At 43.1% G+C, this 72089-nt stretch overlaps 1 protein-coding gene across 2 annotated transcripts; it reads left to right on the top strand.

Annotated features, from left to right (window-relative positions):
* The first annotated feature begins 18485 nt into the window (after positions 1 to 18485).
* UNG (uracil DNA glycosylase) lies at positions 18486 to 58970 on the top strand. Of its 2 annotated transcripts, none has more exons than XM_069214764.1 (7): positions 18486 to 18705; positions 22915 to 23130; positions 28921 to 29016; positions 30411 to 30508; positions 31520 to 31608; positions 36422 to 36600; positions 57232 to 58970. In XM_069214764.1, the coding sequence occupies exons 1-7, from the start codon at positions 18598 to 18600 to the stop codon at positions 57370 to 57372; spliced, it is 927 nt and encodes a 308-aa protein (XP_069070865.1). In that variant the 5' UTR covers positions 18486 to 18597; the 3' UTR covers positions 57373 to 58970. The 2 variants fall into 2 exon arrangements, with proteins under 2 accessions (XP_069070865.1, XP_069070864.1); XM_069214763.1 differs by having other exon boundaries at positions 18499 to 18705; positions 22718 to 23130.
* Positions 58971 to 72089: the final 13119 nt, after the last annotated feature.

The raw sequence follows: 72089 nt of genomic DNA, 5'->3' as shown, positions 1-72089 counted from the left end.
ATTTTCCCAGGACCTCTACATTACACGGCCCTCCAACGTTTGAAGATCATGCATCTGAACAAGAGCCTGTCATATTCGCAACTAATTCCCTTCTCAGAAAATGCGAGAATGGAGATCTCTTGGTGGCTAGCCCACATGGAAGCATGGAACGGCAGAGCCATATTTCCCTCCTCTTCGGAGTTGGTGATAGAGTCCGATGCCAGCCTGTGGGGTTAGGGTGCCCCTTGCGGTCAGATTTCCACAGGGGGTCGCTGGTCCCAGAAAGAGTTGTCTTTTCATATCAATTGCCTGGAGCTCTTAGCGGGCTCCTTTGCAATTCGCAGCTTTATGGCGGACACGGCAAAATGCTGCATTCTCCTCCTTATGGACAATATTTCGGCAGTTTGCTATGTGAACAAGCTGGGAGGAACTCGATCCAAATTACTGATGGAAATTGCCAAGGAGTTTTGGCTTTTTTGTCTCCAGAACCACATCTCGGTAACGGCGGAATATCTGCTGGGTCAACGGAATGTGGTAGCGGATTGGCATTCACGTCATTTGAAGGATGCCAGCGATTGGAGACTCCATCCATGGATCTTCAGAGCCATCATGCGGAACTGGGGTCCTTGCAATGCTGACCTTTTCACTTCTTGGTTGAACACTCAACTCCCGACCTATTTCAGCTGGCGCCCGGACCCGGGAGCGAAGGCTACGGATGCTTTCCTCCGGGACTGGAGTTCATTCCTTCCCTGTGTCTTTCCTCCCTTCGTGATGATTCCCAGGGTTTTAGCGCAGTTGCGGAGACAGGAAGCAGACATGGTGTTGATCTCCCCGTTTTGGAGAGCTCAACCCTGGTTTCCAATCATTCTGGAACTAGCCTGTGCCGCTCCCAGTCTCTTGACCTGGTGTTGGAATCTCCTCCTGGACCCAGCAGGGTCACCTCATCCATTGATTCAAACAGAGCAACTGTGTCTACTGGCTTGGCGCCTTTCAGGCAAAGTTGGAATCTCCCAGGCCTTTCGAATGAAGTTCAGGAATTCATTAATCAGTCCTGGGCTCCTAGTACCCACAAGCGATAATCCTCCGCTTGGAGGCACTGGTGTAGTTGGTGCAACTCACTGGGTGCAGATCCCTTTAACACTGATTGCACCATGATACTGAATTTTCTTTCTTCCCTAGCAGCATCTGGGATGGCTTATAATTCTATCAGAATTTCCGGTCAGCTATCTTGGCGGGACATGTCTTTATTGAAGGGAAACCTGTGGGACAATTGCCCATTGAAGTTGGTTTGAGGCATTAGGATGCTGAATCCTCCCCTTCCCAAGTATTTGGAACTTTGGGATGTTGATGGTGTCCTCAGATTTTTAGATTCCTGGCCCTCCAATAAATACTTATCTAGGAAACAGTTATCTGCTAAACTCACCATTCTACTCTGCCTTATATCTTGTAAATTAGTATCTGACGTCAAGGCTTTAGATTTGGCAGGGAGACATTTTTCTCTTGAATGGGTATCTTTTGTTATCTCCCAAAGAACAAAGTGTAATATCAGGTTGGTATCTTATCCCGCATTCCCTGATAACACCAAGTTTTGTGTGGTGGAATGTTTAAAGGACTATGAGATTAGTACAGCCGAATTTCATTCAGATATGTTGGGTCAACTTTTAATATCTCTCCACAAACCATTTTGTCCAGTATGTTCAGCGACTTTAGCCAAATGGTTGCGCTGGCTTTCGTCAGAAGCGGGTATTGATGTGTCAAAATTTGGGGCTCACTCAACGAGAGGAGCTTATTATAAACCTATTTAGATATATCTTCAACTGTTATGGCACGACTTTAAACTAGTATAATCAGAGCCTCCAGCCCTGACACAGAATGAAAAATTTTCTAGCTTTCGTGTCTAGAATTTTCAATTCCATTAAGGACACGGAGGCAAGAATTATCCCACCCAGTGACCTATTATCATTGATTCTAATGATTGCATTGCGTATTATACTTCCACAAGTTATGCTGATGTCTGTTCTTTTTTTCCCACCCTGTATATAATGATGTTACATATTATAAAGTTGATTGCCTTATTCTTTAAGACAGTGTTTACGGCTAGTCTTTTTCTGCATTGTTTGCTCTTAGGTCAAGAGGACAAGTGATCTTCTACCCTCAATGCCTCTGGGATTTTCTTCATGGGATTCATACTTTGCCCAGGTCGTCGATGGGTTGGTCCTGCATCTTGGTTCAAGAAAGTGGTTTTCTTCTGGACTTTAAGGTTCTGTTTTTCTTGTGGGACTTCCTGATCCAATGCATTAACTGTGTCTGTTTCGCAAAGAAAGAGGAAGTGTGTTGTTATACTCAAGGTTTTATACGGCTTGTCTCTATGGTTGATCATGTGTTATGCATGGGTTCGGGGATATGTAGTTTTATTTTTAAAAAGTTATTTCTAATTGGCTGCAATAAAAAATAAGGCACAGATAGAGAAGCATAATACTCGCCTCTGTCCTCAATAGAACTGAAAATTCTAGACGGGAAGCTAGAACATTTTTCAGTGTTCCATACTCTTGAGATCTATATACCAACCTGGAGCCTGAACTGGCAAATTTGAGCAGCAGGTCTTATCTGGGCACTAAGCAAAGACGCAATCAAACTGCCAACAAAACATCTGCTTTAGAAAGACCTGACAGACCCAGCTGCGATGAACTTAAGTCGGAAACGATTGATTTGGGTCACGAAGAAAAAGCCCGCCTTCCTACATTCTCTAGCTTTGTGATTTCTCATATGTCCAGTATTCTATTAAACACCTGTGACTACCCTACTCCTAGCATATAGAGACCCTTATTGTGCACTTTTTGGCATCACACAAATTATTTAACTCATTCAGTCTCAAATGTTCTTAAAACTATAACAGGAAAACTCCCGGCTACCTGAAAAATAAGTTAATGTATTTTCCAGTTCACTGAAAATTGCATCTGCTTCAGCCTTATCGAACAACACAGCGTAATCACAATTCAAGCCATCTTTTGCTTCTATTTTTTTCCATAGAAGAGCTTTCTGTGCTGGTACTTCTTCCGTGGCATATTTCGCGCTTATTTTATCACCTTTTCCTTTTTGTATTCCGTTTTCGATACCTTCGGTACGGTATAGCCCCTCAGCCTTGTTTCCTTCTCCATCTTTTAGTTTTCTTTTTGCAGAAATCGGATTACGAGGTTTTCGCTCCAGAAACGGATTCATGTCTTGGCATCGCCAATGACGCATCACTCTATAACAGTTTGTACGGCAACGGACTAAGAACAACGAACTATGGATTAGATTGCATGCAGATGCAATAGATCAAGCAAATACATTTCGACTGCAGAGACAAGGAAAAGTAACAAAAAACTATTCCCACAAACGGACGTAAATGTTCAATGGATAAAATATGACTGGCATTCAAGCGTATTTATATTTCATACTTTATTCCAAATATTTCATTTAACAAAAATTAAGACCAGGATTGATGTAGCCCTTCACAGCTTCTGTATAGTATGATTCACAATTGGTCTATGTTTTGCAAAAATAAATCCCCCCACACCCTGAAGTGAAACCTATTGATGGTGCAATAGAATTGTCCTGACACATGATTCTTTTAATAAAGGAAGATCTGGAAGAATCAATTTAAGACCTGGCAACAAATCACAGTTAAAGTACTAGATTTACAGGCCAATGTCCACCCGCGTGTGTTAAACAGAGGGGTAGCGCCCTCTAGCAAGTGTGACTTCACTCAGTTAACTCAGTCTTTGCCCAGATAGTGTTAGCATGTGTAAACAGGCATTAACAAAGCAAATAGTTCTGGGGTTGGCCGCCAGTCTTTTTGTAATTATTGGTTTGTTTTGTCATTGTTTTGGCAAAACTTTAATGTTTGGAAAGCTGACTGGCCCTCATTAATCTAAATAAAAACATTGGCTAAATGCAAAAATGTTGTTTTAGTCTAAATAACGCACACATTGCCCTAATACTCTTTGGCACTGAGGGGAACAACTTTGTGTGTTAATATGTTATTTGTTAAAGAGTAGCAAGTCATAACTCATAATGAAGTCTGCCAGTGGCTGAAGTGGGCTGACACCTTGTCCTGTGATGCATACTGGAATCTGTGTAAGACAGTACTCCCTAGCACTGAAGAGAACTAATTTGTGTGTTGATGTGCTCGTTGTGAAAGAACAGCAGGCCATTACTCATAGCGAAGTCGGCCAATGGCTGAAGTGGGCTGACACATTGCCCCTTGATGCTTGCTCATGTGGGTTGGAGAAAAATGTGAATGACACAACCACAGAAAAATGGATGAAGTGTGGCTGAAAACCCATAAAAGTAACTATGTCGTTCACATAATTTTAATAAAATCAAAAGATCCTGGCTAACACAGACTTAAAAAAGCCAGTCGGTCTGGCATTGGCTGCCAGCCTCTTGCCTTTCGGAAAAAAAAGGAAGGAACAAAGATCAGAAAGTAGGAATAACAGACAGTTAAAGTTGCAAAGATAGAGCACCGTCATGAGATTATATTAAGAGTATATGTGAGCTGCTGCCCTACTGTGAAAAGGAAGCAGTTAATTAAACAAAGGAATTTACAAAAGCAGTAGCAGGAGATGGGAATTGATAAAGCTGGAATGTGCCTTGTGCTATCATTTTATAGAAAGCTCCCTGCTATCACATCTGTTTCTAGAAACAAAAGTAATACTATAATAAAGTAAAAACAAAAACACTGGCAGTGAAGGAACTACCTTGTGTGTGGATGCCCTCTTTGTGTAAGGGCTAAGTGCAGTCACTCAAAGTGAAGTTAGGCAAAGCCTTAAGTAAGCTGATCCGTTGCCCCATGCTGTATTTTGTAGTGGGTGCAGTGGCGTAGCGTGGGGGGTGCAGGCGGGGCCGGCCACACCGGGCGCAACATCTGGGGGGGGCGCGATCGCACTTGCGAGTGCTAAAATCCACGGGTTAGGGGGCGCAAATTACTTGCCTTGCCCCGGGTGCTGACAACCCACGCTACGCCACTGAGTGGGTGGGAGAAAAATGTGTATGACTTAAGAACAGACCAATACATAAATAGAGCTGGCTGAAAGCGCCTTTAAGTAGTATATTATACATATAATTTTGGTAAAATCAAAAGGGCTTGGTTAACACCAGACCTAAATAAAATCAAAACGTCTTGGCTACTGCCAGACCTGAACAAGTATTGGTAAAGCCAAAAGGTCTGGGGTCGTCTGTCAGCCATTTGGCAATCTTTGATTTGTTTTGTCAAGGTTTTTGCAAAATCTTATTGTTTCAGAAGCTGCAGGGAGTTTGTCAATCTAAAAAAAAACAAAAAAACACAATTGCTAAAAATGCAGTAACTCATAGTGAAGTTAGCCAATGACTGAAGTGGGCTGATGTATTGCCTCTTGATGCATGCTCGAGTGGGTTAGAGAAGAATGTAAATGACACAACCATAGGCAAATGGATGAAGTGTGGCTGAAAACTATGCCATACACATACTTTTAATAAAATCAAAAGGTCTGGGCGGACAGTCCTAAAAAAGAAATTGCTGTGCTGCTGGGTCACAGTGAAGGAAAGAAAGAAAGAAAGAATAAAAGAAAGAAAGAAATAAAAGGAAGAGAAAGAAAGAATAAAAGAAAGAATGAATGACAGGCAGTTACGGTTGCAAAGACAGAGAACCTTCATTAGGTTATATTCAGAGTATATGTGAGCTGCTAGTGTGGTGTTGAAAAATTGAAAGAAAAAAGGTAAGTAAGGAAGAAAGCAAGAATGAAGGAAAGAAATAAGGAAGGCATGAAAGAAGGCATGAAAAAGGAAAGAAACAAGCCAATAAAGGATAGAAAGAAGGAAGGAAAGAATGGTAGAAAAAAAGAAAACAAAACATAAGGAAAAAGGAAGTGAAAGCAAGAAAGGAATGAAAGCAGGATGGAAAAGAATAAGAAAGGAAGGAAGACGGTAGAAAGAAGGTAGAAAGGCAGACAAGAGAGAAGGAAGGAAACCAAAAAAAAAATGAATGAAAGCAAGAAATAACAGTTAAAGCAGAAAGAATGAAAGAAGGAATGGAAGCAAGAAAGAAGGAAGAAATACGGCAAGAGAGAAAGTGAGAAAGAAGATAAGAACAAGGAAAGAAGGAAAGACAAAAGGCAAAAAATCAGGAAAGAAGGAATTAAAGATAGAAAGCAAGAAGGACGGAATTAAAGAAAGCACAAAAGAATAAAAGAATGAAAGAAAAAAGACAGCAAGAAAAGAAAGTATGAAAGAAAAAGGAATGCAAAAAAGAAGGAATGAAAGAATGAATGAAAAAGGAAAGGAAGGCGTAAGGGACTGAAAAGTAAAAAAGTAAAGGCTTGAAAGAATAAGAGGAAAAATTAAAGAAGGAAAGAAAGAAAGAAAGAAAGAAAGAAAGAAAGAAGAAAAGAAAGAAAGAAAGAAAGAAAGAAAGAAAGAAAGAAAGAAAGAAACTTACAAAGTGTTACAAGTGCTGTAAATAAAACATGATAAAGGCAGGGTTTCTTCCTGGGCAATGTTTAATAAAGAACCATTGGTGAAATTGAGTCCAGAATAAACGTGTTCTGTTTATGAATTCACAAGTATAATATTGAAGCTTTTGATAACTTAGTACAGAATAGTTTCAAATGAGGGCAACTGTTATGCTGTGAAATACCAGCAGTCAAAATGTAAACAAAGGAGATCCTAAAAGGAATTTGCAACAGCATTGGCAGGCGACAGGAACTGATAAAGGTGGATTGTGTCCTGTACGCACATCTGGTATAGTATCCTGCTATCACGTCAAACTCTAAACACAAAGACAGCAGCAAACTAATTAATTTAAAAGAAACATTGTCACAGAAGGGAACTAGATTGTGTGCAGCTATGCTCCTGGTGAAACAGCAAAATGTAGATTTTCCTAGTATTTTATGACGGAAAGTCTTAATTTTATTAAAGACACGAAGGCGAGTATTATGCTTCTCTAACTGGCTTTATTCAAACAGCAGCAGTCAAGAAACTACAAATCCCATGAGGCTTAAGGAACAAAAAAGCCAATGGGAATGAAAAAAGTATTGGCATTTGCACCAATAGGAACACCAGGAATAGTATAATCACTACGCTTGACTGCGACCAGCCCTCTTTCTTGGTGCAAGAAGGCTAGTCAGTGCGAGAAAACAGAGAAAAACTAGCTAAAACAATGGAAACTGCTAACAACAACAAACAAAGTTCTTGAATAAAGTTCAACCAGAACTGAAATCCAATAGGCAGGAGGAAGACTCCGTTGGCAACGAGATGGATCTCTTGGAAATTAACCTAGAGATGAAGGTCCCATCCTACGATCAAGAGGAAGGTTGAGTAGATGTTGCTGTGAGGGATGGAGAAAAGAGCGAAAACAGGTGTTAGAGAAAAACTCTTTTTTTGGTGAGATAATACTCGCCTCCATGTCTTTAATAAAATTAAGACTTTCCCTCATAAAATACTAGGAAAATCTACATTTTATGTCAAGACCAGAGGCTCATATTATGCTTTTTTTAAAGCATGTTAATAACCACAGAAGTTGCAGTATGAACTGGTTTACAATAAAAAGTACTAAGAACATTATTGTTAAACCAGTCGGCCGATCTCAGAATGTCTTCCAATCTGGAACCCACCCAGAAAGCCTTGGAAGCCATAGTTCCCCTAGAAGAATGAGCCCCGAAAACAGATGTGTCGATACCAGCCAGGGACATGACCCAACGAACCCATCTGGCCAGAGTAGCGGAAACCATGGGCTTGTGAGGCTTACGGAAAGAAATAAGGAGTTGGGAAAGAGAAAACGTTCTGAGATTGGCCGTGCGCTCTTCATAACACGTGAGACACTGTCCCACACACAATTTGGGTTGATTAGGAAAATATGGATAAAAAACTGTACGTAAATTGGTCTTAATAAGTTTGTTAATAGAAAACAACACTCCTGTAGGGGCGAATTGGCGAGAAGAAATGGCTAAGGCTCTAAAATCAGATAAACGTTTAATGGAAACCAGACAGAGTAACATAGTAAGCTTGGCAGAAAGCATTTTTAATGACAGATCGGGATTCTTGCCAAGATAAGAACACATTTAACACAACATTGACATCCCATAATTTTGAATATTTGGGTAACGGAGGAATAGAAGATTTTACTCCTTTTAAAAGGCGGCAAAGAAGAGGATGTTCGCCCACGGGTTTTCCATTGATGTACGTGTGATGCATATAAATGGCTGATCTGTATAAGTTGATCGTTCTATAGGACTTACCTGCACTAGCCTGGGCAGCTAGAAAATTTATTATGTAATTTATATCAGCTGAAATTGGATCGAGATCCTTTCCCATACACCAGCCTGACCAAAGAGACCATGCAGAACTGTAAGCTTTTCTGGTGCCGGGTGCCCAAGCTTTGTTGATAAAGTCTGAAGCCTCTGCCAAAATAGGGATGGAAGGTTGGGAAGGCCCGACACCTTCCAAGCCGAAAGAGTGATTGAACTGTTGAGTACCAGGGAGTGCGGATTCCATAGAGGGTCTAAAAGAAGGGAAGGGAAGAGAAGGAGGAGGACTGGGAAGTCGACTGCTAACTCCAGAAGAGGGGAAACCATACTTGTGATTGCCAAAAAGGAACTACTATTACCAATGTTGCTTTCTGATGCCTGACTTGGGCGAGAACTCTGGTATCATTAAAAAAGGAGGGAACGCATAATTGACTGAAGGGGGCCAATCCTGTAGAAAAGCATCTGAGGCTAATGCCGAAGGATCCGGACGTTAGCTCAAAAACAGAGGTAACTGCATATTGAGGCAAGAGGCAAAGAGGTCTATGCTGAAGGGACCCCATTTGCGGAGAAGAGATTGGAATACTGAAGAGTGGAGCCTCCAATCGCTGGAATCCCTGAGACAGCGGGAGCGCCAGTCTGCCGTTCCGTTGAGGGACCCTGGAAGATATTCTGCTGCGAGTAAAATCTCGTTGAGTAGACAAAATTCCCATAAGCTTTTCGCTAGATCCGCTAAGGGTTTTGATCTGGTACCCCCTAAATGGTTTATGTAACGGACAGCCGATACATTGTCCATCCGGAGGAGGATGGTACACTGAACTTTGTCCTTTGCTAGGCTCTTGATTGCAAAGAAGCCCCCAAGCACCTCTAAATAACTGATATGCAATTTGGACTCCTCTAACGACCATGAACCTCCAGTCGAGATTGGACCACAAAGGGCACCCCAACCCGTCAGACTTGCATCTGATTCAAACACAAGATCTGGGGCTGACGCAAAGATAGTCCTGCCATTCCAGGCATCTAAATGGTCTATCCACCACTGAAGCTCTGAGCGAGAATCTTGGTCTAAGTTGATCATTCCTGAGTACAAGAGACCTTTTCTGAGGTGACCAATCTTTAACCGTTGGAGAGCCCGGTAATGAAGTGGACCGGGGAAGACAGCCTGAATCGAGGAAGAGAGGAGGCCCATTAACCAGGCTAAGGTTCTTAAAGAAATTTGGGAACTGTGAAGAGTTTTTAAAATCTCTGACTTTATGGATTTTACCTTTTGCTGTGGCAGAAGAAGGGTAGCGGAAAAGGAATCTATCTCGAACCCCAAGAACTCTATTCATTGTGAAGGGATTGTGTTTGATTTCTCTTTGTTGAGTAAGAAACCTAGTTGAGATAGAAGACAACACGTTGTTTGTAGATGAGATTGAAGAGTAAGGTGACTCTTATGCATAATGAGAATGTCGTCCAGATAAATTAACAATCTGATGCCTAAGGACCTGAGATGAGCTGTTAACGGTTTCATTAGTTTCGTGAAGCACCAAGGTGCTGGCGAGAGGCCGAACGGAAGGGAAGAAAACTGGTAAGTTTGTCCCTGCCACTGGAATTGGAGGTATTTTCTGTGATTCACATAAATGGGAACGGAAAGATATGCATCCTGGGAACTGGGGTTTGAATGATTGAGATCCGTAAGAGGAGTTGAAGGAGCCTCTATATCCTTGCGGATGAAAGGAACGGCCTTTAGAGCGGCCCCTGCATGTACCGGCCCTTGCAAAAACCCGCTGATTGAACACTTTTTTAATGGATTGTTGAGTCTTGTCTATGGAGGCAAAAGTAGAAACAAACTTGTCCAAGTCTTTAATAAAAGAATCTCCAAAGAGAAGACCGTCTGCCTTGATGTCAGGATCCATAGTGGCTAGATTAGCTAACTTGGGATCTAGCTTCAAAACAAGACCCTTCCTTCTCTCGTGGGTAACGGCGGCGTTCGTGTTGCCTAAGAGGCAAAAGGCTCATTGAATCCACAGGGAAAGTTCCAATGGGTCAATGTCTGCATTCTCCATTCTGGCAGACTCTGCCATATCCAAGATACGGGCCAAAGGACCCACCAAATCTAAAAGTTTATCCTGGCAGTTCGACCAGGCGTGGTCTACCCCTTTACAGGGATCTTTTCCAAATTTTTAAAAGAAGGTGAGAAGGGGTTGATCGATAGCAGGAGTAGAGGTGATGTTGGAGAAAAGAGAGGGTCTAGGGCATTCTGATTTCAATTCGGCTCTAGTCTGTTTATTTAGCAGGAGTCTTAATCTGGAGGCAATATAATCCCCAACATGGGACGAGGGACACCATTCCGTGGAGTTGGGGTGATGAAAGAGAGAAGGGTCGCACATAGGATTTCCATCCGAATCGAAAATCGTTTTGGCTGCGAAGGGGTTAGAAGGATCTAATCTAGGTTTTTTGGGAAGAGGGGAGGATTGGGATTGTGAACCCCAAATGTCTGAACTGTCGTCCAAATCATCCAGGTCACCCATGTCATCATCGGTATCCGAAATGTGAGAAATCACAATCTTTTTTGGCGCACTCGCAGTATGCTTAGTTTTTGATTTACATTTTTTGTGAGAAACCTTAGAATTCCCCTCCTTAGAAGAAGGCCTGGGAGGAGACTCGTCCTCAATCTGGGGTGAAGAAACTTCACCAGTCATAGAAGCGCCATCCAAAGTGACTTTGGGGAGGGCTTTCCAAAGTGACTTTGGGGAGGGCTTTTGGTGATGACAAATCCTTAAGTTTACGGTTTTTGCTATCCCCGCAGAATGGGCCAATTAGGATTTGAAAACCATGTTCTGGACAGAAGATTCAATATTTTTTGTCATCTTATTCATTGTGGCTGAAACAGCCTTGGACACAGCTTCATTTATAAAAGCCCCAATATCTTCATCATTATTTAAATGTTCAAAAGAGCCTTGTCACTCCATTGTATCTTGAAAAACGAAGAAAAATCACAACAAAATAATTCCTGGCAGTGAAGGGGTTAACTCCTAACAGGAAAAACAAGTTGAAGAAAAAGCACGCGCCCAATGGGGCATGACTGACTCTGCAAGGGCGGAAATTGGAGAACATGAAAGAATAACAATGAGGAGGAGGTCCGACGCGCAGCAGAAAAGATGCGGCAAAGACCGGAGCCTTCAAAGAAAGCGCAAGGTAAGAGGCGAGGCGAAGACCGTTATACTGACAGAAACGGCCGTTAGCCGTTTCAAGCACAATGGAAGCGCGCAAGCACTCAGGAAAAGTGCAAGGACTGAAGCGCAAAGAGAAAAGTAAATAAAACATTAAAAGTGAACGCCGAAGGGAAGTATGAACAATACATTAAACATTATTGCGTAACAATATAATGAAGGAATAAATAGTCACTTATTTTGACTGTGAGCCGCAAGAAAGAGGGCTGGTCGCAGTCAAGCGTACGGATTATACTATTCATGGTGTTCCTATTGGTGCATATACCGATACGTTTTTCATTCCCATTGGCTCTTTTGTTCCTTAAGGCTCATGGGAATTGTAGTTTCTTGACTGCCGCTGTTTGAATAAACGAGGTTAGAGAAGCAGAAAATGAGCCTCCGGTCTTGACATAAAATGCAATCCCTCAAAGTGAAGTTATGCAGTGGCTGAAGTGGGCCGATCCCCTGGCCCATGATGTATGCTTTAGTGGGGGGGAAGCAAAACGTGAATAACACACCAAAAGACCAATGGACGAAGAAAGCTGGATGTAAGCCCCTTTAAAAAAATATATTGTATATATTTTTTTAAGTTAAAGGTCTTGGTTAGCGCCAGACCTAAAAAGACAAAACACTGCAGTAACTGTCACAAAATGTGCTACAGTATGCCACATGATGTAGATTTTCCTAGTAATTTATGAAGGAAAGTCTTAATTTTATTAAAGACACGGAGGCGAGTATTATGCAATAGTACATACTACAGATCCCATAAGGCAAACAAAGAACAGCCAATGGGAATGCAAAGGTAGTTTCCAGTAGTGCACCAATCACAAACAATCCCCTGTAATAAAACATATCTTGACTGAGAACAGTCCTCTTTTCTTGTGCGAGCGAGAATCAATAAGAAGTAAACAACGGAATAATAGAACAGCAAATGCAAAATGCCAAGCAAAGCGATAAAGTTTCTTGTAAGAAGAACAAAAGTCTCTGAAGGAAGGTGGCCAGTTTGTGGTGATCCATCCCTTGAAAGTCCTCGAAAGGAAATGCCGTAGAGGACACCGTACATGAAGGATCTCTAGGAAGAGGTCTGCTGTGTCGATGTAGAAGCTGGAAGGGAGGACAACAAAATAACAGAGTTAGAATTTGTAGAGGTGGGATAATACTCACCTCCGTGTCTTTAATAAAATTAAGACTTTCCTTCATAAATTACTAGGAAAATCTACATTTTATGGCAAGACCGGAGGCTCCTATTATGCTATTTTAAAGCGTATCAATTACATTTAGAGAGGCATGTTGAATCGGTTTACAATAAAAAACTTTAAAAACATTGTCATTAGACCAGTCAGCCGACCTGAGAATATCCTCCAAACGAGAACCGGCCCAAAAAGCTTTGGACGCCATGGCTCCTTTAGCTGAATGAGCACCAAAGGCAGAGGTATCAATGCCAGCCAAGGACATAACCCAATGGACCCAGCAAGCCAAGGTAGGAGAGGACACAGGTTTGAAAGGTTTTCTGAAGGAAATCAGAAATTGGGTAGAGGAGGACTTTCTCAGACCGGCTGTCTGTTGTTCGTAAACTTTTAAGCATTGGCACACACAAAGTTTAGGGTGATCAGGACAAAAGGGATAAAAAACTGAAGAAAGGTTAGTTTTAGTACGTCTCAACACATTTAACAGGAGTAAAATGACGAGCTGTAACATCTAGGGCTCTAACATCAGATAAACGTTTGAAAGATACTAAACATAAAAGCATGCCGAGTTTAGCAGACAACTGTTTCAATGATAACAAAGAATTGTCAGGCCAAGAAATAAACAGTTTTAGCACAGCATTAACATCCCATAAAGAAATGTATTTAGGTTGCGGAGGATTGGAAAATGTTACTCCCTTTAAAAGACGGCAGACCAAAGGATGTTCTCCAACTGGCTTTCCTTGAATGCAAGAATGTGCAGAAGAAATTGCTGATCTATATAAATTAATGGTATGAAAGGACTTACCCTTACTGGCTTCCCCCGCCAGAAAGTTGACAATCATAGACACATCCGCTGTAAAAAGGATCAACTTGTCTTCCCATACACCAGCTATGCCAGAGAGACCAAGCTGATCTAAATGCCTTCTTTGTCCCTGGGTCTGTTGCCCTGTCAATGAAGATTGCAGCTTCTGCCGAAATAGGAACCCTAGGTCGGGTTTCCCCGATATTTTCCAAGCCGATAAAATAAGGGCCTCTTGAAGTACGAGACTGTGATGGAGGCCGTGGGGGTTGGTCAGGAGATCCGGAAAGGAGGGGATCAGGAGCGGAGGTTCGATTGACAGTTCCAGGAGGGACGGGAACCACACCTGAGAGTGCCAGAAGGGGACTATAAGAACTTGGGAAGCTTGTTGACGTCTGACTTGTGCCAGCACTCTGGAGATCAAAATAAAGGGAGGAAAGGCATAATTGAGGGAGGAAGACCAATCCTGAGAAAACGCATCGAAGGCTAGAGCTAGAGGATCTGGGTGCCAACTGAAGAATCGTGGGAGTTGAGCATTGAGACAGGATGCAAAAAGATCTATATGGAAGGGGCCCCATTTGCGGAGAAGGTTGTTGAACACCTGCGTGTTGAGCATCCAGTCGCTGGAATCCCGGAAATAACAGGAATACCAATCCGCTACAAAATTGAGGTTGCCCGGAAGATACTCTGCTTGAACTGAGATTCTGTTTTGAAGACAGAACTCCCAAAACCCTTTTGCTAATTCCGCTAAAGGTTTGGATTTTGAGCCTCCCAGCCAGTTGATGTAGCAAACCGCTGAAATGTTGTCCATTCTGAGCAGGACTGAACAAGAAATGTTGTCTCTTGCGAGGCTCCTGATTGCAAAGGAGCCGGCAAGCATCTCTAAACAGTTTATGTGCAGTTTTGACTCCTCTAGAGACCATGAGCCTCCAGTCGAGATTGTACCACACCGGGCTCCCCATCCCGACAGACTTGCATCTGACTCTAATTCAAGATCTGGGGCTGATGCGAAGATAGTCCTGCTGTTCCAGGCGTCTAAATGGGCTATCCACCATTGGAGTTCTGCGCGCGAATCATGGTCTAGAGCGATGAAATCCATGTAAGCCAGCCCTTTTTGAAGGTGACGAATGTTTAGTCTCTGCAAAGCGCGGTAATGTAGTGGACCTGGGAAGATCGCTTGGATTGAAGAAGAGAGAAGACCTACAATCCTAGCCAAAGATCTGAGGGATAGCCGAGAACTGCATAAAATCAGGAGAATATCTGACTTTATGGATTTGATTTTTGATGACGGTAGAAGCGTAGCCGAGACAGAATCTACTAAAAAACTTAGAAACTCAATCTTTTGAATCGGATCCAAGGAAGATTTTTCGTAATTTATGATAAAACCTAGATCCTCCAGCAGGGTACAAGTAAGGTGAACCTGAGACAGCAGGGAAGTGCGACTCTGATTCATAATCAGAATGTAGTACAAGTAAATAACCAGACGGATGCCTCGAGCTCTGAGAAAGGCCGCTACTGGCTTCATTAATTTTGTGAAGCACCATGGAGCGGAAGACAGGCCGAAGGGACGAGAAGTAAAACGGAAATACTGACCGGCCCATTGGAATTGTATAAATTTCTGGGAGACGGGATGGATGGGAACCGAAAGATATGAATCTTGAAGGTCCAGCCTTGCCATCCAATCTCCCTGGAGTAATGTATCTCTGAGATGTAGGATGGTCTCCATTTTGAAGTGATGATATAGAACAAATTGATTGAATTGTTTCTGGTTGATAACCGGACACATCTTCTTGTTCTTTTTCTGAACCGGAAAAACCGAGCTGAGAAAGCCTGAAGAATCTAGCGAACAAGGAACAATTGCCTGCTTTTGTAGCAGAGATTGAATTTCTAGCAAAATTAATTCTGTCATTTGAAGTGAAAACTGAGGAGGGGGAGGGAAACTTGCTTTAAAAGGCTCTGAAAAGAGTTCTATAACATACCCCTGAACAGTATTTAGGACCCATGGATCTCTTGTAAGATCCTCCCATTTTGACAGGCATTGAGAAATACGACCCCCCACTACTGGAGCACAGGCATGCTGACTTACCGGCTTGCACAGCGAATCTGGCATTGCGGTTTCCTTTGGATCTGAAGCCTCTGCTCCTTTGGGGGTAGAACTGCGGTCTGTAGTCCTGAAACGTGTTGTTATTGTAGGGACCGCGGGAACCTTGATTGACGTAGGAACGGCCGGCAAAGCGGTTCCTACCTCTGCCGGCCCTGGTGAAAACCTGAGATGAAAACATCTCTTTTAGTGACTGCTGCGCCTTGTCCAGGGAAGAGAAGGTTGCCAGATACTTGCTCAACTCTTTTATGAACGAGTCCCCAAACAGCAAACCTTCCGCTTTCACACCTGGATCCGAACCTGCTAAGTTGACCAGTTTCGGATCAAGCTTATATGAGTCCTTTTCTACGTTCATGTGTAATGGAGGAATTTGCATTCCCCAACAAGCAAACCGCACATTGTGCCCATAAAGAAAGCTCCTCCGGGTCAATAGAAACATGTTCCAGCCGGGCAGTCTCCGACAAATCAAATATGCGGGTTAAGGGTCCCACAATATCCAAGAGCTTGTCTTGGCACGTGGACCAAGCTTTATCTACCCCCTTACGGGATCTTTGCCGTATTTGGTGAAGAACGTGATCAATGAGGCGTCAATCGTAGGGGTCGCCGTAATTTTGGAGGATAGGGCAGGACGGGGACATTCCGACTTGAGTTTTGCCCGGACCTGTTTGTCCAGCGGAGTACGTAACCTGGCTGTTACGTAGTCTGCCACATGTTCAGAGGGGACCCACTCTGAGGAATTTGGATGCTGGATATCACTTGGGTCAAACATTGGAACCCCTTGCGAAACATAGACCGTGCTGGATCCTGAAAGTTTGTGGAACGCAGGTTTGAATTTTTTGTGTGTAGGAGGGGAGAGAAATTCTCCAACGTCCTTGTCATAATTATCCGCATCTGAATCAGGGTCCTGCATCTCATCATCGGTGTCTAAAATCTTAGTTATTTTAATAGGGGAAGATAAGTGTTTTGATTTGACCAAGCATTTCTTTGAGGACTTAGAAATTAACCCTTCCTTACTAGGAGGCCCTTGAGGAACCATGTCCTCTGCCATATGTGAAGCTTTGTCACTTCCTGATAGCGTTGTTTTAGAGCTTTTTGATGTGGCAGGACGCTTTCTGCTTCCCCCCGCAGAATGGGACAGCATGGTCTTAGACACCAGAGTTACCACGGAGTTTTCCAATTTTTTTTTGTTTTTGCCAAGAGGCAGCCATAGCCTGATCAACAGATAGTTGAATAAAATCATTAAGATTTTCCTTAAGGACGTCTTCCTCCTCTTCCTGCGATAAATGGGACACAGAACTGTCCATGGTAGCAGCAAAATAAACAATTACCTACACTGAGGTAGAAAAGGGTTAACCTCCTCTCACAGAGTGAGAAAAAAATGCTGCCAGACTCCGCCTATGGGCGGGACAGGATGGCTTCCAGCAGAGAGACAGAAGGATACACGCCCACCAGGAGTCGGATGAAAGGAAAACCGGCTTCGGCTGATACTACTGAAATAAACACCGGCCTTCACGGATGAAGCAAGGGGCTCCTGCTGTGAACGAAGTGAGGTACGGAGTCGCCTTCTCCACGGCGTGCGACGGCAGAAATACTGACGTGCGCTGAAGAGAAAAACGGTCAGAAGCGGCCGTTAACACACGAGCGCACGGCACGGGGGGGGGGAATTTTAATGTGGCTACGAGCCGACTGAAATCAATGACATACAGCAGAATATCACCAAAGCACAGCGCTTACACAAAACGCAGTAGCAGTAGTATAATAAGGTGACAGAAGGAAATATAATACTTATCTTGACTGCCAGCAGCAAGAAAAGAGGGCTGTTCTCAGGCAAGATAGGTATTATTACAGGGGATTGTTTGTGATTGGTGCACTACTGGAAACTACCTTTACATTCCCATTGGGTGTTCTTTGTTTGCCTTATGGGATCTGTAGTTTATTCTTGACTGGAGCTGCTATTGAAAATAAAGAAAAGACTATTGCATAATAGGAGCCTCTGGTCTTGCCATAAAATTTGTTTTTTTTTTCCACATAGTTTAGCCAACGCTGCTGCGTTTGACAATAATGTATAAGCTGACTGTCCTCGACTCTGTTCATCTTGAAGCACCTCCTTATAACTAGCTCATCATAACCCCTACACCTTTTTGACACCCTCATGATCCGCAATTGTTCTTCAAGTATTTTCTCCATTTCTTGTACTGATATAAAAGATGTGGAGTTGTGGCAAGAGCTGCTTAATTTGGAACTGCTGAACCAGGTTCGAGTGTCGGCGTCGATTTAACATTTTATGATTCTGTGCAAATCACTGAATCTCCACATGCCTCAGAAAATGTGATCTGTTGTAATCCAATCGGCGTTCACGTGAAGAGCCCTCGGTTGAGATCGCGCTAAAAAAAACGAAAAATATATAACTTTGGCACAATGGAATACGATAAGTAAATTTGGGGAAACACGAAGCGCAAACTGAACACTTCGGTGCCCTCACCCTGTTCTAACGCTTCGAACTTTCGCACGCTGCTTCAAAGGCAGGATATATATCAGAATTATTCGGAGAGCTGTGCCTGAAAATGGCGGCCATATTAGGCGGATGGATAGTACATTTAAGAAGAAAATAAGACCGAGAATATTACAGTTAAAGCCCTTTATTTGCTAGTGAGATAAATTATGGCAAGTAAGGCTTTCATTGTAATATAACTAGCAAGACTGTTTTGCCAATGTCATATGTTATTCCATTTAAGAAAACCTGATTTCACAAAAGGTCCCAGTACTATTTTCGCCTTTGAAGTTTTTTTTTAAAGAAACTAAAGGTGCAGCGCGTCAAATAAATCTGTCAAAAAAACTGTTATGTATATATAATTTAGTGGCGCAATTCACGTTCTGTTAGTCCTGTTTCGTTTTCCAGTAACAGTGACAGCTGCAACCCCAAGTTACAGCCATTGGCTAGGAGTAATGCGCATGCGTGATTTTTTCCGCGCCAAATTCGCTCTTTCTAGCTTAGGTGTGCCTCGGGGCTTGCCTGCATTGAACGGGATATAAGGCAGACCTGCCATTTCTCAACATTAAAAGAACAACGGGGAGAATGATTGGCCAGAAAACTATTCACTCTTTCTTTGGGCCGGCTACTAAGAAAAGAAGCTCGTCAGAAGCCAACGAGAAAAAGGAAAATACTGTACCTGGAGAGGGAGAGGTAGGGGAGCGCTTGGGGGTTGAAAGTGTAGGAGGCCGGTTAGGTGGCCTCGGAAGCGGCATGCATAGGGGTGTACATATTTGTTGGAAATATATTGGAATTTGGCTGGAATGCATTTCCTCTTCTTGCTCAAGGAGGGAGCAGTCTGAGTTACAGCAGTCTGCCTTGTTATGTTTTTGAAGGAAGTCTCTCCTTTCTACATCGTTTAATGTGTACCTCATACCAAGAAAAATGGGGGTGGGTGGGGAGAGAAGGCAGCTTTATTTTCACCAGCGCGCGTGACTGTTGTTGTGGTGGGGAGAGCAATAGTAGAAATGAAATATTTTGTTTGGATGCGAAAGGGTGGACTATGGACGAGAAATAGTCTCTGTGTGATCAATAATTTGTCAGTAGCGGGTTCTTATTGTGCTAAGACGATGTTTGATACTCTGCACGAGTCTGTTCACATTCTAGAGTTTATAAACATGCTTTCCGTTCTAAACACAATACTACAGTCCCTGAAAGAAGTAAAACCATGAACTGAAGCAACTAGTCAGGCATAGCCCTGGTAACACTACAACTATGCAATGTGTGTGCCTGACGGGTGTGTTGGTTAGTCTGGAAGAGAGCAATAAACAGCTTTGATGTGGAATAGCGGGATTTGGAGTAGCTGTCTGCAGATGTTGGGAGTAGTCGTCTGATGGGGGTGTTCATGAGGAACATGTTGGTAAAAGCTTGGCAGTGGCTCTGTGTGGGTTTGAACCAATGGTAAAGTGTGTAATGAAAGGTATTCTAATTGGAGGTGGGCTGCGAGTATGGGGGTGGGGTCAAAGATATGGCTAAAAATTAATCTATAACTGTTTTGTGGTCTTTCACCTAGATACTTACATATATCAATCAATCAATCATGGATTTGTAAAGTGCAGCTACTCATCCGTGAGGGTATCAAGGCCCTGGGGGAGGTAGGGGAGGTTGCTGAGGATCAGTCGAAGAGCCAGGTCTTGAGGTCCTTCCTGAACTGAGACAGGGTAGGGAGGTTTGCATGAGGTGGATGGGGAGGGTGTTCTAGGTCTTGGTGGCGATGTGGGAGAAGGATCTTCCTCTGGCTGTTAGTTTTCCAGATGCAGGGGATGTTGGCGAGGGCCTGGTTGGCGGAGCAGAGTTGTCTGGCGGGAGTGTAGAAGGAGGGTCTGTCGTTGAGGTAGGCTGGTCTGGTGTTGTGTAGGCGTGTGTCAGGAGCTTGAAGGTGATTCTCTTGTCGAAAGGCAGCCAGTGTAGGTCTCTCTGAAGGGTGGAGGTGTGGCTGTGTCGTGAGGTGTTCTTGATGAGACAGGCGGTGGCGTTCTCTATGGGTAGTAGTCTTTTCTGGGGTCTTGGCAGTGGTTCCGGCGTAGAGTGCATTGCTGTAGTTTAGGTGGCTGCTGAGGAGGGTCTGGGTGACTGTCCTTCTGGCTTCGATAGGGATCCACTTGTATATTTTTCGAAGCATGCGCAGGGTGTGGAAGCAGCTCGATGAGACGGTGCTCACCTGTCGGTCCATTGAGAGAGATGAGTCTAAGATGACACTGAGGTTGTGGGTGTGGTCAGTGGCGGTGGGGTGCTTCCGAGGGCAGTGGGCCACCAGGAATCATTCCAGGCGGAAGCTGTGGAGCTGAGGAAATCATATAAAATATAACTCCTGCACCCTTAAATGAAAAATAAATGCAAATTAAACTTATTATGGTAGGAATACAGTTTTCTGGTATGACAACTCTGTTTGCAATCACTGCAGCTGTCTGAGTGTAACCGGATGATCTGATTTGAATCCTGGTTGGTGTACTTATAGTGCTAAGCAGTCCAAGTCTGGGACAAAGCACTGTGAATAAGTAAAAACTAGTTCAGAAAATGTATTATACACACTATACTATGTTGTACACAGTGTAAATATAGTGTCGCAAAAATGTTAAATATTTACAGTGCTTTCAGAGGTTATATTTTAGTGATATGCAGATTTGAACCGAATGCAAACCCTTTTTATTGGTTTCCATTAAAAGGACACATTAAATACAACGTGTGGGAATTGTTTTGATTTAACTAATACATTTGGTTATGTCTTTCCCATGCCAATCTCTGGTATGAATGAACGAACCTATGTTTTCTGTCTGACGAATCATTGCAGATGCTCGGGAAGTACTAGTTGGGAAGGTACGTTCTAACCGAGGTAGACGGGCCGGGAGTCTTTTATCATGTCTGCAGAATTGGCAGCTAAACTTTCCAAACGCGATCTTTTGAGTTTGGGAAGGTGATAGAGGTTGCAGGGGGAGGCGCCCCTACTATTCCAGTACTCCGCTCCTGAGAGCGTAAACTTGGAGAGACTTCCAGAAATAACGTGCAAGTAAAAGGTGCTTTCTGAAACAGTACATTCCAAATGTGCTGCCTAGTGGGCTCCACCAAAAAATGTGCTCCTGACAAAAAGACTGACTAGTTTCACCGACCATTTATACTAGTGTTCCTAATTCTGATCATTATATCTGATTTGTATGGGTAAACCTCTATAAAATGCAAGCACGTTGGACTAGCTACATCTAGACGAATATGTGTAAGAAACCTCGACATCACAAGTGCATTTACTAGAAAATTGGATAGTGTTTACTTACTTTTATTCAACATGTAAAATCACTAATACAAGTGTATGTACTGAGTTTGGTCAAGTAGTTCATTTCCCTTATTTGTCCGCTATTTTTCTTGTCGTATTGCCAATTGAGTATACAAATACGAGTGTGTCCCTTTTGCACCAACTCCCAGTCGTTATGCAACTTGGACAGAAGATTTCTGTTTCCTGCCTGGAGTCTGCCAGATCTTCTCAAGCAGCATTAAAACACCGAGTTCCGATGATTATTTTTTGGGGAGACTGAAGCCCAGAATGGGTTGTCATAGTAGGGACTACAAAAAGGCACCGGCAGTGTGATATATCTAAGGAGTTCAGAACGCTGAAAATAAATCTGCTGCTTCGGCAGTGCTTCTCACTAAGGTAGTTCTGCAGAGTGGTGATGCACCAGTAGTGAGAGAGTACATAGCGTGTGTGGGGCTGTTCCCCACAGCAGGTAGCTTAGCAGATATTGAAAATGCAGTTTCAGTGTAGTATTTTTAAGTTGCACTTATGAAGTAATAGAAGCTCCCCGGCATAACTGGCATACAAGAACACAGCACTGACATTGAAATCTGTCAGTAGCCTGTGAAAAGCCATCGCACCTTTGAGTCCACTGGAGCAGGGGCACCAAAAGGCATTGATAAAGGGACACTAAGTGAAAAAAGGTACACCAGACCACAGAACAACCGAACACGTCTTGCAAACTACATCTAGGTTCAAGTTGGCTTATAGCAATGATGCAACGTAGAAAGCAGGGATTGTAGCCTGCACTATGCTGGTTGTGTTGGTGGGAGGGACTCTGGGGGGGCGGGTACGTTAGTTACAAGTTCGTGTCTGGTCGAGATTTGGCGGGAAGTCGTGCACGCACTTCTGAGGCACTATAAGTGTAATCTGCCTTCATTGCAGCAAGTGACTGGCGGTCTACCTTGGGCTCGATAATTTTCTGCCTCCATAGACCTAGAAGGCGGACTGTCTGTTTTACAGCTTGCCATCGGCCGAAAATGTTTCGGCCGTTTTGAAATGGTTTTACAACCACTGAAATGCCAACTTCACAGGAATAACAGAAGAACGCATAATGTGTCGGAAGTATTACATATTAACATCTCACCATAAGTGTCTGCGTTATCTATGAACCTGTATAATTTTATTTGGGCGAATATTATTTTTTGTGTACCTGGTTTGACAGTATTGTTTTGTAGCTTTTATTGCACTTCATTTGTGAAACATAACTGATGTGAAGTGTTAACAGTTCATGTGCATCTTTTGCGTCCATGTCCATTTTTTTCTGTACCCGTGTGCTTGGAAACAAAACGTGGGGAATCACTACAGTCATATTAACATGCATATTATTTTCTAAACTATGGTGGTAACATTTATATAATCTTTGTCTTCAATGCAATCTAGAGATTTCGTCGCAAAGCTAGCGGAACTTCAGCAGTGTTTGGAGCTTTGCTTTAGCCCGTGGATCTAAACCCTGTAACGGAGCCATGCTTCTTACCGGCATGCTGCCCTGGTTCTTCCGGGGCCGCTGTCGTCTTCCTTCCCCGATTACTGACTGTCCCCCACTTCTGAGCTGCCGCTTTTGTGTTGGTGATTCACAGACCACCCCGGTGAAGAGGTTCAGGTCGGCAGGCCGCGAGGATGACGAGGTCCTTGCTGTGGTGTCTCCGCCGCTGAGTCCCGAGCAGCTGGACCGAATTCAGCGGAATAAGCAGGCGGCCCTGCAGAAACTCGCCTCTCGCAGCATACCCGAGGGCTTCGGGAAGACCTGGAGTGAAGCACTGAGTGGAGAGTTTGTAAAACCCTATTTCACAAAGGTAGGTAAAGGATAAATTACTCTAAGGAAGTGTATATTATAAACGAGGCTCACAGTTTTCCGTTTTTACAGATCAGTACAGGCAGAAAAGGTATTTCCGGTTAAAAGTGGAAAAATACAGAACATTGAGCACTCTCAGTGACCTTAATGCTGTTCATAACTTCCCAGCTAGTAGTCGTGCAGACTGAGAGCATATGTAATCAAAAATATTACATTTCCTTAAACAACTGCATATCTGAACACGTTTGTGCTATTATGCAAATATTTTCATGTGGCTCTATAGTTTTATTATATTTGTCTGGTAAATCTGCTAAAATCGGTCAGGCATTAGTCATGAGTGCACATTTATTAATGAAATATGCGATGTACTGCTTCGTTTGTTCACAAAATACATATGGATAAATACGGAAATGTTGAAAAAAAAAAAATACCATAAAACCGGGAGACCTAATTATAAAGCTGTTGATAGGGGTGGCCACAGGGTGTTTTGCAGTGGGGGAACCCGTTTCTGCTCCTAGGATTGTACATTGGTAATGTACGTTTGATGTAATAACAGTAAGGCACAGTGGAGAAAGGACAACTCTCGCCGGTGATACCTTTCAAGTCTAATTTATTCCCTTAAACTGCAGTTACACCTTTGTTACAGACGTGTCTCAGGATAAGCTCTGGTCCACTCACATGCATTTATTGGACGTCAGAAAACAACAGAACACTTCTACATCACAGGTGGTAGCTGGAACATGGAAGCCTGCATAACATCGGCAGAGACAAACTGACAACACCACATAAAACAGAAAATAGTGTGCCTTCTGTGTTTGAGAAAAACAGAAACGGAGCCTGGGAAAGGTAGAAAGATATTCATAAGCAGTGAACACCCAATATACACAAACACAGTAGATGAAGTTACAAATGCATAAAGAATACATTAAAAGTAAACGCAGAATCGCAAAATGTTAATTGAAAAATGCTAGCTTATTTCTGCCTCTAGATCTGGAAGCATAACAAAAGCTTAATATTTTTGTTGTTGTTGAATAAAAGTTCATCACTCATTGCACTCTTCCTTAGATACATTTAACCCTTTTTGTGTTGAGCCTGTGATAGTGCATGCGATCTGCCTTGCAAGGGATATTGTTTACAGTAAAGGGCTTAGAGCCCGCCCCTTGTGTCCCATTTGTTGGCTTCTAGTCACTTTTCTTTGCTGCCTCCTATTTGGCTAGCAAATGTCGAGCACCAATTCTTTCCTTTCTGTGAAGCATGGACCAAGCACAGATGGATTCTAACTTAATTAGTGCCCATCCACTGATCGTGTTGTGATAGGTATTAATTCTTCTCCCCTCCCCTGGAGGATTCTCCTGTTAAAGAATAAGCATTTGCAAAGCAATTAGGCCCCACCTATGCGAGATCTATTGGCTTTGGGAATGTTGTTTATTAACCATGTTGCTTAGCAGCACAGCTGCTGTGCAACAAAGCTGAAATGTACTTTAAAGAAGCGCTATGATGCTGCAGTGCTCCATGTCACATCGTTTTGTTGTTGTTGTAATCTTTCAGTCATGTTGCACTGCAGCTGCTGTGCAACATGGCTGAAAGTTCAAAATTAAAATAAAAGGGCTATGATGCGGCCAGAGTTGACTGCATCATAGCCTTTTTAATTTTCTTTACTTTCAGCCATGTTGCACATCAGTTGGGCTCGCATAGGCAAGACCTATTGCCTTTGCTGATGCTTGTTTATTCGTCTTTTAGTTAGTCTTGTAAACAAATCACAGTTGCCTTTTTTTCAACTTATTTTTTCACTGTGCCATGGTTTAATCGTTTCGGTTCATGCTTTGGGAGAACACGAATGTTCTCAATACAAAGGTACCATTTGACTTTCCTTGGATTATTCTAGGAAGTTTTGTTGAAGAGTGGTATGTTTTACCTGTCCAAAAAAGCTTCTCTGTTCTGCTTCAGCATTTCAACAAGTATCCATGAAGTGGAAGGACAGCTAAAAACTTATTTGGGAGGCATGGTGGAATCCTGTGTTTTAACAGATTGCGAGAATACCATTGAATAGGTTCAGTTCATTTGAATATCTTAATGCTATATGGTCTCCTTCATGGGATTCCTGTCTAAAACGAGTTGAATAAATCAATTTATTTTTTCTACTGATGAAGCTGGTAAACCTGACTTTCATGTTTCATAATGTCATTCATATTTATTTTTATGGATTCGCCTGGTATTTCATTTACATTTGATTATTCTGGTTGATATTGACAGTGTGATTTAGCTCCCCCAAACTTTAATTTAAAATGCTACCTTAGCAATCAAGCCTTCACTAAGAAAGGTCAAAACCTTGTCTCGGTGGCAATTTCGCCATCGCTGCACATAAAAAATAAAAAAGCAAAACATACAAACAAGTCAACAAGGTGAATTGACAACACTTGTGATCATCTTCACTGGCAGCCAAGAAACCTCATCAGTGCCTAAACAATCCTTAATGTAATTTTGAAGACCGTGTCTGCATCAGGTTCGCACGTCACTTACCGGAGTCAATCCAGGTGTACATTGTTATACCTGACATGGCCCATTGCACCTTAATGACCCAGGCCCAGCAATCCGTAATCACAGCCCACACTACCACTCAATTTGAAATTCTGTTGTGATACAGCTAACATACCTGCTGTCTGAGACAGACCAACCCAACAATAAAAACCGCACACACAGTTGCACATGCAAACGCCACAAAGGCATATAGTTCTGGCATCAGTTTGTGATTAGGCCACTCCTTCGACATGCAGCGCACTCCGATGTGACAAGCACCTTATTGCACGTGCTTGGTTCAGGTATAGCACCAAATCGCCTGTAGTACCCGTTTATGTCCTTAATGAAACCCATCATTCAATATGCAGAGTACCCTGGCTCCAGTCTGTACAGTAAACCACTCCAACCCTTCGCCCATGACACTGTGATAAGTGAACAATCTCCAACAAGCACCTCAAAGCAAATAAATACTTCCAGGCAAATTATAATCTTTCTTTCCTCGTAACCTTTCCCTTCTAGTTAAGGACACATTTGTTTCTCTTTCTGTGTGGCTCAAATACGTCTTACTGCAACAATGACTGGTCCATTTTTCTGCGCCATGGATCCAATTGGGCTGCATTTGCTTCCACTCTTTGTACATGCCATTCTTTTTCACCCACCTTCCTGTGTCTGTCTGACCTCCGATTAAACCAAATGAGGCCTGGATGAATGTTTCTCATGCCCTGAACGATAGTGCTATAGCAAATCTTGCTGTTGTGCTGCATCTCAAGAATGTGGATCCATTCAAACCCTAAGTTTGATCTTCGTCTCAAGGAGTGCGAAAATGTTCTCTATTGACTAGAGGACGCAAAAAATGACATTGAAAGTCATACTTGGCGGATGTCTTTAGAAACAGCATGGGTGCTCTCAGCCGGTATCTTTTGTTGTAGGTTTATTTCTGGACTTGAGCACATAAGTGGGCCGTCATGTAGCCCGCTTATTTGTCTACACGTTGCCTGTGTACTTCATCTCCCTGTAATCAATCAATCAATAATTTATAAAGCGCGCTATGTACCCGTTAGGGTTTCGAGGCGCTAGGGGGGGCTAATGCAGGTTGAATAACCACACAAGAACAAGCTGCGCCCTCCACGATTTACGTTTAACACTGTATCATCTGGAACAGACCATGCTCTCAAAATGAGATCTTTGCTCTCTGAGCAAAGGAAAAAAACTACTGTTGAGACTAAATGCTAAGATCTCCATTCGCGCCATAGTATGTTTGCTACTAACCTGTTTTTTTCATACATTTTCCTTTGTCATGCAAGCTGACTGTTTTTACTTTTATTTTGTGACTGAATGTTTACTTCAAGTTCCCTTTATCATCCTGCCTCAGCATTACTAGAACTGCAATACTCTGCAGAGTTCAGGGGAAAAAATAAACTGCACGTTTCACGATGTGTCGCTGTTACACACATGTACAAGAGAATCTGGACACCCGCAGTCGCTCTGCTCCCTTGTGTTGTAGAAGTCGCATGTACTTGGAGGACATGCCGGTCGCTTTACAGTTTTGTGGCAAGGAGTTCTCCTTAAAATAGCTTGTTTATTAATTTGCAGTTAAGTCTTTATTTACCAGTATATGTCCAAAGGAAAACCCTTACCAGAACCAAGTGTACTCCCCTGCTCAGCCCATTATCTTCATGTCCTATCCGACGTAGCAACAGGTTGCTCACATGTCGGTGGTTTGCTGGTGGAGGGAGGAACAGTACAGCCCAAATATGATTGAGACACCCCAACATACTACAACATAAGCCGGAAAACGGTGGAACCCTTGATGGGTCACTGATTTAATCTTTTTCATCAGGTCGCCTTTAAGGCATTGAGAATAAGTTGATCACTCGGAGGCGTCGGAGCAGTGTCCCTCCACCAAAAAAAAAAAAAAAAAAAAGACGTTGCATAAATTCCAACATTTAGCAATAAATAAAGTGCCACACTGCCTAAATCGTGGGGAGAAGGCTGCTACTGCTCAGTGGGAAGTAGCAGATTTTGGAATTCTACCCCTCAAAACAGGAAAAAGAAGAACAAAAAAAAAACTTCTAGAAGGTATCGACTTGATACTCAACAAGGGAGCAGTGATAATTTTTCATGTGCTTGTAAGCAGTTGAATTGGTCTTAGTTAAAAACAAATAAAATACCGTTGGTATTGGCGTGTATTTTTTTCAGGAATCTGTGCATTTACTTGGACCGTATCTACCCTGCCAGAGATATTTACGTTATACATTTATCAGTGGAGTGGCTGTCACACGGACATATTTGCAGCACTTCTAACATTCAACAAAATATCAGAACTCGCTAGTAGTGAACACCTGTATTTGATGCTGCTGCCGCCTTACTTTCTTCTAACTTGAGGAGTGTCTGTTCACGAGCACTTGTTGTTAGACCAGCCCTCGCATAGTGAGCCTACACCCTCAATCTCCCACCCACACCACAACAGTAAAAGCAATGTCTTCTCTACCCTCCCAGCTAAATCTGCTCCTGGAGGAAAAGACCAGATAGTTCTTATTAGGGGGGGGTGACCAGCAAATGTATGTCACGCAGAGAAAGGGAGGTTGAAACTTGCAGTTTGATCTTTGGTTAGGGTAGGGTTGAAGCCCGGCATTTCAAACACTGATTATGCTGTGCATGCTATTTGAAGAGTATTGCAGTGTTTCTATAGAGCCAGCAGAGGGAGGGCTGTTTTGTAGTTGCTACTCCTCTTTTCTGAAGTCCAAACACCAAGTATGCACAAAAGTTCTAACCACATTACAAATGCGGAGTCGGGTTTGGAAACCTAAACAAAACCCTCTTCGGGAGCCAGATGTCGGTTTAAGAGCGCAACCACAATGTTGTGGTGGTGTTCTGCTCGGTTGAGAAGGGCTTTAAAAGATGGATCTTTGTACTGCCGTCTAAAAATGGGACATAGTGCTAAGAAACAGTTGAGATCTCTAGTTTTTGCCTTGTTAGTTAAATTGAGTCTGTATCCCAGCAGATTAGTTAGATCAGAAAACTGTGTAACCCTATTCGAGAGGTGTCAGCTTTAATGTGTGGAATCGTTTTGCATTTAGAGCCCTTGAGTGTTGTAGCACAATAGTTGAGCACACGCCGTGGGTGATTGAGGGCATGCAGTTTCCATAAACTAATTTGAATACAAACTGACTATATTAGACACATGTCCTGTCTTGTTACACCCGGATGACTTTAATTATGCTTAAAAGAGATACTGATCAAATTTAATTTTCTGATTTTTCTATTGAATCAGTTATCCGCATTTGTTGCAGAAGAAAGGAAACGATGCACTGTATACCCACCACCTCAACAAGTCTATACCTGGACTCAGATGTGCAGTATCACAGATGTAAGTTTTAGTGGGATCCCTGAAGGACTTGACTCGTAATAGCTTTAATTTTTTTACACTGTTTTGTTTGAAATAATTTGATTAATGACTATATTTCTTGACTGTTTTTATATTCACTCACACGGGGAACCTTCAAGCATTTGCATCAGTTGAGGAAGATTTTCTTTAACCTGTACAGTTTTTAAGGCTTCATCTGATATATATATATATATATATATATTAAAAAAAATATATATCTTACACTCTGAATATTTATTAAATTCAAGTCGAGCTAGAGCAACTAGACACTTTGTGAATGAATGGAGGCTTTTGACATTTAGGCCCTCATGACTGCCAGACTCGCAGTGACGTTCATACTGCTGCTGGACCGTCAGTAAAGAGTGCCATATTACGACTTCGGCGGTTTGACCGAAACCAAACCGCTGCTCGTACCACCAGGGCAGCGAGACCGCCAGGCTGGAGGTGAGCACCGCCGGCCCAGCGATAGCTGCAATACCACCATCTGCATTGCGACTCAGCAGACCGCCAGCAAAAATTCTGCCGGTTGTGCACCCGATGACCAGAATCTCCATTCCTGTTGCCAGCAGACAACACCCCCATACACACCCACACACCTATGTTAACCCACGCATTCGCTTACATACACCCCCACCCACTCACTCACACGCACGCACTCACTCATTCACTCGCATGCATGCACTCTGACATCCACCCACTCTGCATTCACACAACCATACAAGCACTCCCACAACCACCACCCCGCATTTACACACACGCACGCACGCAAAAAACCACACCCATTCACACAACACTCTCCTTTCGGACAATCAACTTACCTGCTTCGGCAAGGTGGCTGTCCAGGAGGGGATGGGTCCCTGCGCTTTGCACTGCCATATTATGGCTTGTAATATGGCGGATGGCACCCTGTTGGCTTGGCGGTGCCAGTGGTGGAAACCACATCTATTACGACGTCAGCCAAGGCCGACTGTGTTGGGCAGAAATCAGCACAATGTCGTAATATGGCAGTCTTCAGACTGCCAGCACTGTCTGTCTTTTGGCACCCACGGCTTTGGCAGTCTTACAAAGTGAAATGAGCACCTTTAGTGTTCTGATTTTTCAGGAAGCTTGCAGTTCCTGAATTATTTGGAAGCCATACCCAAATTGTGTGCCAAGACCAATGTCTGTTCAAATTTGTCCAGTCCATTGATAATATCTACTTTGTGGTACCTGTTACCATTTTTTTGATGGTGTGCTCACCCCTCTTTTAATCACCCTGAGTCACGTCAATCAGTTATGAAGTGCTATTTGCGCAACAGCAGATCCGAGGTGACCAATACAATTGTGTTCTCTGCATCTAGCTCTAAGCCTTTTATAATCTGTTCTGTTTGGCTTAGGTGAAAGTTGTTATCCTTGGGCAGGATCCATACCATGGACCAAATCAAGCTCACGGCCTGTGCTTCAGTGTGCAAACACCAGTGCCACCTCCACCCAGGTATGTATTCACTTTGTTGATAGGAACACTTATGAGGACACAGAGGGTTGTGTGTGGTGCAGATGTTTATCAATATACATATTCAGGCAGCCACCTTAAACCTTTTATAATCCATTTTTAGATTGGAAAGAAATATATGCATTGCCTGCCCAAGGAACATAGTTAACTAGGAGTGCACATTTGTGTTTGTCTGATACTTAATAGATTATTTAAATAGTGCATATTGCCATGAGAGCCCTTGTTATCGCAGTTATTTGGCATTTTCTTTTGACTTAAGATAGATGAAAGGCTAATCAATTTGCTGAGGGTCAAAGTTGATTTACAAGTTCCGCCCAAACTGTGCTTTACTTACTTCCCGCAGGAACTGTTGAAAATTGCACTGTCCACTTTTAAAATAGCTTTTTGACATTTTAAAGAAAACTGTACATTGTTGAATCCATTCAAAGTTCTAAGTATTCCTGTGCAAGGTGTCTTACATCTAATGTACTTACCTGCAATATGAATCTTGTGGTTCTAGAAATAAATTAACAAAATAATATTTTTCTATATAAAAACCTTTTGGGCTGGAGTTAGGTCTTTGAGTGTGTGTTTTCACTTATTGCTTGTGTGTGTACAACAAATGCTTAACGCTACCCTCTGATAAGCCTAACTGCTCGACTACACTACCACAAATAGAGCATTAGTATTATCTTTGATTGCCTCTGTCAAGCCTCTTGGAGAACCCCTGGACTCTGTGCAGATTATCTCATTTTGATATAGTATATACAGAGCCAGCTTCCTACACTTTGCTCAAATTCAGAAGATTAGGAAGACAATCTGTAGGCATCTGCACATTGTAATCAGTTATTGACCTCTTGTAAAGCATAAGGAACTCTTGCAAGCATCTTTACAATGAGTCTGTTTTTTTCAATATAGAGATTTGGGGTTTCTTTATCTGCTGACTTTTGGATATATTTCTCCATTCTTTTTTTACTGAGGGACTATTTTTTTTGTTGTTTTGTTTGCTTCTAGCTTGGAGAATATGTACAAGGAGCTGGCTAAGGATATTGAGGGTTTCGCTCATCCCGGACATGGTGACTTGACAGGATGGGCCAAACAAGGTATTCAGGTTGATTGGTCATAAAGCATATTTCTAGAGCAAACCAAATAAGCTGAAAGATTTGCTGTCTTAAAAGTATATTTGTTAATAAATATTGGGTATTCTTATAGTGTTTAATTTATGGATCTGCTAGAATTTTCTGTTTGACTTTGAGCCTCTTTTCTTTATGGCATAATGGATTGCCATGTTTTTGAGCAACAACATAAATTGTACAATATATATATATATATATATATATATATAACCTAAGTAAAGACACTCATATCTGCGTCTCTGACTCGCTAGTTGTCTAATTTCTTCATTTAATATGAAGTTGCACCATTTTGTGAAATATTCCTCCGTTTTCAAGGCGACGTATGTGCCCCTGTCTCTGAGCAGCTGCCGTGATGTTAGCATTTGAAATCCTTTTAATGTTGTTTCTTTTAAATTGTATTCAACGTATTGAGATGTTACAATCCGTTAACATATTTGACATATTGCAAACCATCTTCCAGTGGTGAATGGATGAGGTTAAACAAAAAAAAAAAGAGGTAGTGTACCCAGAAGCTCGCATCCAGGGTTATGTAGTCAGTAAATGTACAGGCAATGTAATCAATAATCAGTTGATTCCACAACCGAAAGTAGAACCACTAGAGTTCATAAATGCTGGCATCGGCAGCTAGACTGTTTCAGTATTTGCCCCTTTTTTATTAGGGTTATGTTTGCACCATCATCCATTAAGATTACTAGGGGGTGGTATTAATTTGGGTTTCCCACGCTGTAGTAGGTGTTAAGAAAAACGATCCTATGTCCACATCACAACTTCAGTTTAGATTTTCTGATATGTTTAAAAAAAAAAAAAAAAAAAACATTTTGGCCCTAGCATTATTTTCTTTAAGACTACTAATAAGGGGAACAAGCTAGCATTGACAAAACCATCTGTTGGTGTGTGTGTGTTTTTTTTTTTTGGGTGTAGTAAAGTTATGGGTAGCGATGGAACACACACACTTTCCAGAGAATTTACAACAGCTATTTGAGATGGAGTGGAAGGCGAGCTGGGAAAAATGATTAAGCACATTCTCAGTGTTGTTGGGTTTGCATGCCAGTGGTGCACGAGAACTAGAGTTAAGTGTGTTGGCGAGCACTTGTGTCTCAGAGAAGCTTCAGGAAAGATGATGAAAGGTAAAAATGAAATTGGGAATGAGCAGCATGAAAGGAGGAATCCAAGGGATGAGCTGAGATGAAGTAGTTTCACACTAAAGTGCACACTCCTACTAGTGAAACAATTTTATTGGCCACTCTTAGATTCTGCTGTGTATTACAGTTGTTTTATCTGGTGTCACTTGAAGTCTTGTGTCTGTGAGCTGGGAATGCAGGAAGGGCAACCAGGTTCCACTTCTACTTGTGAAGCAATTTTGTTGATCGCTCTTAGATTCTGCTGTGTTTACAGTTGTTTTGTCTAGCGTTTCTTGCAATCTTTTGTTTTGATGAACTGGGGAGGCAGGAAGTACACCAGGTGATTTTTGTTCGACCGTGATGTGGTCTCTTAAGCAGCAATGTTTGGTTTGTTCTCGAATGTGATACGTGGCTTTACTCCTCAGCTACCTGTATCCTTATTGCTGGCGCAGAAAATGCCAGTTTTGTAGTTTATTGTGCAGTCTCAGAATTAGAATCGTGTTTTTGGTAGTCATATTACATTGATGATGAGGGGGCTCTGTAGGCTGTGCTCTAATACTTGGGCTCCAACTTTTCCAAGTTTACATGCAACATTTCTGATGTCCACACAGGTGAGGATTAAAGTGGTGGTGAGATAAAAGCCAATTGAAGTCTTTGAATATTTGGATCCAGTAAACAAATAGGAATGTCTAGATTGACCAGGTCAGAAGTACGTTTGATTAAAGGGGGAAGATTTTGTCTGTGCCTCCCCCTCGAGGCACACTCTTTTTGGAAGTCCACCAGGTTCAGCTGTTCCTCGTGCATTCTATCGATCATTGAATCGGGTGCTTTTAAAGCGCTCTACTCACCCGTAGGGTCTCAAGGCACTGAGGGGTGTCCCCTTGGATCATTTGAAGGGCCAGGTCTTGACGTCCTTCCTGAATTGAGGCAGCAATGGTGACTGTCTGAGATGAAGGTGTAAGGTGTTCCAACCTTTTGCTGCCAGGTATGTGAAAGATCTTCCTCCAGCCGAGGACTTCTTTATGCAGGGTACATTAGTGAGCGACTGCTGGGACGAGCTGAGAGGTCTGGGAGAGGAGTAGCAGGTGATGGGGTGGTTACGGTTGCTGGGTACGCTGTCGTGGAGGGCTCTGTAGGTGTGCACGAGGAGCTTGAAGTTGGTACTTTTTTCGATGGTGAGCCAGTGTAGGTTTTTCAGGTGTGCTGTAGATGGGGAAATATTGAGGATGAGTTTAGCGGCGGAGTTCTGAATTTGTTGCAGCTTGCTCAGGATTTCTTGGCGGTTCCTGCCATAGCGGTCTGCTCATGATTAGTACGTGCCACGTTTTTTCCGCAGTTGGTTGGTGACCATCTGGAGATCTTCCGTAGGAGTTGTAGGGTTTGGAAGCAGGTAGAGGTGACGGAATTGACCTGTCTGGTCATGGTGAGCGTTGAGTCGAGGATAACTCCAAGGTTTTGTGCGTGGTCTGTGGGGGTTGAGGGGCTGCCGAGTGTTGAGGCCCGCCAGGAGTCGTCTCAGGCGGAGGAAGAAGGTCCCATGATGATCTCAGTTTTGTCATAGTTCAGCTTAAGGCAGCTCTCCCTGATCTAAGTGGCGACTGCTTCCATCCGAACCCTGAAGTTCTTCTTGGCTGTTGGAGTTCTCAGTCAGGGAGATGATCAGCTGATTGTCTTCTGCGTAGTGTGGTGGAATTAGGAATTCTGGGACATGGTGATGCTCACTCCGCCCAAGGAAGTGGGCATCTAGGGGGTGTAGTGACCCTAGAGGTAAGTAGCCCATTGGCTTCTACCCTTCACTCAACTGCCCCTATATTGATTTAGGGGACCCCCTGATACCAGGACCTCAGATTCGCTGGACTACAGAAGAAGGACCCGAAAAGCAAGAACTGAGGAGCAGCAACTGACTTGGTTGCACCAAAGACGACTTGTCCTGCAGCTGTCCTGCCTCCAAAACCTTGGAAGGACTGCCACCACTTCAGGAATTAACCAGGATCTTCCCAGGAGTAGTGGAACTGCTTCCCTGCAAAACCAGACACTGGACAGCACCACTGTACCTGTGCCTCCTAGCCTTAGTTGAAGTGGGCCAACGTGGTCCCCAGGCCCTCCAGAGCAAAATCCCACCTTGGGTTTGCCAACAGTAAACTTCCTGACACTGCTTGCAGCCTCTTTCTGCAGGCACACTGAAAGAGGCGAGTATCTCCTGCACTGGAGCCCCACATCAAAATAGACCACTGCACCTGGACCCCACAGCCTGAGAAGTGGGCCATTAAAATAAGTCTGCATTTCTGTAAATCTTGTTTCCCAACCCACCACGTCCAGGAGATTAAGGAACGAGCCAGGGCTGGGTCTGTAAACACTTATTTCAGCACTGGAGTAGATAGGGGTCTAAAGTGAAGGCTGCAAGTATGTAGTGCAGAAATCTCCTGACAGCCATATATCACTTGCTTAGACAATCCCATCCCTTTCCCTCCCCCTCCACACCACTCTTGTGGTCTGTGGCCACGTAATCTCAGGTTGCCTTAATCATGTTGTGCATTGGTGTTTAGAGCACACCTCACCTTGGGACTCTACAACAAACCACTAATCTTATGTTGCGATGGATCCCTGCACGTGTTCATGTGCAGCAAGGCACATGTGACAAGTTGCTTCAGTACTTGCTCTGCTTGGAGCCCCTTTCGCAAGTTCCAACACTTTACAGGCATTCCTAAAGCTACTTAGTGTTAGAGTATGAACAGAAATGTATTTGCAGTAATTGAGCTGTTAAAGTGAAATTACACCAGATACGTAGACGATTCACCTCTCCATTTGGCATTTTTGTTTGTTGTGCCACCTCGTTGTTTGTTGTGGCTCTTGCCCTTTTTTTTTATTTTTCTCCTCCACATTTTTGTTCCTGGAGATGTTGTTTTTTTTTTCTTTTTCTTACTGTCCCTCTTTTTCCTCTTATGACTTCCCTGCAAAACGAGCACTTGGTTCAAAGAAGAAACCTTAAATAGACCTATCATGTTATGTAAAAAGTTTGTCGCCTCTGAAGGCTGCAGATCAAAGCAAGCATAGATTGGGTTGTATGATTAAGTTGAAAATTTCTCTGAGAAATAGGCACTCTTAAATCTGAAACCACTTAAGTGTTTCATCTTAAAATTGCATTGTGGAATGAGCCGGGAATTGATTTCCCAATTCAGCAATTATATTGGAAGTATTTTTAAGGCAACTAATCATTTGTCAAATTCAGCCTGAAGTGATAGTGAGGGACAGTCATCTGCGTTCTGCATCCTAGGTGATCAGTACTCTGTGGAAAAAAGACTAGCTCTCTAAGGTATTACCAAGGTGGGTACAGAACTTGACTAACTTCACAGAGGATCCAAACTACTAGATGCAAAAGAACTCTCACTAGAGGGAGGTAATAAAGCGCAGGATTATGGGTGGAGTTTTCCCTAAACTCTCTGCAAATAAAGCAACTTGCACAAAATAGTCTTACTAAACATTTTAATTGGATCGTCATCTAGAATTGGAGACTGGCTGTACGTTAAGTGTTGCATTTGTTTATAGATTGTGCAGTAACTATGAGAACTAAAATACAAGTCACATATTTTTGTTCGGAGAACTACGTTACTTGATTACTAATTTGATTCTAATTAATGTGTATGTTTTGTGTTCTCCAGGAGTGCTCTTACTAAATGCTGTGCTCACTGTTAGAGCGCATAATGCCAACTCCCACAAAGACCGCGGCTGGGAACAGTTCACTGATGCTGTTGTATCCTGGCTGAACAAGAACTTGGATGGGCTGGTGTTCATGCTTTGGGGAGCGTATGCACAGAAGAAAGGCAGTTCTATTGACAGGGTATTAATATTTTTTCTTTGAGGATTGTGTACTGAATGTGTGGCTCAGTTGTTATCCCAAGTGTTGAATGTTTTTGTGAGTCTTGCTTTTGTTTTAAATAGTTTATGGTTATGAGCAGTCAAACTTGGATACTAAGCACACAAGCTTGCTCTCTGTTCAGAAGGCCCAGACATTACATTTTCATATATTGAAAATAAATATGTTGGCAACTAAATTGTTCACTCATAGCCCTTACCTTTAAGTCTTCGGCATGCTACCTCGAGTACTCTAGCTGTAAGCAACATCCCACCCTCCCTAGACAGCATTTGGACTAGCATCCCCAAGTTTTTTTTTCTCTACCACAAACCATCTTCCCAGTTTACTTCAAACTTGAACATGCTATTTCTGTCTGGAGTGAACACGCTTCAAACCAGGAGTTCTACAATATGACTGCTTTTAATTTTACACTCAACTTTCAGAGAAAAGTTTGTTTATTTATTTTTTTTATTTATTTTTTCTTCCCTACTTTTCCAATAGCACACTGCTAAAGTCTGAAACCCAGTGACTGGAATCGGTACCAAGATGAGCCTGAACTGATGTAGAAAGCAGTTCTTTAAGTTGGGGAGGGGGGGGCTGGGGGGATGCTATTGGGGCTCCACATACTTGTGCCTGGATTAGAAGGGAAGGAGTTTAATAAACAAATCTGGTACAAATTAACTACATTCAAAATAAATGATGGAATTTCCAAAACTCGTATATTCTACTCTAAGATGAGAAATGTAATAAAGTTATTGTCAAAGGTAGAGAAACTGAACTTGAAATGGGATCAAACACATCTAAGGCAGCCTTGGTGGAACTGTGAACTGGCTAGTTTGAGCAATGGTTCACAGAATATTTTTTGGTTGAGGGGGGGGGGGGGCAGATTATGGCATCTGCACAGAAAGACTGCAGCTCTGCCTCACATCAGTCCACCCCGGAAGTGACGTTGGGGGCCCTTACAGTGTCAGCACCCCATGTGTTGAATGGTCTTTCTATGTCTTCCAAGGCAGATTCCAGAGTTAGATCCCCTGAAGTCTGTTGGCCCTGACAGACTTTATTTTACAAACAAATTAACAGTGTACAAGGACGTGTGGCCCCCCACCTGACCGGGTTCAAACTGTCAGTATTGCCACAAACAAATGTCAATAACAGCCCCTCAAAAAATCTCTCTCTAGTGTCTGGGATCTGCACACAGCTCTGTCATGTGAAATATTCGCACAGATGAATCTAAAGACTTTTCGGGACCCTGAGGCCACGCTCTACATTACGGAACATTACAGGAATGTGCGAAAGACCGTCCCGCTGGAACTCCAGGGTCCGGATGTGTTTGTGTTCGAAAGGCGGATCCCACGAGCGATCTTCTCGTTCATAATCATAAGGTAAATCAAAGAAGCATAAAAAGATGAAGCACCGTTCTCTGTCGTCCTGCCACTCCCACCATGAGTCGTGCAGCGCCCACTGTACCTCTCAATCTTTGACTTTGGAACAAATGCTGGTGTTAGTGCTGATCCAAATAGAGTTCCCAAGTCCACCAGCGTTGCCACAGCAGATCCAGGCCTTCAAGGCACCATGCTGTGGATCTTAATACCCTTCCTGGCTCCCTCAGCAGTGCATTCAGGCTGTAAGGATCTGGGGGAGGAGGGGCCATTGTTGATCTACCACAGGCGGATTAGTCCCAGGTGCCAACTGTGACAGTTGACACCATCCCTGACACCCAGGTGCCTCATCTAACACTGGAACCCCGAGTGTTGATGCCAGCACTGACTTGGATGTCACAGGCGAATTTACCAATTTCTCACATAAATTGTCCCTTGCATAGTCTGATTCGGAGATGATGCCACTTCATCATTGTAAACCTGAGAGGTATCATCAGCGGGGTCAGGCAGATCATAATGAACACCTTTTGTTTGGACCTCCAGGATGCCAGTGCGCTCTCCACCACCTCTGGCCTACAATCACCTGCTCCTGGCTCAGCCACAGAAGAGTTTGCCTCCTTTGTGATGTCATAAGGAGGGCAGCAGAGGTCCTTGACCAATAATGATCCACCAGAGATGTCCTCACAGGTTCTGCACCCAGGGCAGGTCTCACAAGAACTTCGTTTACCCCTCAGTGCTGCCCTCAATACTGAAATGAACAAAACCAGGATCTTACCCACCAGTGTACAGGCAGATAGTGAGAAAAGAAGGACCTGTTATGGGGGATTTTTTTTTCTTTTTTTTTTTTTCTTTTCCCCTCTCCCTCTCTCCTACACCACCATAAATTCCAGTGTTCCAAGCCTCTGCCAGCAGGCTCAATCAAAATACTTCTCCTACCATCCTGGCAGACGAGACTCAAAGGGCATGGAGATGTTTGCTAATTTAATGTTTTTTTTATTTTCTAGCCTTTTCATCTTCTTGCAACTCCAGCAGTCACCTTAGTCACTATTCACATGCATTGTAGGACTTATTGGAGAGTGTGCCAGCCACCCTGGAGTACCCTAGAACAAACAACCAGCAGGCCACACCCAACTGGCAGGATGCAGTGAAGCATGTTATTCCCTGTCTTGGACATTACAGACTGTTTGTGTAGGGCAGCCTGGATCAGTGATGCTCCTGCGCCTTGCTTGGATAAGTTCCACAGAGCTCTCTAGTGATATTAAACAATCCCTGGTAGTCATGGTGTTTGTTGGCAAACATCTCTTCAGGGGCAAGGCAGACCCAGCTGTTGAGTGCTTCAAAGAGATTAAGACCACAGCGTGCTCCCTTGGACTGGCACTTCCTGCTCAGCAGTTCCAACAACACTTTAGCCCATTTCTAGTCTTTGGAGGTGGGTTCCGGCAGAGGCCTTGTCAGACTTCCCCTCAGCAACAGCAGACCTCCCAGGCTGTTTGAGGCAGAGGTTGGGCATCAAGAGGGCAATGTGCTACCCTATTCCCCTGCTTCTCCCTCCGCAGCTACCACAAAACTGCTTGAATTTGCCCTAGGTGGTACAGTCACTTGGTGGGAGATTGGATCACCTTTTACCTTCATGGGTAGCCGAGCATTACATCAGACCAATGAGTGCTCTCAAAACAGATGAGCCCACCCCTCCGAACATGTCTTCTACAATGCAACACCTCCAGAAGTATTGCTTGTCTATTCACAAAGGGAGGCTCAGGCTCTCTTGGAGAAGAAAGCTATATAGAGAGTGCCCGCATCGGAGGTCTGTATTGGTTTTTACTCCTTTTACTTCCTGGATCATAAGAAGGTTGGAAGTCGCCATACCATTTACAGTCTAAATTCAGGGCCAGGTTCAAAATGCTTACCCTGGGCCAAGTTCTGTCTGCGGGAGACTGGATGGTGGTGTTTGACTTGAATGATTTCTATTTCCACACCCCCGTCCTGCAGTACACAGACAATGCCTGATGATTAAGGTAGACCACTAGCTCACTGCTCCCCCTTCAGCCTTTCCGTTGCACCAAAGGTGTTCACAAAAGTGAAGGTGGTGGTCTCTGCATCCCCCAACATGCCAAGATGCACCTAACTTTGTCACACACATGTCTTCATTAGAGCCATCCTGGACACTGCACATACAAGCCTTCCCTAGGCCTCAATGAGTTAAGGTAATTTGGGCTGTGATCCTGATGCTTCAGCCTTTGACCAGAGTCTCACAGAGTGATTCTGTGACTTCCAGGCCTGCAGATTCTGCAGTGGTTTAGCACCAGAGATATCTTTCGGATTCCAGTGAGGTGTAGGAGCAGACTGTAAAAGATCTGCAGTGATGACTGGTAGACCTCAGACTGTTGGCTGAACCTTCGGAGATTGGAGATTAGAGGACTGCTCTCTGGTGGAACTCACCTCCACATCAACTTGCTGGAGCTGTGGGTGATTGATTTGGCATTCAAAGCTTTCCTCCGTCTAGCAAGGGAGAACGGGTATGAATTCTTATTGACTGCACCACAGCCATGTGGTACAACAACAAATAGGGTGGAGTGGGGCTGTGGGTCTTGTGGGAAGAAGCTGTGTGCCTTCTTGAAAGTGCCTGAATCCGGGCATCTCCCTGGTCATACAGCACTGGACAGGATCTTAACTTCAGAGCGGGCAAACTCACCTGGCATCCTCTAGCGGATCATGGGTGACGGCTGCACTCATAGGTGGCACAGGGCGTCAAAAACCCTGGCTCGATAGTTTCTCAACTACAGAGAAGCGCAGTGTCAAGCTTTTGCACATTGGAGTTGCTGAAGTCAGTTGTCACTCTGAGACTCCTTTCTCTTGGATATGAGCTCAGGACTTCTCTATGCCTTCCTGCAGGAACAAGGCCCAAGTCATCCTAGTGGCTCTGGACTGGGGGAGGAGTGTGTGGTACCCATAACTTCTGGTCATGAGCATTTGTCCTCTGATTTGGCTGCCCCTTCTGTCTCAGCAAGAGGGCAGGATCTTGCACCCAAGCCTGCACAACCTTCCCCTCCATGTTTGGGGCTTGAGTGGCCACAGTTAGTGGCTTTTGATCTCATTAGGTAGTGGCATCCTGACAGTCAGGCGTCCCTTGACTAAAACGGACACTGGAAAAGGTTTGTCTGGTGTTACTCCAAAAATGTCCAACCTTTACAGGCACTTTTGTATGATATTTTGGTGTGTTGTCTGTCCTTAGCCCAGCAAGGCCTGCCTGTGGATCCAGTTAAAGTTTGTCAGCTCTTTCCGCCCTCTTACATTTACCTTATCAACCATATTTATTTAAAACCTTTGTTGTGATGCATTTTCTGAAGCAGTTGACTCATATGATCTTCCCAACCCAATTTGTGATACCCCAGTGGGACTCCAGTCCGGTTCTCACTGTCTTCTAGGCTTCATTTGAGCCTGTACACACCATCTCTTTCAGACTGCTGACCTTGAAGACTGCATTCCTCATAGCTACGATGTCTGCTTGTTGCTTATGCAAATTGCAAGCACTGTTTGTCCAACAACTTATACTAACTTCTTGGAGAAGAAAGTTCTACGCACTGAAGCAGTGTCCACCCCCCCCCCAACCCAAAAAATTGCCACAGCTTTGCATGTAGGAATCACTTTGCCAGTTTTGCACATTGGTCATACCAAGGAACATTAGGTGGGCGATCTGCTCTTTGTAGGCTTCTCTAGGCTGAAAAGGGAAAAGGCGGTGTGCAAACTAACCATGTCCAGGAGGATTATGTGCATCAAAATCTTCAGAAGATTGGCTCAGCTACAGCTTCCAGAAAGCCTGCATGCTCATTCCACCATAGCAAAAGCTGCCACTAGCACACAGGGTGCAAGTCTGACATCTGCCAAGCTTCTAAGTGGGCATCAGTCCACCCGTTAACATAGCACTATTGGTTGGATAGTCAGGCCTCAAAATCATAAAAATGTTACCAGACCTGCAGGTGGAGTAGCTTGAATAATCTACTCGACCTAACTAATGTACTTGACCCAGAAACGGGTCTCAAATCGTGTGATCCCAGGCAAATATTGTATTTTACAGTCCCCTTTTTCTTCATTCTCACATTTGAGTGCACCTTCAAATATGCGAGTTCTGTATTTCTCCTTGTTTGATTCAATACACTAAACGTTTGCTCCATGTATATTAAATATAACCCACATATAGGGTACACATGATCCATGCATGATTTGCCTCTTTGTATACTAATAGCTTTGCCATCAAGGCAGGTGTATTTCTCACTATGTTTTAAACACTCACTTTTAATAATTATATCACTGAAGCATAAAATAGTAGCGCACTGTCATTTACAGACTGTAATTTCCAAGAAATGTCCAAAAATCTTCCCGTTAACTTGCAGCTTTACTGATAAAAGTATATAGAGTATTAACACTAATCTGTGAAAATTGGGTGTCAGAAAACATTTATCATTTGCTTATCACAAAGTAAAGTGTTCTGACTTTTTTTTCATCCTATTAAAGTATTTTTTTATTTATTTGTTTACCAAAAAAAATGGTCTTTCACAGCTACTGAAATATATTTAGAAATGTTTGTTTGTAAAGTTGACTTTTATATAAATTTGTGTTAGGAAAAACCTGGTACCAAAAGCCTTTCATTCCACATACGTCAGACAGTTCACCTTACAATATCCTGGAACTCTGCAGTCACAAGGAAAAGTATTTGGATTGAAAGAAGACAAACTGACTTTTGACCTCCGTCTCTGAAACCAGAGCAAGTGTGACAAGAATAACATTTAAAGGCCTCTTAATTGCTAATTCAGTTTCTGATTGAACAGAACATCTGTTCTTTGTCCACTCGCCAGAAAGGTCGAGTGGAATCTAAAAATAGTTCGAACTCATGAAATAAAACTCGCCATAGTGAGTGGTCGAGTAGATTTTTCAAGCCCCGATAGGATTTCCCATTCTGTCCTACAGGATTTTCTAGACTGAGTCATTCCACAGACCCACCACTTGTTGAGGTACTGCTTTGGTATCCATTCAAAAGGTGAGGAATCTGCTGTTATAAGTATCCATCAAAGAACAAGTTAGTTACTTTTGGGAAAAAGATTTTTCTGGTGGATACTCCTATCTAACCACAGTTTTCTCATTGATTCCTTCCCCCCCCCCCCCCCATGAAATCTACTCTTGATCCATGATAATAAGGTTCCAATGTAGAGATCTGCATACTGCCATAGTATGGTAGCTAAGGCTCACTGTTTGATGGTGCGAACAGTTTTCAGAAAGTAACTGAAGTCAGCGTGCAGAGGTCGGATTATGTAGGGGCCCTGACATCTGTTGGGGCAGGACAGGATCCAGCACAAAGCCACTAACTGATGCAGGGGGGAGGGGCAGGGCTGGTAAATCTTTTGGTATTTTCAAGGTGCACATGTCCAGGGAACTCTGATATTTTAAAGTTGCTCAACTGTAACTTTGGCAGCAAATGGCATAATAAACAGCTGTTTAAGAAAGATTTTAGGGGGTGCAGTCTGAAACGGAGCGCAATAGTTCCTTAGATGCTATGCTCAAAGTCCCTGGGCATGTTGGTGATGAATGACCATCACCCTGTATCAGGTTTGCTGTGCGGCTGCAAGATTCACAATGGCTTCTTGTATCTCTAAATCTATGAAGTCTCCTTGACTGATCCGATGAGAATGAGTTAGACCGTGAGCAAACACTTGGCGCTTTTTTGTTTAATTGAATGTGTAGGCATTACAGGTTTGCTTCAGAGTGTCCACGGTCCTGTACGGGCCACTACAGTCTGAAGTAAGAAATGTTGAGGTGCCAGCCTGGGTTACAAGTCAGATGGGAGTGCAATTAAAGGGATTTGAAATTCTGATTTATACTTGGAATACAACAGCCCCACATGTTTGACCACCAGAGCCCCCCCCCCCCCCCCCATGAGAATAGCTTCACTTTGTGCCCATCTCAAAATATAAATTTCTGCTATATCTGTAAGTATTTGTATGATGGTATTGCTACACAATTGACTGGAAAAATAGGCAGTAAATAGGTCATTCCAGTATATGGTTAACTCTCCCATAACCTGCTCACTGTAGAGTAAAAGACTCATTCATATAAAACTCAGTCAATTCTGATTACCACAGCTACCACCTTTTTTTCTACCTCGTAGTCAATTCTTGCTTGCCTTACCTCCAAATCACCCCTAATTTTGGTTGAGTTGTTTTAACTTATAAGTATTACTTCATCTGTGCATTCATACCACTGCCAAGGAGAAGGATAAGAAAATAATTAAATAAGGCTGCACTACCTACGCAGGAATTCACCTCACTCTACCCCCCCCCCCCCGCCCCGTCAAAGAGACAGGTAACTTTGAGTCAGATAATGAAGATAGTACTTTGAGCCAAGTAATTTACATCGACTAAGACAAAGTCATATCTAATGTACACAGAAATGGCTGGAATATGTAAAGAATTCTATAACTTGCATGGAAGGTGATTTAAGTGGAATCACTGATTAGCTGCCTGGAGGACAATTAATCCAAAGGAGAAAGAACTTCTCGTATCAACAAAGATATGTTCACTCTCCAGAGAGGAGTCTTGGACTTGGAAGACTAGAAGAGGAAACCACCTTTTCATCCTACCTGAAGACTTAGAACATAGTGTTAATTCTTGTATTGAGTTCCTGAAACTGTGGAGTACAAGGAATTTGGAACAAGCTGGCTTTTTATCTAGAAATTTTGATAGAGAGAGCCCATAGTTTCCCAAATAATTTTTTGAAAAAATGCTAAATACCTTTGAGCCCCTATGACCCTTGGGATTCCTTCATTTGGAACTATTCCTACACAATGAGAAATGCCAAACATTATGTGGGAAGGATCTAGATTTGGTCAATCACAGGATTATGCAAAAGGAAATACCAGGATCCGCAATAACTTTGAACCGTTTAAAAAGACTTGAGGGGTTGCCTTTGCTGGTATTGCAAAAATGAAGCTCTTGCATAAAGGAAAAGTCCAGCTGTTTTAAGAACCAAGTAAATAAATCATTCATAATAACGTTCCTGAAAAAACATGTGGATGCATTAGCAAAGTAACGTATGTCATGTAGGCTTGTTCAGCTCTTAATGCCATTAGGTGTATTTTCCAAAGGTGCCAGCCTTTCAGCACCTGTTAATTTCTGACTGCACAGTACTGATAGCTGTTTAATTATCAAATGAGGCCCATACGAACAAGCACTTGTTATTCCATTGGAGTGTGGATTTTCTGATGTTCTGTTTAGTGAACCGTAACATTTCTATACTGCCTCTAGTACTAACCTTGATCTCAAGCACTTTGCGGGCCAAAATGTATTGGTTTAATTACAGTTGTTTGTTTGCAAAAAGGCATTGTTTGTTCCTTCACCTTTTTTGCATCTTATTGACAAATCAAAATTTTCTGTGTGCAAGGGATCATGTCTCTGAAGACTACGCGGCTTAAAGCTTGTACGAACTGTCAGAAACCGATGTTTGTGACAGACCTCCACCAGGTAGGTCTCTGGTGTGTAGTGTCTTCATACGACTCGGTCTTGCACCGATTAAACCAGGATGAATCCCAAAGAATTCTGGTACCACAAAGTTGGGCTGTGTCAGAAAACACCGTTTTGAAGGGGCGCATTGGCCGCTCCCAGTTGAGAACACAAACCTCTTTCCTGTTTTCAGGGTCCTTTCTGCGAAACGTCTTTTTTACATTCTAAGGGCCAGATGTAGCAAAGGTTTTTACCCATTCTGTGTCTATGGGAAAAAGTGTTCGTACATATGGCCCTAAGTCCGCTAGAACATCCAAATTGAAAAAGAAACCTAAAACGTTAAAGTGAGGCTCTCGCTCTTCCTGCCATGTAGGAAGTTGGCTCTGTATGTGCTATTTCAAAGTAAGGAATAGCATGCAGAGTCCAAGGGTTCCCCTTAGAGGTAAAATAGTGGTAAAAAGAGATAATACTAATGCTCTATTTTTGTGGTAGTGTGGTCGAGCAGTAGGCTTATCCAAGGAGTAGTGTTAAGCATTTGTTGTACATACACATAGACAATAAATGAGGTACACACACTCAGAGACAAATCCAGCCAATAGGTTTTGTTATAGAAAAAATATATTTTCTTAGTTTATTTTAAGAACCACAGGTTCAAATTTTACATGTAATAGCTCATTTGAAAGGTATTGCAGGTAAGTACTCTAGGAACTTTGAATCATTACTTTAGCATGTATACTTTTTTCATAAAACACAATAAGCTGTTTTAAAAGTGGACACTTAGTGCAATTTTCACAGTTCCTGGGGGAGGTAAGTTATTGTTAGTTTCAACAGGTAAGTAAGTCACTTACAGGTTTTAGTTTTTGGTCCAAGGTAGCCCACCGTTGGGGGTTCAGAGCAACCCCAAAGTTATCACACCAGCAGCTCAGGGCCGGTCAGGTGCAAAGGTCAAAGAGGTGCCCAAAACACATAGGCTATAACGGAGAGAAGGGGGTGCCCCGGTTCCAGTCTGCCAGCAGGTAAGTACCCGCGTCTTCGGAGGGCAGACCAGGGGGGTTTTGTAGGGCACCGGGGGAGACACAAAGTAGCACAGAAAGTACACCCTCAGCAGCGCGGGGGCGGCCGGGTGCAGTGTGCAAACACGCGTCTGGTTTCCTTCAGTTTTCAATGGGAGACCAAGGGGTCTCTTCAGCGATGCAGGCAGGGGGGGGGGCTCCTCGGGGTAGCCACCACCTGGGCAAGGGAGAGGGCCTCCTGGGGGTCACTCCTGCACAGAAGTTCCGTTTCTTTAGGGGCTGGGGGCTGCGGGTGCAGGGTCTTTTCCAGCCGTCGGGAAATGGAGTTCAGACAGTCGCGGTCAGGGGGAGCCTGGGGATTCCCTCTGCAGGCGTCGCTGTGGGGGCTCAGGGGGGACAACTTTGGTTACTCACAGTTGTAGAGTCGCCGGAGGGTCCTCCCTGAGTTGGTTGTTCTCCACCAGTCGAGTCTGGGTCGCCGGGTGCAGTGTTGCAAGTCTCACGCTTCTTGCGGGGAGTTGCAGGGGTCTTTAAATCTGCTCCTTGTAACAAAGTTGCAGTTCTTTTGGAGCAGTGCCGCTGTCCTCGGGAGTTTCTTGTCTTTTTCGAAGCAGGGCAGTCCTCAGAGGATTCAGAGGTCGCTGGTCCCTTGGAAAGCGTCGCTGGAGCAGGTTTCTTTGGAAGGCAGGAGACAGGCCGGTAAGTCTGGGGCCAAGGCAGTTGGTGTCTTCTGTTCTTCCTCTGCAGGGGTTTGTCAGCTCGGCAGTCCTTCTTCTTGTAGTTGCAGGAATCTAATTTCTAGGTTCAGGGAGAGCCCTTAAATACTAAATTTAAGGGCGTGTTTAGGTCTGGGGGGTTAGTAGCCAATGGCTACTAGCCCTGAGGGTGAGTACACCCTCTTTGTGCCTCCTCCCAAGGGTAGGGGGTCCCATCCCTAATCCTATTGGGGGAATCCTCCATCTGCAAGATGGAGGATTTCTAAAAGTTAGTCACTTCAGCTCAGGACACCTTAGGGGCTGTCCTGACTGGTCAGTGACTCCTCCTTGTTGTTTTCTTTGTTTCCTCCAGCCTTGCTGCCAAAAGTGGGGGCCGTGGCCGGAGGGGGCGGGCAACTCCACTAAGCTGGAGTGCCCTGCTGTGCTGTGACAAAGGGGTGAGCCTTTGAGGCTCACCGCCAGGTGTTACAGCTCCTGCCTGGGGGAGGTGTTAGCATCTCCACCCAGTGCAGGCTTTGTTACTGGCCTCAGAGTGACAAAGGCACTCTCCCCATGGGGCCAGCAACATATCTCGGTTGTGGCAGGCTGCTGGAACCAGTCAGCCTACACTGAACAATTGGGTAAAATACAGGCCGCATCTCTAAGATGCTCTCTGTGTGCATTTTTTAATAAATCCAACACTGGCATCAGTGTGGGTTTATTATTCTGAGAAGTTTGATACCAAACTTCCCAGTATTCAGTGTAGCCATTATGGAGCTGTGGAGTTCGTTTTTGACAGACTCCCAGCCCATATACTCTTATGGCTACCCTGCACTTACAATGTCTAAGGTTTTGCTTAGACACTGTAGGGGCATAGTGCTCATGCACATATGCCCTCACCTGTGGTATAGTGCACCCTGCCTTAGGGCTGTAAGGCCTACTAGAGGGGTGACTTACCTATGCCACAGGCAGTGGGAGGTTGGCATGGCACCCTGAGGGGAGTGCCATGTCGACTTACTCGTTTTGTTCTCACCAGCACACACAAGCTGGCAAGCAGTGTGTCTGTGCTGAGTGAGGGGTCCCCAGGGTGGCATAAGATATGCTGCAGCCCTTAGAGACCTTCCCTGGCATCAGGGCCCTTGGTACCAGTTACAAGGGACTTACCTAGGTGCCAGGGTTGTGCCAATTGTGAAAACAATGGTACATTTTAGGTGAAAGAACACTGGTGCTGGGGCCTGGTTAGCAGGGTCCCAGCACACTTCTCAGTCAAGTCAGCATCAGTATCAGGCAAAAAGTGGGGGGGTAACTGCAACAGGGAGCCATTTCTTTACATGCCACTATTGTCAAGCAGAGTCGCATAGATGTGAAAGTGCCTCTGTCCTCTACCAAGGAACTGCTTATACCGATACAGCCCGGATTTATCAGTCCATTGATCCTGCCATAAGAAATTAAACCTTAAAGGAAGCAATATCCACTCTGGTCTGGACACCACTGACTGCTTTGAAAGGGCAGTCTGTACCAGCTTGGTGCTTCTAGCACTATTTGTGGATGAGATACACAGGCTTCTCAAGTAATGATCAGACGTCGTCAATGGACATGCCATTTAATGGCACTGCCTTCCTCTGAAACTAGGCTGACTGCCCTTGTGACCTTCAAAGGAAGCAGGACCACAGAACCTTCTCTTGGCCTTACTGTGCCTGCACAACAGAATCTCCAGCAGTTTCATCTCATTTGCGAGGATTACCCCGGCTTAGTCTGAGGACCCCCTAATAAAGTTAATATATAATGGAGAAGATCCTGAACATAGTTGAAGGGTCCATTTATCTGCTATGACATATCATAAAACCACCTCAGTGGAATATGTGACTGAATCATGAGACCACAGAGTAAAACTGTCAGGATCTTTTATACTATATATTGACACACAAGCATAATCATTGCCATTCCTTGTCTTCTTCAATAGGAAGAACCCTGTTAGAGATCATCTGCAATCATTACAAAAAATATTTAGTCTTCAGGATGGTCTTGAGTATTTAATATAATGGGGGACCGAAACACTGCATACTCTACTACTTGCACATACAGCAGCCATCACTGGAACATATTCTACACCACAGGTATACTCTCCTCAGAATGCTACGTGCTTTAATAATGGAATGCAGACATCTGTCTTAAGGAATCACTTTACGAAATTATATGCAACCACCATACAAGTTTGATGTGTTTTTGCTGTTTTAAGAACCCCTTCTGACTTACTTGTGGTCTCTGTATCTGGTGGTGCAATGCAGACTAATTGTAATATTTTTGGAACCCCAGTTCCTTCATTTTTTTTTTTGTATGATTCTGAGAAGTGTGCTTTAATTCTTGTTTGTCTTGTACATTGCGTGCAAGGTCAGACGCATTACGTCTTTGTAAATGATCCCTTGTAGGCTACTTGCCTTCGTTTACACTGTTACCCAAGCTTACAAAGGGTTATTGTGTTGCCCTTTTTCCTCGTTCTTAATTGGGGGGGGAGATGGAAGGGAAGAGTCACTGATCCTCACATTGTTTAGTTTACAGCACAGTTGCATATGGTCCTGTTTTGGTAGTGAGGGTTGTGGTTCTTAAACCGGGTGACAATCCTGTCTGGACGTTGTGTAGATGAGCAGGTCTCCTGATTGAGCGAGAGCTGTTTTTGATACCATATTCAAAGTTCTGGTGAGGAGGTTTTGAGATGATGATACCCTTAAACCAATAGAAAGCCTGCACTGTGGTTTGGGTGTGAGGTACTCAAGTAGTGGTCTCAGAGTATGGTGGTCAAATTACTTTTTGCTTTTAGATTAAGCTGTCGCGGTATTGAGGTGACATGATTTCTGGAGGTTGGTTGTAGCAGTGGGCTTTTTTTTTTTTTTTTTTTTTTATTTTATTGCCCCTATAGTTTGATTAGGTCGATTGGAGACTTCACTGGTTTATGGTGGTAGGAGTGAGGTCGACAAGACCTGTTAATTAATACTATTTATGTTTGCCTCCTTCAACCAACTTGTTATTGCCTTTTTGGGGTTAAAGGGCATTTACCATTTAAAAATAAATGCACGAATACTATCACAATCTTTGTTTTGGCTTCCAAATCCTCTTTTCCTTCCTAATCCTCTTTTCCTTCCTGTGGACTCGTGGGTTAACGTTTTTATCAAATGGTTCATTTGCGTTTAACCCTAAAGGCAAGAACAAGTTGGTTAAATGTTGAAAACATTGTTTAGTAAGCATTAATGCCTTCCTTGCTCACATTTAGAGCTTTTGTTCAAAGTTAGTGTTTGGAAATGTGCCTTTATACAGAGTCTCCTCAGATGTATTTTTTTTATATTTTTTTTTTTCAGCTGCTGAACCTATTTTTATTTTGGCCACACAACTCTGTACTTTAGCCCTGCTAACCAGTAGTAAAGTGTTTGTATTTTCCCTTCAAGTCCTTAATGTATGGTACTGCTTTTACCAGTGGCCTGTAAATTAAATGCTACTACTTGGCTGCAACACTCATTGTGCCACCCGCTAAAGTAGCTCCCTAAAACATGTCTCGGGTCTGCTGTTTGTGCCTGTAGTGCAGTTTTAAACTGCCACTTTCGCATGGCAAAATAGACCTCTTGCTAGGCCTAAACCCTCCTTTTTAATACATATGTCACCCTTAAACAAGGCCCTAAATATCCATATGGCAGAATGCATGTTTTTTTAAAGTAGGGTATGTATTTTTATTTTCACAGTGAAAAAACCCAAACCTGTTTTTTACTGTGGCGGGGCTTGCCTCCCATAGACTAAAACTGGTTTACCTTATCACAGCTAGCTATCACAGTAAGAGCTCAATTTAGTTTTGGAGCAGCAAGAAAAATACTTATTACATTTTATTTAAATTGTCATTTAAAATCCTTTTTAGTGGTAAAGTTGAACTTTAAGATACTGTTTTTGGAAATGCCACTTTTCAAATGTTGGTGTTTTCCTGCCTTTGGCCAGGGTAACCTGACTATTATTGGTCCTCCTGCGGTGTGATGTGTTTTCCTCCCAAGAGAGGTGAGGGTCTTCCTGACAGGATGAGTGGGGAAGAGCTAGGGCCCTACACTTCAAAATGAAGTCTGGGGTATGTACCCAGCCCTTCCTGATTTTGGAAGAAGCCTGTCCTGTCACTGGTAGATGCAGCTCACATCTGGACCTGCCTGCCCTTTGTTCCGTTAGATAAGCTGGAGCCAAATCATGTGGGAAAGAGAAGAACTGACCAGGACCAGTTTTAGGGTTAGACGAAGGCAGGCCTTCAAAAATCTACTGGCCCAATCGCTATGGAAAGTCATATTTTATCAGGTTGAACTATTTTTAGGACCTACTTGCCCCTTCTGGCGAGTTGACAAAGAACAGGCTTTCTGTTCAAAGTGAAAGAGCAATAAAGATGCCATTGAATCTTGCTATCTTGTCACATTTTCTCTGTGTTTAGAGACCAAAAGTCAGTTTGTCTGCAGAATTACGTGATTTTGTAAGGGACTGTCTTGCCTGCTGTAGAAAGTGTGAAATGAAAGGCTGTAGGGTGTCTGTTTTTTCCTAAAACAACGTTTAAAAAACTAAGTCAACTGTAAATTGCAAAATATATTTTGGTAGTTGTGAATGCCCACTTTTTGTACTTCTGTGTGATGGGGGGGAAAAACAAATATTTTACTAGGATAAAAACAAATCAGAATACATTACTTTGTGATGTGCAAAGCATAAATATATTTTCTGAAACACAATTTTCACAGGTTAATGTTAATACACTATATAGTATTCAGTAAACTGCACATTAGTGGGAAGTGTTTTGAACACTTCTTAGAAAATTTCTGTTGGTAAATGACAGTAAGCTACCACATCGTCCTACAGTAATATATTTATTAAAAGTGAGTGTTAAAATGTAAACTGAGAAACACTCCTGCCCCAATGGCAATGCTAGTAGTAAAGTAAAAGGCAAGCCATAGATCATGGGTCTCTCTATATGTGTGCTAGATTCTTTTTATACATGGAGCAAACTTTGTATGTTTAATCAAACAAAAGATGTTTTTTGTACAGCAGAAATGCTGAGCTTACATATGTGATAATGAAGAAAAATGTGACTCTGTAAACTAAGATATTTGCCTAGGATCACTTAATTTAAGACCCTTTTATGGGTCAAGTATATAACAGGCCGTAGATTATTCATGTTACTCGACCTGCAGGTCTAGTAACATTTTAATGATTTTTCGAGGCCTGAAAGGTGTATCCTCCACCCTCAGGCTAGCATTAGGTATAACAGTGACATCCCCAATACCTTAAATTCAGACACTCTTGGACCTGTTATGACTCTGTAGGAGGATTCCCTTGCTGGCTGAAGGAAGATGCATCTGGCTTTTCTCAAACCAGGGACTCCAGAATTGACTCCAAGGGACAGTTAGCTAACCTCCTGTTTGAGCTACAGACACATAGCAAGCTTACAAAGGCCCTTCCTGCTTTCCAGTTGACCAGACCCAACTGGACCTGACTTGGTCCCCTCTGCTGGCCTTTGTGGGAGTGAGTTCTGACCTCCTAGGTGCTGTCCTGGACCCTTGGATGAAGTCATTGTTCTCCCTCGGAAAACGCCCCCACCCCCCTGGGCATATTTATTTATTTTTTAAAAAGGTAGGTGCCCCCCTGGGGGGGGGGGGGGAGGGAGGGGCACGATTGCGCCTCCACAGGGGCGCAATTTAAAAAAAAAAAAAAAAAAGTGGACAGTGGATAGCCCGTGGGCAGGGCGACCCCATGTGGGGGGACAATATTTTTTTTTAGTTGTTGTAGGGTTTCCCTGGGGGGCCATTTTGGCCCCCAAGGAAACCATACAACAACTAAAAAAAATATCTATATATATCTATATATATATCTATATATATATATATAGATATATATATAGATATATATATATCTCTATATATAATCACTTTTGTCAATACTTGTGTGGTTTCCCTGGGGGCTGCGATCAGCCCCCAGGAAAACCAGACCCACATATAAAAGTGATATAGATACAGATATATAGATATAGATTTGCCACCAGTTGTCTTGCAGTTGCAGCTTGCGTCTTCAAAGCAATGCACATACTTCAACTGACACTTTTCAACTGTAGATTTTAGGCAGCAATAAGTAAGTATTGTGATTATGTTTCTGCTACAAAAGGGTCAGACTTGTCTAGTGGCAGTTTTAGTGCCATAAAGAAGCGCAGAAGGTTTATATGCCTACTGAAAAGAGCAAATCTGTATTTTATGTAAATAGTTGAGTACATTAGTAAAGTCAGCCATTACCTGCGCTATAATACAAATGAAATGTATGTGCGGGGTGGAGGGCGGCTATGGAGAGATGAAGGGCACTTTTGCTGGGTGGTAATGAGGGAATCCGAGGAGGAGGGAGTGGGAGCACCAATAATGATTGTTGGACTGGGCGCAGGAGGTGCTAAAAGACTGTGACGAATGGTATGTGACAAGGTGTTTTTTGAGTATCTTGAAAGAACGTGCTGATTGAGGGAAGAAGTGCAGGTAAGGTGGCCTCTACTGTTGCACGTATCTCACACACACCATCGATTTTGTGACTGTCTACGTGGGCTAGTGTTTTAGAGCAACAGTTTAGCCAATAGCAGAGATGGCATCTTGATGGATGACTGCTGCCGTCACTCGGGTTATAGAGGACAGCTCTGACATAGGATCAGAGACTGAGACATCAGATACTGAGACAGCATCTGAGGGATAGGACAGTGGCGCAGACTCTGGGAGTGATTTTTCAGTCGGAGGAGTCCCATTCGATAACTCCTCTTCCTGTACATTATGAGCCAGATGATGAGGACAGTCCTGCTGTCCCTTCGCAAGCAGTCTGCAACTGGGTAATAGCGGGTTAGCCCAACCCAGAGAGCAGGTGAATGCAGTGGCAAGCAGAGAGAGAGTGCTCTCTTGGGAGCTCCCCAATTTAGTTCAGCCCCAAATTCCACCGCCAAAATCGTATTGTGGAGACATCAAAATTATCTATGGCAAAACAAACTGGTTTAGTAAGGCAGGCACCTGTGTTTTTGGTCCTGGGTTCGGCGGCCATATAGAGAAACACACTAAATCCAAACATTTCTGGAAACTAGACATTCAGGGGAGTCCACAGAGGTGTGACCTGTGTGGATTCCCCAAAGTTTTCTTACCCAGAATTCCCTGCAAAGCTGAAATGTTGAATTAAAAACTCAATTTTTCTCGTATTTCTGTCACACAAACTACAGGAATATGCTGGGATCCACAAAATTCCTACCACCCAGTGATTCCTCACCTGTCCTGATAAAAACACTACCCCACTTGAGTGCCTACACCTAGTGCCTGCGTCAGGAATGGATCACCCCAGGGTCAATAGCTGCCTCATGTAAGGACCAACATTGACCGTTGTGTGATCTATTCCTGTCGTGGGCACCAGGCCTACCCACACAAGTGAGGTACCATTTTTATCGGGAGACTTGGGGGAACGCTGGGTGGAAGGAAATTTGTGGCTCCTCAAAGATTCCAGAGCTTTCTGTCACCAAAATATGAGAAACCTTTTTTTTTTTTTTTTTTGCCACATTTTGAGGTTTGCAAAGGATTCTGGGTAACAGAACCTGGTCAGAGCCCCGTCTTTCACCCAAAGATGCTGAAAAATCAAACCTACTGTTTCTTGTGAATTAGAAAACTATCCCCCTCCCTTCCCATATCCCAGCACTAAATGAATACATACAAAATAAGTGGGATCCTATGGCACGATTGGAATCCATTTCTCCCGATGGTATCTGAATTATGGTGTTTGTATGTTGTTCGGCTGTTCTTGTGCCTGCCTCAGCCTACTTTTAGCTCTCTACCTGTTCTCTGCAGATAGTATGTGACTGAGTTCGAGCTCTGACTTAGGCAGCAGTATCTGTACGGTTTACTGCATGCTTATTAGTCTGTGCTTCTGTTGCCTCTCCTGGGTTTAGTTTCTTCATGTTACTCGACATGGGCTTTTTGAATACGCCTTTCTTGGTTTTGAGTTTTCCATAAAATGAATAAATCTTGTTTTGCAAAAAATATAGCATGACTGGGAGCATCACTTCATTTCGTTTTCTACAAATCCTGCTACACAGCCTGAAGCAAATACATTAATACAGCAGTGTCAGAACATTTAGCATGGGTTCTTCACCCCTAAGAAGTTCTATTAACTACAAGATTGGTACTACAATAGTTTAACATGGTATGGAACACATAGTTTAGGGCTTGATGGATGGAACTGTGCCAAGTGCAAAAGAAGAACCAGATCACACTCAATCTAAAAGAGCCCGTGCAGTGTACCATAAGGTGCCTAAAGAGTCTAGAACAATGTGCAGCACAGAACTAGGAAGGAAATTATGGACAGTTCAAATGTAGGGCTTGAAGGCTAATGTCTCAAATGTAGCTAGTAAAATCGGGTTACAGGCCACTTCATCCTAGAGATTCCTTATTGGTCGAACCCTGAGAATTACTATGGGAAGAGATCTGTGACTCAGTTGGGAATCTGGTTTGTCCTTGGACTGACACTTCATTTGAATAGCATGCTGTACACAATGGAGGGCAGTATATGACCAAACCACTTGGTGATAAGTGGCCATCTACATTTGACAACTTTGCAAAGGATTTCTATTCTGAAGTTGATTGGACTCTTTCTTCATGAGTAACAGCTGCCAGCCCCATCCTGTAGTGTGTTTGAAAGCCCCTTTAACAAAAATCCTTATGATATTCCATCTTCGAAGTAGTTTTATGATGGGTAAAAGTTTTCAGCAATATTGTCTTGCATAAACGAGGAGTCTTCACAATAACACTGTATCAAAATTTAAATTTGCAGAAGACCACCTTGTGGTGGATGCAAATGTAGGGCATGTTTGGATGCTTAATATACTAATACCCTGCAGAGCCATTAAGGCAGATTGACCAGAAATTGTCATGTATGCTTTCAGACATTTCCTCGTTTTATCATGAGTTCTGCAAGTGATTTCTAAAATTGATAGACAACACCAAAGTGCTTGGTACTAAGACAAGATGGTTAATGACCGCCTAGTGAAGTGATACAGTTTGGGGTTAATAGGTACCACACCCTCGGGTGATAGAAGTAACTGCTAAGTGTACTCTTTTACGAAGAAGTGCTCCACAATAGAACTATCCTGGAAGTAAAGATTCCTAATCACCCATGCCATTGATTATTAATGGTGAGTGAGTACCATCAGGAAGTTAAGAACTTTCAGGAATGGATCAAAAGGAACTAACATTGGTTGGAGCCATTCCGTATGAATCAGTGTATGCTGGCCAAAGTGTGTGCATGTTCTAGAATTAGGACTCCTGGTTTTATGGCATTTATTTTGTTGACACTTCGTCTGTATTATCCATATTTATTTTTTGCTAATTTTGTCTGTATGCATATTTATTTTCAGTTTTGTGAAAAACTGAAGCAAGAATAGTACATTTCACATTTATTTAAATAAATGTACACTCTTATTTGAATGTATGACAGGTTTCAATATTATGAAGACTCTCAGATTATAAATAAATACTTCTTTGAAAATATGAACATTTTAGTATCGGCCTTATGCTTAAACCTACCGGTGTTTAAGCCTCATTACTAAAATGCCCTTATTTTTAAATCCCCCACTTTTTTTAATTTATTTACCAGTCACTCCACACAGCTACTAGTCTGACTGTCATAACTGACAGCATTCAGAATCACACAAAAAGATCCAAATTTCCGTTTTCGTCCACATTGAAAAATAAATACAGACAGGAAAATGTTTTTTTTAGCCTTTTCTATGATGCATGTTACTTATTCAATGGGCTCTGCCTTCTCTACAACTGAAGTTCTTAGGAATAAAGTGTGATGCATCTATAGAACACTATAGGCACAACAAATTATAAACCTTCCTGATTACAGATTCATAGGCTGTTTTAAGATTTTTACTCCGTTCTTGGGTTGCATCTTTGAGGCGGGTGCTCTGTAAATAAGGAAAAAAAATTTTTGTGGACCTGTAGTAATTATTTTTTTTATTTTCTTTCAGAAACGTCACCATGTTCTTCAGGCTGTCCATCCTTCACCCCTGTCTGTGCACAGAGGATTTTTTGGCTGCAAACATTTTTCTAAAACAAATGAGTTTTTGGCAAAGTCAGGCAAGGAACCAATCGACTGGAAAAAACTTTAAATTTTAATATGCACACATTTGTGCCAGAGAGGTGGCCTGACTTTGAAGCTTTCATCTTTTTGAACATTGATTTTCTGCTGAATGAAGCATGGGCGGTTATGACAATTTATGGGTCTGGTGAGTGGCAAGTATGTATTGGTGTGTGTATGAGGGTGTAAATGGAATTGTTAAGTTGTGCTGCTTCTTTAGAATAAGCTACAAAAGAAGGTTACTTTAATCTTCTGTGTTTCTGTCAAGTGCCTCCTGACTTTATGGTTCAGGCTAAAGTAATGGCATATATTTTTCTACACACGCACTGTACATAACACTTTGGTACACGGTTTGCTAATTTTAGTACTTTGTGTAAACACTCGAAATCCCCTGATGATCGATTTCTCCCCATGAAGGGTTTGTGAATGAAAAAGTTAGCATGCATCTTCTCAGACTGAACATAGCCAAGTATTCCTAACACTGGAAATGTTAGTGGTTTGGTTTTCAAAACAACGCTGCCCCACCATTCTATACTGTCTCCAATGATACCTATGGGTGCTTGAGCTAATGATTCAGCTTTGACGGCCCATTGAAGTCTGTTAATTGTTGCTGAAAACCAAACCAAGTTAATTATGGTTTTTCTAGTGCTCCAAAGTGTTGTCTTCACCTAAAACCTGGACATTATATTTTTCTTTACGCTTGCACGGTCAGTGTGGTTAAAATGAAAGCACTTTCAGGTAAAAATGAATAGGCGTCTTTGGCATTTGTGTATATTAGCAGGTTGATTAGAAAATACTTTATTTTTATGGTTCATAGTTGTTCTTTTGATGTTGGTCATGTGTCAATGTTATATCTTTTATGCAGTTAAATCAAACATGGCATTCTGTATATCTTTGTCTTGGTGGGCTTTCGGCAGAGGGGTATAATTGGTAGTGTCAACATGTTGCCTAAAAATCTAATTACATCTGGTCAATATCTCTTGTCGCAAATCTCCAGTGTATGCAGTATTCCTTCAATATCCAGAATGTCACTCTGTCAACTGTGTAGATTTTTACAATAATTCAACTTTGGAACTAGCCATTTGAAACATTTATGAAGTGGTGTCTACAAATGCTCGTAGGATGAAGCTTGTTTTTATTTTGTTGTACAAAGGTTCCGAGGCAGCTAGGAATTTTTGGTTCTTATTTAATTATCACAAATAGTTCAAGCGGTGGGTAGCTCAGAACCCTTGACGCAGACACTCTTCTCAGGCCTGCAGGCAATGTTTGTTATACTTATACTCTTGTAAATACTGATGTTTAAAATCTGTCATTATGGTCTGAATGGGAAATTCTGTGGTTGCCTAATGCACAGCTACATACCTATTGCATTTGTGAACAAGAAGTAATCCCCTATTTTCTGTACTCCAATGCACAAACCTTATGGGAGTGATTCATTTCTGTTTCATCTGGACTCGAAGATTGAATATCCGCTTTATTCCTTGGTTTTCCCAGTTTTGTTTTATGTATTTGTAATTTGAGAAATTGCTGTGCATTGTTTTCCATTCTAGGTTACTTCAGCATTTAATAAGTGCCTTTGTTATTTTTACATTACAATCGAAGCAATTTTATTAAATATTTTTATTGATATTGCTTTTTTGTCAAAATATAATTTGGAGTGGGTTGATGGTACTAATTTATCACTATGAGGTAAGAAAAGATGATTTGTTCTAAAATATTAATTAGTCGTGAAGAAAAATGTGAAGTCATCTCCGAGTCTGCATTTACAGAATGCATAAAACTGTTATTGTAGGATTTTCTTTTTTCCTATGCATCACCTGCCATGATTGAGTCGGTTGCCTAATAAAACACTTAAATCAGAAGGGCTACTGCAACCAGCCACTAGATCACATGAAGGCTCAGTAGATCCTTCTAGGTCTGTGTGTTTGTGTAAAAACAAACAAAAGTAATCTGCATACAGAATCATCATGATTTGAGCCCCTGCGCAATCTAATCCCCAAAAACGAGTACTCCCAGATATCTAAAACTATGCATTTGTTGTTATTTACTTTGTAGGCAAAGAGCAACGCTGTTTCCATTCATGCATTAGATCAAAAGTTTCTGGTTTCTTATCACTGACTATCATTGCATCCTATGCATAAGTGTAGCCAGCCTTAAAGATCTTCCCATAGCTGGTACCAAACCCAGTCTTCCTCAGCACTCTTTCCAAATGAGACCCATTTCCCTGATAAAATGCCCCTCTCAGCAACTCTACTGATAGACCGACCCAGGAACTCTTATTAGCCAAGTAACACAACCACTATAAGAACAAATGTGTCTGATTACAAACTGTTTGGGAGTCGTGTATTAGTGTTGTAATTGTTGTTTCAATTAGCTCCCAATATTTTTCATAGGATCTTTAAAATAGCAGTTACAAGTGGCATTGGCTTGTAGTGGCTTACTGTGTCGTTAGCAGGCCTCTTGCTCTTGGATAATAACACCAGAATCGGGATCTCATTGTTAAGGACACTGAAAACGGTACCCAAACAGTAGCTCACTTCTGATAGTACTCCACGGTGTAGCCTTCATGTCCTTATGACTTAGTGTGCATAGGTATCATTCAAGGCTGTGTCCTAATGTGTTTTATGCTGTTTTACTGAGAATACTGGAAAGTTATTTTGGAAAATCATTTGAAAAGCTTCACTTTTTTAGGGTCGAGTGCACAAGTGCGCTAGTCTGTTGTAATCTCTGTGGGCTTTTAACCACACCCACTCTTGCTATTCATTCTATGTTGTGTTTGTCTCAAATGCTTTATTTTGGTTGGTGCATTTTCTGAAATGTCCTTCCTTTGTGTGTTGAGTTCCCTCCCCAGGCGTTTTAACTAAGTGAACATTTCTGTTGGCCATCACACTACTTCACGCTTCCTGTTGCTACAACGTGTGCTGGCCCCTCCTCCAGTTTCTGTTTGCCTTTCATCCCAGCTGAGATCCTTTCTAGACATTCACACAGGGAGCCAATAACTCATGCGCATGGCGGTGGTGGCGCTTTGAATCGGCTTGTTTATGGATCTGCAAATTGTTGGCAGATTTCAAAACGATTACACATAGCAATAAAGTGATGTGCACAGAAACGTCGACATTTAGCGAACTGAGATTGTAATTCGAGTCTCCACGATCTCAAGCAAGTAGACCACTTAGTTTGCTTTCGTGAATGGAAAACGAATGCATCGACTCCGCAGTCGGAGTAAAATGTCAATAGCGCTAACTAGAGCAAACACATGAGACCCATTGCAAATGCTCGTTTGACCTATCAGCCAGTAGCTTACCACTTGCTATGTTTACCCCACTTCCAACATATTTAAGTGCAGAAAAGTGTTTGTTTTTTTTTTCTCTCCTGCGAGATCTGTGCTTCTCTGAGTTTGCCTAGTGCAAGTCTGTCTGCTGATGCCATTTTAGACTGAGCATAATTCAATTCTCCTTCCTTTTAAATATTTTGCAAAGCGTTATTGCTTTAAGCCACCGGTTATTTTTGTATTGAGTAGCTAACTCATCAGAACCACCTGAATGTGTTTTTTTTTTTTTTTTTTTTTTTTTTTTGCATGGGTAAATAGACCCTATTACTGCTAAAAGCCCAAACAGTTGGGAGCAGCTTGTAAAAATGTGTCTCAAGGCAAAATATTTGGCATCTAAATGTAGGCGTTACTTATGTCTTTGTAGTGCTTTGTTTCAATCCCTGAGAAAGGTCCCGATGATTTCACAAAGGTTCCCGTGACTGAATGGCATGCTGTGTTCACACTGAACGTATGCATCTTTGCATTGCTACCACATTGTGGACTACTGCTACTGAGAACTTTGATGGATAGGCATTGGAAATGATAAAACCGTGTTAAGAGCGGGAAGAGCGATAAATGCACTGTCTGCAGCTGTACTGCCCTGTAACCGTAACTGCTTTAGCTTACTACCACATGACCTAATTTACACTGTTATCTATGTGAAAATAGTTTGTGTCCAAAAAAAGGATTAATGCAGTAGTTAAAGACTGCAGAGTTTAAAGGACAACTACAGCACACATTCTCATGATATCAAACTACAGAGCAACATGATGCCTTGTTTAAAGCTGTAACAATTGATATGGTACCGCCAACACAGAAAAAGCATTGGCAAAGTCATAGGTATGTGAAACCATGGCACAGATCTTTTGGCTTTACCAATGCTTTCCCTCTCCAGATGGCTAATGTTGCGTGCACATGTTTAGCAGTCATTTTCTTTTTTTTTTTTCTTCAAATAGAAAAGGTGTCCCAAAGTGGCCACGCACAAGCTGCCAACTTGAATGGTTTGAAAATCATTCAAAGAGGACTGGGTGCTGATACAGTAGCATGTGGAGAACTGAATAAAGAAAGTTGTACGGCAAGTGGGCATATGGGTGTCGTGTGTGTGTTTTTTTTTTTTTTTTTTTTTTTCCTTCAAATGAAACGGGAAGAGAGAGCAGGGAAAACAAAATAAAGCCGAGAAAATAGCCTCTCTGCATTCCTGTGTCCTGACAGCAGCAGTTGAAGGCAACAACTCACCCCTTCAAAGCACAGCGAGGCCAAAATGTTCCATGGACAGGAGAAACACAAGAAAAGGTAGAAAGCCATCGTACAGGGTGCAGTGAACAGACATAGACAAGAAAGCCATCCACTTATTAAGGGGCTGAGCTAAATTCCCCTCACTCCTTGTATATCATGTTGTGGACAATAAGTCTGTTATATTTTACATTGGGATGTACGTTCAATAGATACAAACGTAAGCACTGTTGTTTTGATGATGATTGTTACAGCAGACTTTTTATAGGATTGAGTCGAATAACTCGCAAGCTTTTAAAAGTAAAAGAAAATACTTGTCCCGAGTAATAAAATAAGACTCCAGCCTAGCGCCACCTGTGGTTTCTCCTCGGTGGGATTAGGGACGTAACGACAGTCTACGCTTTTTTCACTGTTATAGTGTGTAGCACTAAAAGGAGACGATTCATTGGTTGTGGGGTAATTTGCAACACTGCTCAAAGCTGTGCTCTTTGATAATTTGCAAGGGAGCATGAGCGCCCCCAATTACGCAAAGAAAGGCTATCCAGATTTTATAGTTGGCTGTGAAAGATTTGGGTGCAGCCCTGAGGGTATGGTTTATTGCATTCTTACAGAAACTCAAAACGTTTAGGACAACTAATCTGAAAATACACAGGCCAAATTTCTTACTTTTGCTGTGATTCGAATATGAGAATACTTATTAGACTTCAACATTCTTACGTTTTTCAGCAGGTGCTGAGTATTGAGAAAGTGTTAGAATAATCATTTAATGTGACGTGTCCTTGGAAACTGTTTGAAGGCCCTGTAACAATTGTGCTACCACTTCAGGGCCCCCTTTCTCCAAAAACTGATGTGTAAGTGATCCAGAGCCGATCTCCACCCACAAAAAGTATAGCTTATCGTACTCATCTGGTGGTTCCCCTAACGTATCTGCAAGTTTCTTTCACCTCTACCTTCTTGCTGCATGAAAGGTGTTAGATGTGTGTGGTGTTTGTGTTTTTTTTTTTTTTTTTTTTTTTTTTTTTAATTCGCTTAAGGAGATTTTGATCTATTTGCTTCTGTGTACCATTGTATGGTTGAAAACATTTTATACTGGCAGTATGTCAAGATGCACCAACCTGCAGAATGAGCGTCACTTTCTAGAATTTCCATATTGGTGGCGCAATCTGCCATAGCTCAAACAGCTGATGAGATGCTCTTCCTGCCCTAAGCACCCCTCTCTCCAAATAGCCAATTTTGGGAATGCCGTTTTTCAGGTTACTAGCACCCAGTAGCCTGTGCTTCCCTTGATTGTCAGTGGCTGACTAGTCATACAAGTTACAAAGACCTTCAACATCTGATAAGTTATGCTTCCCTTTAGTGAAAATATCAGGCAGGTAGTGCAATCAGGGGTAAAAAAGCTGAGCGCATGCTTTCCCCCACTGGAAATTTATTGGAAGCTGACAGCCGACAGGGATTGCTTCCTTTTAATAGAACCATCTGACTACTATCTCAGTTTGCTAAGCTTGAATCACTTATAGAATGCCCTTCCTCTCAAAATCCTGGGTATATAGCACCATTTAATAGGGGGCTTAGATATCTTAACAGTCTGCCCTTCACTTGTGTTCAATATCTGACTGGCAGTGCAATCTGCCAGAGCTCCAATAGCTGGCAGGATGTGCTTCCCTCTCTATAGAGCCTATGGAGGTAGCACAATTCTCCAGGGATCAGACAGATAATAGTATATGTTTCCACTAATAGAAAACCCAATGTAAGGAGTGCACTTTGTTAGGACCCAATTAGGTTAAAGACTGCTTCCTTTCTGCGACTGGCTGACTAGCAGCATGATTGGTCAGGTTTCAAAGCGGCTGACCAGGCATTTTCCTCACTAGAAAGCCCAAACATGTATTGCATCTGTCGGAGTTTATGGTACTTACACCTTATACCAGGTCCATTTATCCCTTATTAGTGAAATGTAGGCAGCGTCTAGAAGCCAGGCTCTCTAGAGGTAGCTGTGGATGAGCAGCCAAGGCTTATCCTGGAGACCTACAAAGCTCATGCAATACCACTAGTCACACAGTACTCACACACAAAAGAAAATACTCAGTGTTACAAAAATAAAGGTACTTTATCTTGGTGACACAAATACCATAGACTATACCCCCTTAGGAGGTAAGTACCAGAACCCACCCCTGTGACCAGGAAAGCAGGTGTAAAACACAGTTTCCTTCCCAGAACACACACAGAAACAAGAAGACTTGTGCAAAACCCAGAAGAGACTGCAAGACACTATCAGTGGATTCCTGTACACAAAGACCTGTGGAAGAAGGGCCCCAAGTCCAAGAAGCACAGAAGAGTCCAGGAAGAGCAGGAGCCCCTGCTCACCCGGATGAAGGTGCAAAAGAAACTGCTGAAGAAAGGTCAGCACTGCACCCAAGAAGACAAAGTCTGGTTCTAGGAGGGTGCAAGTGATGTCCCATGCCGGAGGGAGGATTGCAGTCTGGTTTGCATAGCCTGAGTCCGCCAACAAGCCTTGGCACATGCAACGCTCGTGGTTAGTGGAAAGTGGCACTGCCCGGGTGGACTCTACCCAGGAAGGGGAATCCGAGGGGGCCCTCAGCATCTCAAGAGCCCACAGAAGACCAGGCAACACACACAGTAGTCCCACAGCACGGGGACAAGAAAGTTGCAGCACTATGACATACTCCTACGCCACTGGAGAACCACTCAGGAATCTGTGCGCCGCAGGATTGAGTGATGGGGCCTGGAGCCACAAGATGCACGAAGGACTTGGAGGAAGGATGCTAACCAGCCTTGTCAGCTGGAAAACACACTGTGCACGCGGGTACTGTCTTGGGTGGGGGTGCAAGCTCTTACTTCCACCATAGTTGGAAGAGAGGACCATCTGGACCGCTTCAGTCCACCATCCGTGGTGCAGGATCCACGCAGCTGGTCGTCATTGTAGTTGGTGCCTGCAGAAGCAGGGGAGTGACTCCTTCACCCAAAGAGAGATTCTTTCGCTCTTCTGATGCAGGCTGAAGACGGGCTGTCTTCATAGGATGCACGACCAGAGAAGTTACAGTTGCTGGCAGGAGCCGGAGCTACAATGTTGCAGAAGGCATCTTGCTTCCTTGTTGCAGCTTGTAGAGTTCCTGGAGGGTCCAGATGCAGTTTCTTCAGTGAGAAGTCGAAGTGGAGGATTCAGAGGATTCCTTCTGGAGTCTTGCAATCCAAATCTGAGGAACCACCCGAAGGAAAGACCCTAAATATCCCTGAAAGAGGGATTGGTCAGCTAACCAGGTAAGCATCTATCCGGGGAGGGCTCTGACGACACCTGCTGGCACTGGCCACTCAGATGCTTCTTGAGTTCCCTGTCAACCTTGAATCCAAGATGGCAAAACCCAGGGACCCTCTGGAGGAGCTCTGAGCACCACCCCTAGGTTGGTGATGGACAGTTTCGCACAAGAGCAGGGACTGCGAGTAGACTAATTTATGCAAGGAGGGCACCAAATGTGCCCTTAAAAGCATTTCCAATGGCTTGGGGAGGCTATTCCTCCCAAGCCTGTAACACCTTTTTCCAAAGGGAGAGGGTATAACGCCCCTCTCCCAAAGCCTTCCTGGGTTTGAGCTTTTCAAACAGGAGGGCAGAAACTGATCTGTGAGGTGGCGGCAGCTGGGGCTATCCGGAAAACCTCAGAAGGCTGAAGTGGCGATACTGGGGGGGTCTTCTAAGAAGCCCCCAGAGTGCCTGGAATCATACAACCTATGCTTGCAAAAGCCTTGGGGTATGATTCCAACATGTTTGATACCAAACATGTCTATGTTTGGAGTTACTATTATGTAGCTGGACACAGACAGTGACCTATGTCCAGTAACGCATACAATGGCGTCCCTGCACTTGCGGAGTCTGGGAAAATGGTCCCAGAGGTCGTGGGGGCACCTCTGCTAATGCAGGGGTGCCCTCACACACAGGTACTGTGCACCCTGCCCTCAGGGCTGGAGAGCCTGCTATAGGGGTATCTTAAAAGTTACCTGGTGCAGTGTAAATGGCAGTGAAAGGGTGCTTGCATCTTTTCACGCAGGCTGCAATGGCAGTCCTGCAGAAGCCTTTGCATGGGCTCACAAGGTGTGGCAAAATATATGCTGCAGTCCATAGGGATCCCCTGGGTACCTAGGTGCTGTATACTAGGGACTTGTAAGGGGGAACCACTATGCCAATTGTGGGTGAAATACTGTGTTAACAGTAGCCAACAACCAAATTTAAGAGAGCAATAATCACTGGGGTCCTGGTTAGTAGGATCCCAGTGAACAGTCAAGCACACTGACATCTGGCAGAAAATGGGGGTAACCATGCTAAGAAAGAGGGTACTCTCCTACAGTGTTGTCATTGCATTCTGTCATGTCTCAAACAGCTGACCGGTTTAGTGCTCCCCAGTGGCAATTCAAGAAAAGTAACCCTTGTTCATCGGAACTCAAAAATTTGACAGAGTGAGCTTTCCCCTTGGAAATTCATTTAAGCTGCAACATTTACAGTAGCTTGATATGCTGTCATACTGCACTGTTTTCACTTGCAGCTGTTTCTTAGATGTGCAAACTGTTAGGCCATACTGTTTATTTTGCTATTAGTGGTTGACTGGCAGCATATTCTGTCAGGGCTTAGCCTACAGGATGTGCTTCTCCTAGTGGAAATGGCAGCTGGGCAGCAAACTTTGCCACAGCTTGAGCGGCTATTAGGTTGTGTATTCCCTACTGGGAATCTAGTGTCGGTATCCTGATCTATATGGCCTCAGTCACTATAGCATAATGGATGAACTCCATTTTGGGTTATTACAGGATCACCAGCTTTGGATTCTGGGGTGGCTCAAAATTTAGTAAGAGGATGCATTTTGCAATCAGTCACAAGTGTATTATGAGGAGGTAGCCCTTGTAATTTCCACTGTTTGTTATTGCACTTCAGCACATTAGAGTCTGTCTAGATGCTAAGGACACTTCAAGATGTCAGTGGCAGGAGGAGGATTGTCAAAGGGTGTATGCCAATGCTGCTAACTAACATTGGTGATTCAATACACAGGGCCAGACTGAATGCTTATCTCATTGATAGAGGTGACCAAAATTGAAGCTTTCAAGGGAATGTACTATGGAAAATAGGGCAGATAGGTGGTTAGCCATGAACTTAAAAAAAAAAAATGATACTAAGCACCTGAATGAGTCCGTAGATAAAACACCTTCTTTGCTCAATGTGATAAACTATTGCTCGTGAAAGAGTATGATGATAAATTGTTCTCCTGAAGTGTGCACTGAGGAATATCTTAAGGATTTGCCTCAGCTACCCATGTATGTGACGGTGTGGCTGGAAATGCCAATAACTTCTCAAGTGAGACAGGCGGAAATTCAATATTTTCTGATTTAAAAAGCTTTTGGCCCTGAAAGCTTTTCTACTCGGTTTGTTTATGAAAGAACTGACATTGCATCTAGCTAAACTAGTGAATCCTTTCAGGACTCCATCCATGTTGTACTTCACTATTATCTTTAGAAACAAGGAGCTGCTTGATTGAATTGGTGATTAATGGCCTGTACCCCAATAGAACATGCAATAGTTGTAGAATACAACCTGAGGTAGAATGTTCATCACATAGTACCTTAAGTGAGTGGAAAACCCGATCATCTAAGTAGAAGCCAAATTATCAGCCTTCCTTAGGAAAACTTGATTCATGACATGGGTGAGCTCTATCCAAACGTACGTCTCTCGCAAATAATCAGTCTTCTGTTGGAAGGGGGTAAGGCCTCATGAGGTTTTCTACAGAATGTCAATGATCACAGTGGTGGTCAACAAAGTGACAGTCGAGCATTTATAATGAGAAGTAGTTTCAAATATTGAGATGTGATTACCTACTCCATATCGGAGCCGGGCCAGCCTTCTCAATGAACTTGTGTCCACTGCGGGATCTGTGTTTGACCTCGGGCCCTCTTGAGCTCAATAAGGAGTACCGTGGAGTGTGATTAAAAACAAAATAATCTTTTGTTACTCCAAAGACACTTAAAGGTGTGAACATGCCTTCTGTAAAGACACTTTGGGTTACATCAAGCCTAAGATATCTACTTAACAGCAGGTAGACTATATTTTAAATTCAATATTTGTCTTGCACCAACTGTTGCCAACCACCATGACTCAAAGTACCCACCATTCTATTAATAACAAACCTACATTTCATCAGTAGAGAGTAAGTCATGCTCTTATCGGGTCCACACAACTGTGCACTGTCCTATCACCCTCCACTCCCTACCAGAGAATGGTTGATTCTTGGTAAAGCAATGTGTAGCTGCGTCATTTGAATGGGAACATGGCATTTGTTAAATTATTTGCCAATAGGCTTGTCGGATGTACCCAAAAGGTTTAATGGAATGATTTTCAGGTAGTAAAATGTGCAATCTGTTGCCGTGAAACTGAAAGAACCACAGACCACAAGTTCATGTCACAATTAAGTGGAGATGGTTGGTAGATGTGAGGTTGGACGTCTTCATGGTTATTAGGACTTGTGGTCTTGTTAGAGCTGACTACCTTCTCAAGATTCCACAAACACTTGCGGGTACTTTTTTTTAGAAAGATTGTGCATCATCTGGCTATGCTCATGTTCCACAAGAGGAACAATGGCTTTTATAAACACCCATGCTGTGGAATGAGATCAAAGGAAAGGAACTGCTGATATTGATGCTTTATCACAAAACTGAGTTTTTCTTAATCAGTAGATGGTTACCACATGAAATTAGTGTCCCCTGGATCTAGTGAAATCACACACCTGCTATTATTTTCCCCATCTTGAAAGTTATTTGTTTCAGAAACCTTTTCACCAATTTTAGGTTCAGGCCTGTTCAATGTAGGAGGCTGGTCTTTTATGTAGTGTGCAAAGCTAGGTATACTGTAAAGAGGGTTTAGGCAACTAAACGCTGGTTTACAGCAGTAAAAACTAGATCACCTAATGCTCTAATTTTTAAGGTAGCTTGGGCGAGCTGTTAGGCCAAACTTGGAGACGTGCAAAGCTTTTGTTGTACTCGCAGTATCAATTTTGCAACTTGTGCACTCAAAGGAATAACTTGAGACCAATTTAGAAACATACTTCAGGTTTGTATGTAATGTTTAAGACCAAGATTATCAAAATTGATTAAGTACTTCTCAAGATATGAATTTTTGAAGTTTTAATAAAAAGACTTTTTGTAATTATGCACCATAGGAATCGATGAAAGATCACCTTTAAAAAATACCTAAAATCATACAGTTGGTTTACCAAGTTCTTCTTTTGTAGGTTGGTAGAGTTCATTGGTGGGTACACTGTGCAAGCTGGAGAGGTTTGTGTGGCTCCTGGTTCCGGTGGGAGCAGTGGTGAAAGGTCTCAGGAGCTGTTGCAGGGCCACTGTGCGGAACCACTTTGAAAAGTGCTGCACAGGTAAGTAAGGGGGAGTGAGGGGTGGCGCCTCAGTCAGTCCTCCTTGGAGTGTCGAGGTCGCAAAGGGGGTGAGGGGAGACCCTTAGGGTACAGCAGGTTCTTCGGTACAGGGTGGCCGAGGGCAGAGCCAGGAGCTGTGTGCAAGGATGCCCTTCAGGAGGTAAGTTGGTTCAAGGGTTGTTTGCAGCACAACGGGCACTCTGGTTGGGAGAGCCCCGGGTGTTCCTGAAGTCTCTTGACTGGGGCTTCCTCCTGGTCCTTTTTCAGCTCTCGGCGGGCTGGTTCTCTTGGTGTCTGACATTCGCTGACCAATCCCTAGGGTATTAGCATGGATTGACCACTGGAGGGTGCAGTGCCACCAAACTTGGCACACTAGCAGGGTTTGTCCTCGCGGTCGTCGATGTGTCATTTGATCCAGCTGCGGCATCCAGTCTGGCAGTTAGCGGCTGGTCAGTGAAGTGACCCTCACTGGCTTGCTGATTTCTTGCAGTTGTAGAATGGTACCTCCATGAAGCTCTCGGGTTGTTTTAGAGTTTTCCCAATTGACCAGCAACTCCTCAGCGGTGATTGAGTTCTGGGTGCACCAGGCAGAGTTTGTGGCCTTTTCTTTGTTGCAGCAGGGCCATAGTTTTCGTGCCTTGGATCTTCTTGGTGCTGGTCTTTTGTCCGTTTAACCTATTTTTGTGGTTTAGGGATGCCAACTAAATATTGTATATAGTGGGCATTTTTAGGGGGAACCTGGTAGTGACTAATGGGTCATCTACCTTAGGTTGGCTACACCTACTAAGTGACCATGTCCTGTGGGGAGGGTTGCTTACCTATATCTGGTTGGCTATGTTTCCTCCATCTAAGATGGAGGAAAGTGAAATGGAGTGTCCATCTCGCAGGCAACACTTTACGGGTGGTGCATGCCAGGTAGGGCCCCTCCCCCTACCTTTTGTGTATTTTCCCACCGTTCCCGCCAAAAGTGGGGGTTTGCAATGGGGGGGGGGGTGACCATCTGCTGCTAGCAGCAGGTCTGGGGGTCAAGTTTCTAAGGCAGTAAGCCCTTTGAAGCTCGCTGCCAGGGCAGTGCGCATTCCTGTGGGAGGGGGGTGTTGGCACCTCCACCCAGGAAGGGCTTTGTTCCACAAACCAGAGAGACAGATCTCTTTCCCCCATGGTTTGTAGATTGGTTCTATCCAGCCTGCCACCTCCGGACACCCAGTCAGCAACCATGCCAGGGTAGTTAGCTTTTGCAATGGGCACCTCTAAAGTGACTCCTGGGTACATTTTAGGGATTCATCCAATATTGGTACCAGTTTGGATTTATCATTCTCAGTTGTCGATACCAAACAACCCAGGGTTCAGAGTGGTCCTCAAGTAACTGGTAAACTCGGCCAATGTCCAGCACATGTATTAAAATGGCTGTTCTGTTCACTCACTATGTCCCAGGTTTGGCAAGGACACAGTGAGTGAGTGAGTATTGTTCATGCAGCTACGCCCTCATATATGTATATAGTGTACCCTGCCTTAGGGGTGCCTTATCCATAGTGTATGCAATGTATGGTGGACAGGGCACACAGGCAGTGTGCCATGTCGACTTTGTGTTTTAGGTTTCCCCCAGGGTACTCAGTGTACAATGGTAGGACTGGGTGCATGGCCCTAGAGTGTGGCACAATCCGTGCTGCTGCCCTCTGGGAACTGCCCTGGGTACCTAAATACCTTTTACTAGGCACTTATAGTGGTAGCTAGGGGTGTATCCAATTGTGCCAATGCATCACATCAGTTTTAGGGAAAGAGCTCTGGCCCAGGGAACCTGATTAGCAGGGGCCCTGGACACTACCATTTCTAGGCTACATCGGGCAAAAAGTGGGGGCTAACCATGTCAGAAAGAGGCCTTTCCTCACACTCAGTACCTCACATGTGTTTTAATAATAAGGAATGAAATTTAAATCTACTTTGGTCTCCCACCCCCCTTAAAAAAAAAAAAAAAAAACATTTCCACTCATTTACTCCGTCCAAACAGTCTTCTGGAGGGTGTCTCTGCAATAAGTGACTCTGTTGGGATCAAGCAATGAAGTGGAAATCAACTGATGCTTTCTGGAGAATGGTCTACCTCACATGACCCTTCAAACCATCTCACAAACTCAGTTGGTATAGATTGCAAGTGGAGATACTTACCTAGTCTTCGAAAATGTAGAAAAGAAAAACTTAACATTTTTTGACTGAAAGGAAACATTTTTATTGGATTATTGTTTGGCCTTCCCTAACCCATGTAGATCCATGAAATCCCCTCACCTTTTTAGGTTGTCCATATGTGAGCAGAGTAGGACTGAACAAGTAAGGATGTTCCTACTTATTCTAAATGGAGTGCCCCAAGATCAGTTTTGTTTTGGAAGGGTGTAAAGAATTTGGTTGGTGGCAGCATTCGGGAAACCAATCCGATTTGTGGCTCAGTTCAGAATACTAGGTGTCTTCGGGGGTGGCTTCAGATCGCACCTCATATCAGAAGACCGTAAGATTGTGTAAATGGGGGAAGTGCGGTGAGCTCATGAATGTGTTGTAGGGAAAAATTGGTCTATGAGGAAGCTGGCCGGTCAGGAAATTTGAGAAGGTGTGGAGAGGTTGGACTGTAGGTGAATGAGCATGGATGCCTGCATGTTGGGGTGAATGCTTTTACCGGAATATGATTGTGGGAGATAAGGGCAAGATTGGCCTGTTGGATGATAGGGTGGATCCTGCCACACTTTATCTACCCACCTCTTGCAAATCATCCTTGAAGTCAACCAGGTGACACAGCCTGAT

This window comes from Pleurodeles waltl, chromosome 11, assembly GCF_031143425.1.
Source record: "Pleurodeles waltl isolate 20211129_DDA chromosome 11, aPleWal1.hap1.20221129, whole genome shotgun sequence".
Taxonomy (NCBI): domain Eukaryota; kingdom Metazoa; phylum Chordata; class Amphibia; order Caudata; family Salamandridae; genus Pleurodeles; species Pleurodeles waltl.
Note: the sequence above shows the minus strand (reverse complement) of the source record. Positions and strands in the feature narration are given on the sequence as shown.

Coding starts and splice junctions, on each gene's coding strand:
- UNG (XM_069214763.1), top strand. CDS start 22,801: ATGCTTCTTACCGGCATGCTGCCCTGGTTCTTCCGGGGCCGCTGTCGT. Junction 23,131..28,920: donor TAAAACCCTATTTCACAAAG/GTAGGTAAAGGA, acceptor CTATTGAATCAG/TTATCCGCATTTGTTGCAGA. Junction 36,601..57,231: donor AAGGCAGTTCTATTGACAGG/GTATTAATATTT, acceptor ATTTTCTTTCAG/AAACGTCACCATGTTCTTCA.